A 72,089-nucleotide genomic window follows, 5' to 3' on the forward strand; every position below is an offset into this window, starting at 1 on the left:
CTTTTTTATTCTTTTTGCCAAATTAGTTTTTAAAAATTTTAAGAAAACATATTCTTAAAAATTCAACCAAACATATTTGTATTTAAATTGGACTTTTTAAAAAACATCTAAAAACCCAAAAAACAAAAAATGTTCATTAAGTGCTTTTACAATATACATTGCCAAATACAATTCTATTTAAGAAAGACTTTTTGTGAAGGACCTTGGTTAAAGTCCATTTTTAAATTTTAATGTTTTCAATTTATCCAAATTTATATAAGAAGAGACTTTAACCAATGGACCTTAAAGTCCAATACTATTATCCAAATTTTTTAAAGTCGATGTATATTTGTAATTTATTCAAAATTAAATAAATAAATAAATAAATAAATAAATAAATAAAAAAAAAAAAAAAAAAGAAGGGAAGAGGAGATAGTGATTGACAACTCAGTCCACACAGAGAGGAGGGGGAGACGGAATGAGGGAAAGGGTAGGCTTGGATCCGAATTTATTATTATTATAATTATATTTTCTTAACAAAATGAAGCCACAACTTATTGCCCAAGAAATAACCCACCAATCCCAATTTTTTATCTTTATTTATTTATTTATTTATTTATTTATTTTGATTAAAATGAACAGAGTACATGACAGAAAAGAAAACAAACACAAGTATAACAGAGGGCCAAACAGATCAGGCCCCTTTACAAGAAGTCCCAATAATGTCTGCAGCTAGGAGACTTGCAATCTCGTTTAGGGGATCATCTAAAACTATTAGGTTCTTTACATGATTGACTCCCACGTTAGTAAGGCCATTGGCACATTTGGTTGTTTCCCTAAGAATGTGAGTAACAGAGAGCAATCGCATCTCTTCATAACTTGATGTCTAGCGTAGCTCTGTATGGGAATTGGCTAGGTGTGTTGTCGTTAGTGACAGAGTAAGGATTTTGATTTAGGAAGGGCAACATTAAGTTAAGATTATAGTGATCTATCACAATACAAATAATTTTGATTCTTAATTGAGGATAAAACAACTAAAAATGAATATAGTTTCATATTCAAAATTTTAAAGTTATGCTTAAGTTAGTTAGTTTTTTTGCTTTATGTTTTTGATTTTTGATTGTTTATTTATTATTAATATGATTTACTATTTTAGTTTTGTGAACATGACGTTCATTATAATTTAAAATGCGATCACATGCTATTATTAAAAATGTGAATGACAAAATTACACCAAAATACACCCAAAGATAAAAGAGAGTGGAAGAGAAACATATGAGAGAAAAGAGAGAAATAATATAGAATTTAAAAGAAAATATTTTAGCAAAATTAAATATTTAGAGTGACAAATTACAAAAATTTGTATTTTATTTTTAATTAATAATCATGTTATAATGAAACTAATGAATTATAATCATAATGAAAATCAATACACCATATAACTAATATAAATAAATATTTTCAAAAATAAGAGAGAAAAATCATAAATAAATAACAAGGAAAATACAATCAATAACTAGATTGAGATATTTGAACCTCTAACCTCATAATGAAAAATGCAAGAATTTTGACTAATAGATTAACCATGTTGGTTTTGCAAAGATGGTGTCAAAAATAAAAATAAAAATAAAAAATGAGATAAAAAATTATGAAATATTTTGAATTTTAAAAATTAATTATTTTTCAAATAAGGATAAAAGTACAATTTCTAAAAATTGAGGGGGGGGGGGACGTGACCCTCTTGGTCCCAACATGCCTCCGCCCCTAGCTATCGTTGATGTACAACACCACTTGTTTCGAATCTTTCTTAATGGAGATATCCTTCCAACTTTTCTCCAAATTGATAGTAAGGCCTCTGTACACTCTCCAAAGCTCAGCTTCTTCAGATGTGGTTGACCCTAGTTTCCTATAATAGCCTAGAATCCAGGATTCTCTTTCATCTCTGAAAAGACCACCATATCCCGCAGGGCTAGGATTGCCTTTAAAGCATCCGTTTGTATTGAGTTTTATTTTACCTGCACGAGAAGGGCACCAATTAGTTAAAGGACTTAACGCACTACCTATGAATTGGTCAAATTGGAAAGCTTGATGAATTTCAGTTGCTTAGTGAAGGATCCTTCTAATTGTTTCTTGCACATGTCTCTCCTCTTGTCTAAAGACTATATTATTTCTATCCTTCCATATTTTCATAAAGTAACAACAAAAACAACATTCCAAAGGATGTTCGAGAATTGGTCAGAATCCCATTGAGTATGGCCTTTTCCAAAGGATGTTCGAGAATTAGTCAGAATCCCATTGAGTATGGCCTTTTTGAGGGATATCCCCATGAACATTATGAATTAGATTTAAGTCCATTTCCGTAAGAGGATTGGCCCCACACTTTTGCCCATTCTTTAGCCCACTTTGTCCAGACCCATTTATAGAAGCAATTGTAATTGACCTTCATGTTTCTGGCCCACTCAGAGGATCATTTAAGGGGGCGTTACGGGCCGTGTCATGACCCAAACCCGCCCTTATGGGTTAAGGCCATAACCGGCCAGTAATCACGAGATTACCTACGGCCTCAAACCAAATAAGACAAAACTCATCAGAATAAAGGGGGCCAAACGGAAGCAAATTTAAAACTTTGTCCATAGAGCTGTGCTTATATGCACATCATAACATTCCACATTTACATATATTAATAACTCACAACAGAAAGTATAGTAACATAAAGTTCTGTACAGACAAACAGGATCATTCAAATCTAAGTCAGCCAAACCAAAACTATACACAGACGTAAACCAAAGTCCTTGCCAACGTGCAAAATAGTATAGAATGGCAAAAGGGCGAAGACGTGTCTCATGCGTGAGACACAAGGGCTGACTCTTCAAAACCTTAGTTGTTCTACATAGATTTCACTGAGGCTGGGTCTGGACCTCTCTTGGCTCACCTACAAACACATGAATGAGCGTGAGCGAAAGCCTAGTGAATAATATCAAATAAAGAATATACATTGGAACAATATATTCGTATTCAAAATGACCCTTGGTCCACTATATACAAAACGACCTTTGGTCCACTGTATACAAAACGACCTTGGGCCCAGTTTATATTTCTAACTAATACACACATACATAGACATATGTAAGTTAAGTAACTACGGTTCCAAACACATCATACGGCCTCGGGCCCAATTCATTCGTATCATTCAAGTCAAACTGGCCTTTGGCCCATTCATACTTTCATGTCAAACTGTCATTCGTGTCAAACTGCTATTTGCATGTCAAACTGTCATTCGTGTCAAACTGTTATTCGTGTTGAACTATCATTCGTGTCAAACTGTTATTCGTGTCAACTATCATTGGTGTCAAACTATTATTCGTGTCAAGCTGACTTTTGGCCCATTCATTCATTCTTATCAAAACGGCCTCTGGCCCATCCATTCGTTCTTGTCAAAACGGCCTCTGGCCCATCCATTCGTTCTTATCAAAACAGCCTCTGGCCCATCCATTCGTTCTTGTCAAAACGGCCTCTGGCCCATCCGTTCGTGTCAAAGCGGTCTTCGACCCATCCGTTCGTGTCAAAACAGCCTCCGGCCCATTCATTCATGTCAAAACGGCCTCCGGCCCATTCATTCTATTATTCAGATCAGACTGGCCTCTGGCCCACTCATTTGGTATAGCAAATATTGTCCACCAATCGAATCAATGAACTTATAAAACTTACATAGAAGTAAGTAATTGGACAATAACATATTTCAGATATCTCTGTTAAGATATTACTCATAGTGATCGGCTTATGGATTTTCCCTGGAGCTTGACCCTACACATCATATAACACATATGGGTCACAAATAATTCAATCTGTTCTTTAATTCACATATTCCTCTTTAGGCTTCATTCTTATCTCTTTAATTCAATTACAATGTCCAATGTATGCCTAAGAGTGCTTAGAAGTGAAAGGGAATGGAAAACAGAACATATAATGCATTTTCAAAATTTCAGAAAACAGGGTCCTCGCTCGAGCGTGGACTTCCCCGCTCGAGCGGACCCATGAGGTCTACAAAAGTACTGGATATGTCATTTCTATGCTCAAGCGTGAAGTCTGGCGCTCAAGCAGAAGGCCTCGCTACATGGCTCCCCGCTCGAGCGTGAACTTACCCGCTCGAGCGGAAGTCCATGTCTGCAAAAATGCTGGGAGCCCGTTTTTCCCGCTCGAGCGGCGGTTTCCCCGTTCGAACGGACACCAAAAATTCTGGGTTTTCCAGCAATGCTCTTGAGCTCACATTCAACATTCAAAAGGCTTTAAGCTCGAACTAAGGCACCAAAAATATGCAAATACATCATATAACACATGGATGTAAACAATATGAAGCCAATCTTCCAAAATCATGGTCCAATTTTTCAAATTTAATCAACATTCTTTTTGTATGATCAAAATCCATACATTCAAACTTCATACTAATTTCATAACCCCTTCAATCATGCATGCATGTAAACTTTGACTTCATTTCTATTCCAAATAATGCAATTGGTGTCCATTCTCATGGAACTCAACAAAAACATGCTTGCATGTATGTTTTAACACTCATTTTTCCACATTCAACTTAATACACGCTTGATTATGAAAAATCATGGTGATCCTATACATGCATGTGCATATTAACTCCAAATTTATCAATTATAGCACAACTCTTGTTCTTGATCACCAATTAATCTATAATTCACAAAATCGCAAGTTCAAACTCATGAATTTACTCACCTAGGAGCTCAATCTTCCCAATGTAAGCTTAATTCTTGAGTTACACTCCAAAACCTTCAAGCTTCTTGAGAAATCTTCAAGCCTCAAGATCAAAACCCCAATCTCGTACACACTCTCTCTCTCTCTCTCTACAGAGTTGATCTCAGTCGAATGACTCTAAAGGGAGGAGTGAGGTGAATAATGGCCCTTTATAAGGTCCCACTCAACATATTTTATCAATATTACAGAATTGGGCACTAATTCATCAATTTAATCAATTTAATCTGGTCCGAATCAATTTCTAATTAAATTTCACCGTAGGCTCTAAAAATTTCGCCAATCACAATAGCGCAGTCAATTTTGGGTTTTGTGGCCGATAAGGCCTTCAATTTAATTTCCAAAGCAGATAATCAAACAGATATTTCTACGGTGAACAGATAGAAATTCAAAACCACATATATTTACATAATTGGCACACAAAATCATATCAGACACATAATCAAATTCATAATAAGGATCAATTAGCATAATACGAAACATGGGTATCACAGGCCGGTCCTTTGGACTAGACTTAATTCCTAAGAAGTTTTGACCCAAAATAATTTAGCCCATCTTCCATTTTACCCCTTACATTCAATTGAGTCATCCTTATCTATATTTCTCTCTCTTCTCTTTCTCTCACTCTCATATTTCTCACTGGCACACCATCTCCTCTTCCTCCATCACCTTATATGTTGCTCGGCTCAACCATACTCACCTCAACCACCACCGCCCTTCTCCCTTATTGCCATCATCATTGCTTCTCCACTATCATTCATCTAATAGCTTCAACACTGCAATCCTCCATCATCGATCTACCACCTTCGACATCGTCGTTGCCACCATCTTCCTCCATCACCGATCTACCATCTTCGACATCATCGTTGCCACCATCTTCTTCCATTACCGGTTTGGGATGCAAAGTCTCCAATCAGTGTATTGAAAGGTGTTGTTGATCTTCTATAGACATGTAATTGATCTGATAAATTTGTTACTTGATTCAGTGATAAATTTGTTATTTAATTTACGAATAATAAATTTGTTACTTAATTTAGTGATAAATTTGTTATGATGCCCCTCTCTCTCTCAAATCAAGTCTGCTATTTGTCAATTTTTTAACAAATTCAACAGTGATAAATTTATCATTGCAACTCTGGTTGAGATTTGATGCATGATAAATTTATCACTGAATTAGACTTTGGATTCTTTGGCTTGATTTGTGATAGCATAAAATGATGAGAATTATTCTCTAGTAATGGCTTCTCATCTCTCTCCTTCATTTTCTTCATTTTTTTTTTCTTTTTTCTCTCATCGCCACCAAATCTGAGAAGGTGGTTGTGGTGGTGACGTGTTGGAGATGAAAAATGGCCAAAAAAAATATTGTCAGAGATTTGCAATTTGAAGTTCAAAAATAAAACGGGAAACTAGGAGGAAAAAAAAAACCAAACGCGCGAAAGTATAACAACAAGGGCAAAGTCGGGATAAAAAAAAATATAACAGGACTTGCTGGTGCATGAGATATAAACTTAGGACCTAATGGATAATAGATTCCATTATTGGGACTGACTGGTAAAAAACCCATCATTTTAATGACACACAACCCTGTAAAGGAAGTCCACTCCCAATAATAATAAGAGAAACGTTAGAGGCTATAATTTAAGCCAACAAATTCAATTACAGTCAGTCATGTGGTAAGAGAGTTGGACCTTATATGATTAAGTGTGATAAATTAAAAGTTGAAAAGCTACATTATTGTGAGTGGAATTGGAAATTATTTTGGAAATCTCATACATTTTCTATAAAACAATCACTTGCATGTCAATATATACCTGTTTTTTTATTATTTATTATTATTATTTTTTTAAACTCATATGTTCTTAATAAAAATATTGATATTTGATTCAGATTTAGTTTATTTATGATATTAGCTCATAATCAGCGCCATTAATGATCAGATCTCATAACAATGAAGACTTCTATATTATTTCATTTTCTTCTATGGCTTCCTTTTTGTTTTCAACTTTCTCTTCTTATGACATTTTTTTTATTTATAAAAAATAGAAAATTTTACATATTACACATTCAACAATAAGTCAAGACAACTAGAGTTAATATATTGGTTGTCACCATAAATAAATAAATAATTATTTATTATCATTGGTTATTATTTATAATTATAGAAGATGTAGCGTTGTCTTGCTTACTTGGAGGTTATAAGAAGTTATGAAATGAGCAGAAAAAAGAAGCAGCATTAAACATGTGGAAAACATGGTGGAGAATGTGGAGAAAATGGAACATAAATTGGAGGAGTTGGAAGTAAGGGTGATAAACGAACGAAAGCTTGAGCTTGACTCGTGTTTGGCTTATTAAAAGTTCATTCGAACTCAGTTCATTAAATAAACAAGCAAAGTTTGAATACATTTTAGAGCTCTTTAAGGTTTTCAAACCAAGGCTGAACAGTCAATTGCTCATTCGACTCAGTTCAATAAGCCTAAAATTATATAAAATATCAAACTACTTGAGCTTGGCTCGATAAAACACTACAAGAAATAACACTTTTAGCGACCAAAAGCTGGTCGCAAAAAGCTCATATCTAGTTGCTGATTATTTTTAGCGACGAAAAAAAGTTAGTCATAATGAAGTCACTAAAAGCCGGTCATAGAAGGTTTTTGGCAACCAAACCAAAAGTTGGTCGAGGAAAGTAGGTATTCGCGACCATATTCTTGGTCGCGGAAAGTATCATTTTGCGACACAAAATCTAGTTGCTGAAAAGTAACAATTGCGACCATCGATGTTAGTCACTGAAAGGTGGTTTTTGGCAACCAAAATTAAAGTTGGTCACGAAAGGTAGTTATTTGTGACCATATATGTTGGTCGCGGAAAGTAGTTCGATTTCTCGAAAGTAGTTCATTTTGCGACGAAAAGTCTAGTCGCTGAAACGTAACAATTGCGACCACCAATTTTAGTCACTGAAATGTGGTTTTTGGCGACTAAAAATATGTCTTAGTTGCGAAAAGTCTAGCACAGCTACAAGCTTGCCAAGGACCTATTGCGACTACAATTTTATTGGTCGCAAAAAAACTTTCAATTTTAAACTGCATTTTTGTCAATGTAATGCTACTTTTTTTTTTGTAATACCTGTAATACATTTACAATTAATGCATAATTCATGTCCATCCAATTAATTTCAACATAAAAATCCATCAACAATCCAATCTACAAACAAAAAACCATCAAAAGGAAATCAAAATAATAATTAATCCATCTAATTACTACCCCCTCTCAACATGAACACATTAATATTTGACAAAACAGCCATCTATCCACCCATTTACTTTACAAAATTACCATCCTTCCATCCATTTACTTCACAAAATTACCATCCTTCCATCCATTTACTTTACAATGAATATTCACCAAATCAAAAACATACACTACTAAAAAAATTACTTTTTGCGACCGCTACAAGCCGTCGCAAATAATAAAAAAACAGTCGCAAAAGACTTTTTGCGACGGCCCATGCGACGGCAAATGAGGGTCGCGAATGTGGGGGTGGCAAATACTTTTTGCGACCGCAAAATAACAGTCGCAAACTATTTGCGACTGCCTAACCTACTTTTTGCAACAGCTATTTTGCCGTCGCAACAAAAAAAAAAAAAAAAAAAAAAAAAAAAAATCAAAAACACTTTTAGCGACTTCTTTTTTACCGTCGCAAATAATAATTTTTATAATAAAATCATATATACGTTTATTACAACAAAAAAATCAATTGCAAACACCTAACAATTTTTTTTAATAAAAAATAACAAAATTAACAAATTAATTTAAACTCATAATAGAAATACATTCACATATAAGTGTGCAAACAAAATATAAACTTTCATACATGCAAAAGAAATATCCATCAACCATTCTTAAAATATATTGTGCTAAAAGATTCAAGTCCTCAAAAAAAAAAAAAAAAAGAAGAAAAAAGAAAAAGAAAAAAAAAAAGAAGAAAAGAAAAGAAAAGAAAAGAAAGAGCCACATAATCTCACTTTGGCTCCCAAACATCAGCCGCTCGATTATATCAACTACTCCCTCAACAAAACCTGCAAAAACATATACACGTGACTTGAAAATTTAATGCAGTTTAATTTGAAATAATAAAAATAAAACTATTTGAAAAGAAATTGTCAAGAGAAAAAAAATAAAATTCAAGACTAATTTTTTATTTTATTTTTATATAATCCACAAATCCTAAGTGGGTGGGTGGGCGGGTGTAGACCAGCAAGAGCCATCCTTACATTGTTGATAATGTGCTGCTCCTGCTCAATGCTTATCATCCTCATTGCATTAATTATCACTGCCATCCATTTCAACGAGAAAAACGAGAGATCCTTCTCAACAGAATTGTGCCAACAGTAACTGCTTTTTTCTTTAATAATAATAATACTAAAACAAAAACAAAAACAAAGAATAATACAGGCAGTTTAGTTACAATGTATAACTCCAGCCGAGCAACTTCAAACTCCAATACAGGCAAGCAGGCTCATTGTATATTGTAACAAAATAAATTTCAATCATATCCCCACCTTGGACAATTTCCACAGCAATAATATCATAGGTCTTTTTATGTTTCTCTTCTACGTAAAGAACAAACCATGTGCGGACGGACAGCCTTTGGCCAACCATGGATTAGAATATTAAGTTTCTCTTACCTTTTTACCTCAAGGGCAGACCCAAAAATGCACCAGTCTGTAACTGGAGAGATTACGAACAGATAGGTCTCCATGCAGCAGTCCTTCTGATTACATTGCATCAACACAATTCACTAACGATCAATAAGACTCTTCAACAAAACAAAAATGGCCTATCAGAGAAGCAACTGATATTTCATAGCATGCTAAAACTAACAATTTTAAGTTTTCACAATGAGTCACAGCACAAATTATGATCTAGCAAGATTCTCTACAAAAAAATTGTCAATCTTCAGGAAGAAGAAAAAAAGAACAGGGTTGTATACTTCAAAGTTCAAACCTTTTCCTCTGATTAATTCAGTTTAGCTCTTTGCTTCTGACAAATAAATTGCTAAAGTAACTACAAGTGAATGCCTGCAAAAGATCATCTCCAAACTATCATCAGTCATTCCGAGTGACTGCCAAGCTGGCTTCTCCCAAGATGAGACACTCTCAAGGGAGGAATCAGAGGTGCCTCTTCTTCCACTGTAATAACAGAAGCAGAACTATTCCATCCATTCTTCCCTCCATTGGAGCTATTATTACTGCTGTCAGGAACATATAGGTCTGATGACTTCTTCTCCATCCTCAGGTCCTGCATTATTTGAAAAGGGAAGAAGAGCACCAGAGAGTCACAAACCTTTTGACATCCCAAAACTGAGATGTGGCGAAAAAACTGTAATTGCCTTCTCTTTTTTAATTAAAGAAATGAAGAGAATCTCAATATCATCTTTTGGTAATATATTAGTTTTTTTGTCACAGAAGAATAAGAGAGCCACCACCAGTGTTGTCAGAATCGTATGATACATTACTCTTATCATATGAAAAAAAGATACATATCACGAATTAGTATCGTCAGCGAATTGAATCATGAGATACATTTGCGTACATATGATTCGTAATGCATGATTAATCTTTACTTTCTTCACTCTTGGCCCTGTTCATGACCTTTTTTTTCACTATCTATCACCATGGCCAACACTCATTGAACAGTAATGAACCATATTCACAGAAAACCCAAACCCAAATAAACTCACAAGCAAAAATGACTATCATACTCCCTTTGCTACAACAAATTGAACTACTCTCTCATGAATCTAATTAGGTATAAACCCGAGATTTCGGCCAAAATATATGTTTAGACCATGACAACAAACAATATAACAAGAACAACTATGTTAGGGACTACTCATATCATATCCAAACAAGTCTTGAAGAATATTTTTGGTTGCAAATCATGAACCAAATTAAATGTCATTTATCTTTTGTTATATTAAATTTTCAATTTTCTTCCTAATAATGAGTTGGATACTTTGGGGTTTTAATGAATGTATATTTATCTCTTTAACCAATATCTAAGTTTCTTAAAGACAATTTTTCATATCATTGGTTATGTGATTATTTTATTCTTGCAATATGTTTATATATTAGATGAAAATACTTAATTGTTATCTAAATTCATATATGTTAATGTCTTTTATGATACACATTTCGACAGGATTCAACAACACTAGCCAACGCTCAACACCTGAGTATCCTCCTGGGTTATACACTAACATGCTTCTTTCTAACTCACTTCATCTGAAGCGAATGGTGACAATTTCAACCATGTGTGTGTGTTAGAGAGAATTCAAAGCCATCATCCACTGGTATTTTTCAAAGGCTTGCAACCAACAATTAACAAAAGCCAATTGGATGACAGCATTTTTCTACATCAGTCCAACCAACAATTAACAAAAAAACAAAAGCATCTCTCTATCTGGCACTTGAGAAACAAAATAATTAACAATAAGCTACAATGAATTTAAAAAATTTGTGGACCACCCACATCACATCCCACTAATATATACAGACAGATAACAGTAATACATAGAAACATAAACTACATGCTTATAAATCATGTTTTCAAGAGCCAAATTGCTGATTATAAACCATTACAAATATCAAAATTATGATAAATAGGCTCAGCACATGCTTATGAATTGAGTTTTTTTCGCATTTACCAGTGATTAAAAAAATTACGAGTTCGGTTTCTGATTCACATTACACATTGGCCAATACTCCCAATAATAATACACAATGACCACGCCCACTACGCCAACTGATACCGTGATTTAAAACCATGATCAAAATAAAACCATAATGCATACCATAAGGAAACAAAGTAAATAAATAAAAGTACTTGCCCGTTGAACATCCAACCCTTGAGCCCAAACATCTGTTGTGATCAGAACACGGGTTTCACCAGCACGGAACTCGGCCATTATTGCATCTCTTTCCTTCTGGGGCATATCTCCATGCATAGAAGAGACAGTAAAGTTGTTGCTACGCATCTTCTCAGTTAGCCAATCCACCTGTCCAAATATACAAGTGCATTAACTCCTAATACTAGGACTTATTGAAACTAACCATCATCCTGTTAATGGCTATGAAGTAGCAAAATTCAATTCAGGATATAAAAAAATCCCTCACAACGCATTGCAGTTGAGAATCATAGGTATCCCCAAACCATTCCCCCCTCACAATGCATTATTGTTGACAACCGTAGATATCCCAAAATTGTAATGTATGGTACAAAAATAATCTGTCGAGCTCACAGCATCTCAGAAATTATCTAAAGAACTCAGAGAGGTTCAGCAGCTAATGAGTTCCTTGGTCAACAGCACTGGTGTCAAATTGTTTACTGATGTTAAACTATCAGGATGTTAATCCTTAAATAAACACAGGTTGAACATCAAGAACACAAAAGCCTTAAAGGTTAATAGTATCCACGTTTTCAATGTATGCATGAATGGAAACATATTTTGGCCAACTTTGGGAAAAGTCATAGTTACTTGAATTTCAAAATTTTGGTTTCTTGTATATACAATACAATGGAGGATCAATCATCCAATGGATAAAAATTCGTCAAATACTTAGATATGTTGGGCCTTATAATTTGAAGGCACCGAATCATCAAGTGCACCAAAAATATTGAGCAAAGTCTGCCAAAAAAATCAGATGTTCAAGATTCAAAATGAGCAAGGATGGTCTAACAGAAACTAGGATGAGCTAGGAAGCAGAGACACTTGTCAGAAATGCCATGTGGCTATGAATCGTAGAACAAAAACTAATCGAATTGCCTCCTTATTTACTATTTTTCTTCTTCCCTCCCATAAATGAAAATAAAGGATATAAAAAGCTTTAAAAAATCATTTTTCTTCAGCACAAACATCATATTTAGGGGCAAAAAAAAAAAGAAAAAAGCCATAATTTGGACACAACGGAATGCAGATGTTCAAGTTAGAATGGAAACAGTCAGCAAAATCAAGCATTTTAAACAATGGAAAATTGATAGAAGCATTATATAAATAATGTGTATCTATATCGCTATAACATTGATAGAAGGATGGGACAATTGTCAGTTTTATTCAGTATTCCTGAACTAAATGGAAAAAAGAACAGAAAAGAAAAAAATAATTTCTGAATCTGGTTATAGTATTTTTTTGGCTCTAAAAAATGGAAAAAAAAAAAAACAATAAAAATACATTTTTTTGCTCTCGTTTTATAACATTTTCACAATAAACAAACTGAGATTCAAGTCTCACTTGAGGAAAAACAAACGTTTATGATCAATTTGATCACATAAGGAGCTAAACAAGTTCTCAGATCAAGATAGAGATTGAAAATAGGTAGAAACATTTCATATGAGAAAAGAATTGCAAATAATTGAAAACCTAGATTTCCTAAGTCAGATAGAGAGAAGCAGAGGCGATAGAGGAGGTTGAGGATTGCAAATTTACTTCTATTCTCACAAGACACCGATGAAATTACCTAATTTGCAATGAAATCACCTGAAATTCAACAAATTGACAAGTATATTACAAGCTTGAGAACTCAAGAAAACGAGAGAGAGAGAGACAGCGAGACAGAGAGAGAGATTGAGAGGGAGATTGAGGGACAGAGAAAGAGAGCGAGATTGAAAGAGCGATTCATACCGATGGAGATCTTCAGACGACAATGGCGAGCGGAAGAGTGAGAGAGCAGAGCTATGCATGTCTGTAACGCGAGAGAGAGAGAGAACAATCCGTGTTTTAATTTTTCTAAAACTAGGGCAAATATAAGGAAGGAAAACGGGTAAAAGAGAATAAATTGGTTATTTGCGACGGCTGATCAAGTGGTCGCAAATTATATAGTAGCAAAAGGTCCTTTTTCTAGTAGTGATATATGAGAAAATTATCAAAGATTTCAATGAATATTCACCAAATCAAAAACATATATGAGAAAATTATCAAAGATTTCAAAAACCATTCATATATCCAAGCGCGTGTCATATTTGTCTAATGCGAAATATATCAAAAAGTCTACGTATAAGCATAACTTAGAATTCATGCACCGGCAAACTGATCATGTCCATAAACACACATCACTACACCTCTAGCTACCGGCAAGGAAAAAAAAAAAATGAAGAAAGCTTACAGCAGCAAAGCAAGAAGCACACGACACCCGAGTGACACGCACAAATACAGACACGGACATGAACACATGACATGACATGACACGAACATGGACACGGACACACCAGTAGACAAATTTTTGACAAATGAAAGCCACAGCACCGGAGTGACACACACAAACATATAAATTTATATCTTTATTATATCACATATTTGAATATTTCATCCAAAGATAATGAAGTAAAATTAAATCACCAAACAACATCTTCACTATAATATTTACATTGAAACCAAAGAGTTAGGAAAAGATGAAGAACTCTATATAGAAACCATGGTAAGTGGTTTAGAAAGAAAGAGAAATTATTGCATGACATGTTGTGAAGTTATATCATTCATCAGGATCATGAAGAAATGACACTACTGAACATGAACCATACTGCAAATTTCAAAGGACTATATTCATAATTCTTGAAAAGGTAATAAAAAAAAAATTAAGTATTAATAAAAGACAATAAAACAGGCCACTTCTGGGTCTTAGCTTGTAAGACAACCATTAAGGCCTCATTTGGTTTGGCTTAAAAAAGGATATTAAGGGAGCTTTTTTTGTCTTATTATCCTTTTTCAATTAACATTCATTTTTTTAAACTTTTATGCTGTGTTTGGTTGGGGGATTTGGAGAGGGATTTAGAAAGGAAAAGGAAAATGTAGGTGAAATGTGAATAAAACATGCTTATATTTCACCTAGTTTCACACCCCTTTTCCCTTTCCCTTTCCAAATCCCTTATCAAATCTCCCAACCAAACACAGCATTAAGGGGGCTTTTAAAGTGGGTTTTTGACTTTTTTTTTTTTTTTTTTTACCAAAAGCTAAAACTAAAATCTAGTTAAGCAGCAGATTAAAAAAGCTAGAAAAAACCTAATTCCAAATGAGGCCTAATTATGATACATGCCCAATTTACACGAGAAAAAAACTTCACTTCAATATGAGAGAGAGAAATTTTTTTTTTGTTCTAATACTAAAAAGTGCCATTGAAAAGATATAAGGTCATAAATAACCTGAAACTCTCCAGGTCGTATTTCCTTTCTTTTAAAAGAATATCTTGGTTTTATCTGCAACCAAAATACAAATATATTTTAGTCAAATACACAACTATTTCATATAACTAACCTCCTCAAAATTTCGAAGTAGTGACTCACAGTGAGGCCTTTGCTTTCCAAACTTTTCATCAAGCAATCAGTAAGAAATTTTCCTCCAATTGGCGAAGAATGCACAGCCTATTGACAAAAAACAACAATATATAACAAAAAAAGAAAACGAAGGTTAAATTGCTAATTGTGATTAACCATAATTTGATACCCTCAATATTGCCAGCAAACACTTTAATTGACCCTGTCTTGGCTCTGGATAAAATTTCTTACAAATTTTCTTATATATCAAACATTTCTAATTCCATGGCGACCCATCCCAAATTTCTATTCTCACATTATGACTGTTGTTTAATAGGAGACCGCTAGTTCGGCGGTCAAACTCACCCTATTAACCTGAGGTTGTAAGTTTGAACCTGAGGTCAACACTCTGCACAAATAATACCAGGGATGGGTCTTACCTAGTACACTCCTTCCAGACCCCATTAATGGAGACTAAATTTGGCATAGATTAATCTTACTGCCTACTCTTTTGCTATAAGTCATCGCCCATTAGTTCTTTATAATTTTTTCAATTTTTTTTAAGTTACTAAATCATGGTTAAAAATACAAAGTCACAGGTTAGGGAACAAACTCTTAAAAGAAAATACCTTAACTACGGACACATTTCATATACTCTTTCAACTTTTGTGGTTGCAAAAATAAAGGTAATTCAACAAAAATAAATTATTTGAACTAAATTTAACCCTGCTTAAAAAAACTAAAAGAAATTTACCATTAGGAGAGGCTAACTTGATAGAAAGTCAATTGAGGCAACCTAACCTTACTAATTAAGAAAAAACACTACTTATTCAAAATATCATATAGGAAAATCACCAAATAAGGTAATGATCCTAGCCACACCAAGTGTGTATCCTTAACAAACGCAGAGTATCCTAAAAATATTTGTGTACCCTTCTCCATTAACTAATGCTGTATTTGGTTGGGGGATTTGAAGAGAGATTTGGAAAGAGAAAGGGAAAAAGTGTGTGAAACTAGGTGAAATGTAGGTATATTTTATTCACATTTCACCTAATTTTTCCCTTTCCCTTTTCAAATCTCTCCTCAAATCCTCCAACCAAACACAGCGTAAATGTTCTTCAAAAGCTGTGTATCCTTTTCCAACAAATGTGTGCTATTCTTGTTTGAAGACCTCATTACTGCAAATGTTCGGTTACAAGTCTTGAAAATATTCTTTTTCTTTAGTACATTTTATAGTTAACATTAGTTTATTGCCGATAAAAAAAATAACAAAAAAAGAGTTAATCTTAGTTTTATTGACTTTAGATTGGTGCACTTGGTATACATAGGTTGCACACTTTTAGGTGCCTTTAATGAACACATATTTAAATAGTGATATCATGACAATGACATGCATCCCTTCTCAAAACTCTCCACATTAACAAAGTAAATTACGGATCACAAATTCAATAATAATTCAAATTTCCACCTGAATCAATGGTGCCAAAAAACAAAAATAACTATGAAATATGTTTTATAATGTGTGATGACTTATACAGGTATCCACGTAGTGATGAAGATAACAGATAGCTGACATATGAACTGATTAGAAACTTTTAGAAAATATGAGTTTGACTTTTAAGATGTAGAATTAAGTTTGGAACATAATAAAAAATTTAACAAGATAAACACAATGTCATCTTTTCACTTGTTCAAGAGGAATACCTTTTGGAGAACATAACCATCATGTGCAGGGGCGATGGTAGTTGAGCCACCACCACTGAATCAGTTAGTAGTCATGGAAATACAACTGATTAGTGTCAATTTCAGCAACCAATCAATATTAGGAAAAAAGAAATAAATCTCAGAACTGCAAAAGCAGATTCAGAACTCACAGTTACATAGAGTATTAATTACATAAACAATTTTGTTTCCCCCTATAAAGTGATTTGGCACATTCAACTAGGTTTAGGGCACTATTTGTTGTTGTTGTTCAGTCCATAATGGCTAAATAATTGAAAAGAACAAAAGAACATTGCTCAACAACCACTTGCCCTGAAAACAAAAGCTACACAAGTAATGAACCAAGTCTAAATCGAAAAACCTGTCAACAACCAAAAAGGTAGCCCGTCCAGATGCAAAAGATGTGAGAACCTGCCATTGTCAATATTAAGTTATTACAACAAATTAAAGACTGCACTATCTCACAGAGAGAGAGAGAGAGAGAAACAAGTAATGAAATACCAATTTTCAATTTGCATTGAGTATCAATTTTAAGGGTAGAATGAGGAGCATACAGCATTCTTGGCCAAAAATAGGGCAGGAACTTTGTATTTTTCAAACATAAGCTCTGCTGTCCTGTCAAACATGTAACAATTTTCATTGCTAAAGATAAAGCCATACGCTTCATACTATAATATTAAAATCAGGATGAGTTGACTTAAGTTAGGCAATTCATATATCTTCTAGAGAAAACAAGTAATTAGATTCAAGTAAATGCATGGAAAAAAAGTAAGCGCTCTACAAGGCAAGAAACTCTTTAGATCATTGGTAGATTATAATACTTTACATCGATTTTAAAAATGAAAAAACACGTTCAAACCAAAATTCGAGCCTTTAAATTCATCATGATCTCGAAGTCATTTGATGAGCAATGTCAAGGATAGTTGTATCATTTTATTATTTATCATTTTGATAGTTTAACAGTTGTATCATAATTATCATCCGAGAACTAAGATTATCTTTAAAACAAAGTTCAATTTTTTGAAAAAAAAAAAGATGGGGATCAGATATATATCATCAAACCAATGAAAGGGCTCTCACTGCAAGCTCACTTTTCTCTTTGTTGTTGACTGTTTGAAGATGGTTCAGCTAGTAGCATTGGATGTTCTTTGGGATCAACCAGTAGGCATTCCCTAAAATTAACAAAGGCCAATTATAATAAGTAGGAAATTCATAGAAATACTTCAAACACAACAAGATAAAAGGGCAGTAGAAAGGGCACCAGAAAAAGAAAAGAAAGAGACAACTAACAACAGGTTTCTAGCTAATATAAACCAAGATATATTCAAGCTTTCCGGAATCACAAGATACATTGTTCTATTCTGTGTGGAAATATATCTAAAATTTTGAAACTAGAAAACTGATATAATCAACAAATTTTTAAAGAAGTAGAAAGCTTAATGAAAGAAAAAAAAGACACTCAAATATGATGTATGTCAAAGCTTCTGAGCTTATACAAACAAATGGCCATAACATTGACCATGTCTTTTTATTGAAAAAATGAAGATGATAGCAGAACTGAAAACCACAAAATGCAATTGCTCTAACATATCCATGCACAACAGACATACAATCGTTGTTAAATCATCCCCCATAACAGGTCTGATTTATGAAAGTTTACTTTACTATATTAACTCCTTTATGACTACTGTTGCAGTTGAAACATGAAGAAAAAAGATTAAAAAAGAAATATGAAATAGAAGAAAATAAGAATAAAACCACATCACAGCATAACCACTGACCAAAAGAAAATTGTTTCTTCTTCCCTCAAGCATATCTCCCGCTGCAAAATGAGAATACCGAATCAAGTATTAACTTCTCTATGATGTGGTTATTGGCATTTGAATAGTGTGGAAGTTGCACATTCCCAAAGAGTACAAGGACACCACTGCTCTCTTTATGCATCTTATTGAAGGTGTTTCCAAAAAAAATAATTATTTTTACTTTCCCCTCCCGTCCCATCTAACCAAACAGATCAAAAGGACAACTAATCAAGAAGAAATATTTCCCACAGAGACATTCAAATGTTGGTGGTTGAAAGGAACTGAAAAGGCTATGCTATGTCACTCCCATACAAGAGGTTTTTGATAGGTGCCAAAGACAAGTACAATGAGTTGGTCAGATAGGATGCGGTAGAGAAAGAAGATCACAACTCATTGGTTCTAGACAAAGTTAAGCCATCTACTGCAGAAAGTATCTAGGCAGGTTGCAGGTTGAGCATGCCAAACTTCCATTAGAGCATCAAAAAATTGAAAAGAGAACAAGATAAGCACTAGTATACTAATAAGAAGATAATTTAGATTACTACTTACCTGAAGACATGGTCCCAGATGCTATCAACTATATCCCAGTCAACCACAACTCCATCTTTTATGGGTGACAGCACCTGATGAGATAGGAGAACATAGATAGGAGAACATATGATCAAAACCATAAAACTTAGAAGTAATGAAACAATGTCCCACAATTCCTCATTAATGTAATCAACAAACTAACCTCCATATGATCCCGGCGGAATCCCAAGGCTTGAGATCCTACATAAAGTTTGTTTTTTACCTTGGATTTCTCTAAGTCAAAAGTTCTAACAACATTCTTAGAATATGGAACAGATCCAGAGTTCTTTTCTGGATTACCAGGGTCATCAACATCCATTTGATCAATTGATCCAAAGCAGTCCTAATCTTGATCAACTCACAGAACACAATCAACAGGAAGCAGCAAAAGCTCACAGTAGCAGAGCAAGCACCAAAATCACATTAATTCATGATTATAATAATTAATAAATAAACAAACAAAACAATTGACTATGTCCTATTGTAAACCCTAAGAAAAATTTACAAAATCTCAAAGAAGAAACATATAACATCAAATTCAACCCTTTAACTCCTCTAAAGTTTTGGTTGTAACGCCCCCAAATTATTACAGTAAATCAAATCCTTAAAGCAGAAGAATAACAAAAATGATATGCTTTCATTCATCAGAGTTCGTTTACAAAAGTTAACACATGCATTATACATTCACAAATGTTCATCCTGAATCTACAGCATGTGTTACAATGTTGACGGAAAAAAAACAAAACATATAGTCAGATGCCCTACAGGCTTACATCTTTCCAAGTCATTGTTTGGTTACACAATAGTGAGCCTAACTCAATACAATTAAAGCCCTTGGCTATACAAAAGAATAAAAACAAAATAAAGAAGCTCTTGCTTCCCAAAAGCCCCTCCAAGCTATTGCCTTAGCGAAGGCATGTCACCAGCACCTGAAAATGATTTTCCCAAATAGGGTGAGCCAAAGCCCAGTAAGAATAATCTAACACAGCACATGAGATTTGGCAGAGATATAAGTACAATATGAATACACAATGCTTGTGACAAAACATTCACATTTTTGTACGATCATAAAATACCAAAGTTCGTATTTCAATTCATTTTCCTTCAATTCATTTCAAATTAATTTACCTTTTTCAATTCATGAACCAATTTCATTATTTTTCAACTAACCCACTGAGACTACAACTCAGTGGCTTTCCAAGTCAATACAATACCACACAAACTCTTCAATCTGCCATTTTACTAAAATTTCGTTCGCAGTATCGGCATCTATGTATACACAAGATTTCGGGACTTTCACTATAAACACTCCGGCCAACTTAATTTCAATGGAGTCTATCCCTTATCTCCTCCCAAACATCATACATATACAATGTATTTAAGCATAGTCATATTCAATGACAACCAACAATAGATTAGTTTCAATTCACCTAATTCTCATGCAATTTCTACAACAATCATAGCTATGATCCACTGATAGCCCAATACAGTTATTTCTAAACAGATATTCAATCTTAAGACAGATAATTTATTCAAAACTTCCAAAGGTGAGAGGTATTACATACTCAACTCCACCATCTATTTCAATATCTGCCCAATTTTCATGTTTACAACACCAATTTCATTTATTTATACAAAATAAATATTATAATCATTTTAGGGAAAACACCTCCTTTTCCAAATATCAACCCAAGTTCGAAAATCATCAATTTTGACACAATACAACCTCATTTACAAACTCCATAAACATTTATTTTCCATTCATTAAAACCCCTCTTTTTATTTCACACCCAAACCATAGGTTTGTTCAAACTACTCCCAAATCCCACCATTGTTACACAACGTCAAATAACTAAGCTAAAGACCATATGAAAATATAGAAAATCCCTACCTCAAAAAGAGAAAACAAGCAAAGCAAGGTTGAAACTCCAAAGACATCGAAACCCACTTTTGTTCGGATGAAAAGAGAGCCCACGACATGCTCTACCTTTTTCTCAAAGACACTAGAGTGAAGAACCCAATGGATCTAGGTGAAATAGAAAAGAGAAGATGAATTTTAGAGAGAGAAACTCAAGATCTAGAGTTTTGGAGAGTTTTAGAGAGAGAAAGAGAGAGAGGAGTGAAAAAGTGATGAAAAAGATAATCCTCGCAGTCTGATATACACACGGTCCGCTCGAGCGTGACAAGTGCCGCTCGAGTGTCAGACACAAAAGTTATTTTGCTTGAGCATAAGAAAGGTCGCTCGAGTGCCAAGACACAATAAACAAGACGCTTACCGCTCGAGCGCAAGAAGTGATGCTCGAGCATAGAAAACACATAACCAGTAGTTTTGCAGACAATAGACCAACGCTTGAACGCAAGAAAGGCCGCTCGAGCACCCACCCGCTCGAGCGTAGAAATCACTCTCCTAGTAGTTTTGCAGACTTGCAAAAGTACTGAGAGTTTGCAAAGCCCGCTCGAGTGCAGGAACTGCCGTTCAAGCAGAGGACCAAAATTCTAGGCAACACAAGGTTTGAAAAACAAGCGACCAATCTATCCAAACATAACCACAACAACCCAAAAGCTAATTTCCAAGAGACACAAGGAAAAAAAGAGGTAAACAACAATATGAAAGCATTAAATCCGAGTTCGGAATACCACAAGAGTCGGGTCAAAACTGGGATCGCTATAACCTCCCCATCATAAAGAATTTCGTCCCCGAAATTACAAATCACATTTCAAAACCATGTTTTAAACCAATTTCCACAATGATGACAAATTAATTTTCAATACCATGATCCATCCACCGGTCATTCAATCCCATTACATGATGAACGAGTCTCAATATACATCTCAACATGCATTTCCAACATACACTTCCCGTAGTTTTAACCAATTTCATTATATGTTCCACATTTTCAAAACATATTCAGGCCAAGTTTGGCAACCCAAAAATAATCCATCTTTTAATCTTTTTATCCTTTTTCCATCACATCACTTCTCTACTTTTCTGCACATCTTTTCATAAAAAGACAAAAAGTGCACTTAATTAGGTCATCCTAAACAACCCCTCAATGTTCGTGATAAACTTGCATTTCCAAAACTTAAACAACATATACAATGTTCATATTAAGCCCACGTCTCTAAAACATATTCAACATATACAATGTTCTCATATTTAAACACATACTGTCACGACCTTAACCCGCTCCTATGGGTTAAGGCCATAACTGGCCAGTAATCGCGAGATTACTTACGGCCTCAAATCAATTAAAACAAAACTCATCAGAGTAAAGGGGCCAAACAGAAGCAAATTAAAACTTTGTCCATAGAGTTGTGCTTATATGCACACCATAACATTCCAAACATTTATATGTTAATAACTCACATCAAATATGTACTAACACAAAACACTGTACATACAGGGTCACATAAGTTTAAGTCAGTCGAACCCGAGACTTATATACAAAAGTAGTCCAATGCTTGCCAACATAACAAAGCTATAAACAAAGGACAAAAGCAAAGACAGTCTCATGCGTGAGGCGTTTGGGTTGACTCCTCAAGACTCTGACTGTTTCTCACAATTTCACCGGGGCTGGTTTTGGATGTCCCTTGGCTCACCTACAAGTACATGAATGAGCGTAAGCGAATGCCCAGCGAATAATATCAAATGGGAAAGATACATAAGCAATCATTGAAACAGCTACAGGAGACGGCCTTTGGCCTAATCATTCGTATCTATCGACCTTTGGCCCAATCATTTATGTCTATCAGCCTTTGGCCCAATCATTTGTGTCAATCGGCCTTCGGCCCAGTCATTCATGTCAATCGGCCTTCAGCCCAACCATTCATGTCAATCGGCCTTCAACCCAACCATTCATGTCAATCGGCCTTCGGCCCAACCATTCATATCAATCGGCCTTCGGCCCAATTATCCATGTCAATTGGCCTTCGGCCCAACCATTCATATCAATCGGTTGTCCACAATTCAAACTAGCAAACTTGTAAAGAAATAAGCAATTGGACAATTGACAAACTTCAAAATATCGATATTACTCACAGTGATCGGTTGGTTGATTTGCCTTGGAGCTTGACCCTACACAATCCATGAACACAAAAGGGTCACCAACAATTCAATCCATTCTTAAATTCACATTTTCCTCTTTAGGCTTTATTCTTATCTCTTTAACTCAATTACAATGCTCAATGCATGCCTAAGAGTGTTTAGAAGTGAAAGGGAACAGAAAACAGAACACAGAATGCATTTTCAAACTTTTAAAAAATAGGGTCCCCGCTCGAGCAGACCCTTAAGGCCTGCAAAAGTACTGGTTATGACGAATTTACGCTCGAGCGTGCATTCAGGCGCTCGAGCGGAAGGCCTCTCTACATGGCTCCCCGCTCGAGCGTGAACTTTCCCGCTCGAGCGGACTCCATGTCTGCAAAAAAATATGCTGGGAGCTCGTATTTTACGCTCGAGCGGCGGATTCCCCGCTCGAGCGGACACCATGAATTCTGGGTTTTCCAGAATGTGTTCTTGAGCTCAAATCCGACCTTCTAAGGTTCAAAACCCATAAATTTGGTTCCAAAACATGTAAACACATTATATAATATGAGCATATAAGCAAGGTGAGGTCAATTGCTCAAAATCATGGTCCAATTCATCCCAATTAATCTACATTTCTTTGTAAACTCTAGGCTCATACATTCAAACTTTACACAAGCTACATAGCTTCCATAATCAAACATACATGTCAATTTTTGACCTCATTTCCATTTTAAATAGCACCAATGATGCTCATAAACATGAAAATCAATAAAACCATGCTTGCATGCATACTTCAATGCTCAATTCTTCACAATTCACACATTACATGCTAGATTATGCAATTTCATAGCAATTATATACATGCATGCATACCTTGACCTTCAATTCATCATAAACAACTCAATTCCTCTTCAATCCTTACTCTTGATCATTAATCAACTTTGAATACACAAAATTACACATTAAACTCATGAATTTACTCACCTAGGAGCTTTAATCCTCCAAATTAAGGTTAATTCTTGAGCTAGCCTTCAAGATCACCAAGCTTCAATGATCAATTTCAATTGTGGGCTCTCCCTCTCTCTCTCTAAGCCAACCCTCTCCCCTTTCCTAAGGCACAAATCTGATTTTTGAGCTCAAAAGAGGGAATTGAGTGTAGTGCTCTTCTATGTATAAGCCCACTAACCAATATTTAATAATTTGAGCACTATGCGAACAATTTAATCTAATTAATTCGATCCGAATCAATTTTCAATCAAATTTCACCGTAGGCTCTAAAAATTACACTAATCACAATGGCGCAATCAATTTCGGGTTTTGCGGCCGATAGGGCCTTCAATTTAATTCCCAAAGCAGATAGTCAAACAGATATTCCTACGGTGAACAGATAGAAATTCAAAACCACATATTTTTATATACTGGCACACAAAATCATATGAAACACATAATCATACTCATATTAAGGATCGATTAACATATTATGGAACCGGGGTATCACAGTCTTCCCCCCTTTAGGAAGTTTGGTCCTTCAAACTTATTTTACCTTCGTCGGGAAACAAATGTGGATAACGTAGTCGCATTTCCTCCTCTTTTTCCCATGTAGCATCCGTCCCATAGTGTTCCTTCCATTCCACTTTCACCATTGGGATAGACTTACTTCTCAACTGTTTCACTTGCCGATCAACAATTCGTTCCGGCCATTCAGCGTATTCCATATTTTCATCTATAGCTACCTGGTAATAATCAATCACATGAAACGAGTCTCAGAGGTAACCCCTCAACATCGACACATGAAACACGTTATGGATCTGTTCAAATCCCGGTGGCAAGGCAACTCTATAGGTAACTGGACCAAGTCTTTCCAAAATCTGGAACGGCCTGATGTAACAGGGCGACAAATTACCCTTCTTCCCAAATCTGGCTTGGCCTTTCATTGGGGACACACGAATAAACACATGGTCACCGACCTCATACTCAAGAGGGCTTCTTCAAACATCTGCATAATTCTTTTGTTGGTCTTGAGCTGTTTTGAGCCTTTGCTGAATAGTTTTGATTTTCTCAGAAGTGTCTTGCACAATTTCAGGCCCAAGTAAAGCTCTATCCCCGACTTCTGTCCAACAAATAGGTGATTTACACCTTCTACCATACAAAGCCTCATATGGTGTCATACCAATGCTGGAGTGAAAGCTGTTGTATGCAAATTCTACAAGTGGCAAATAGTCTTCCCAACTCCCCTGAAAATCTAAAGCACACATTCGAAGCATATCTTCCAAAGTCTGTATTGTTCGTTCTGATTGCCCATCCGTTTGTGAGCGAAATGCAGTACTGAATCTTAGTTCTGTCCCCATAGCTTCCTACAAACTCTTCCACAATCTAGATACAAATTTCGGGTCTCTATCTGACACAATAGATACCGGAACTCCATGTAGGCGGACAATCTCATCGACATAAATGGTAGCCAGTCTATAAGCATTAAATGTAGTTCTAACTGACAGAAAATGTGCAGATTTAGTCGGTCTATCAACTACAACCCAAATAGAATCCATACCTCAAGGAGTCTGAGGTAGGCCAACAATAAAATCCATAGTCATGTGCGCCTACTTCCATTCAAGAATAGGGAGAGGTTGAAGTAGACCGCCTGATTTCTAATGTTCAGCTTTAACTTGCTGACACTGAAGACATTTGGACACATATTCTGCAATCTCTTTCTTCATCTTAGGCCACCAATAGGTCTATTTCAAATCCCGATACATTTTATTATTGTCCGGATGCATAGCAAATACGGATCTGTGGGTTTCATCTAAAACCCTCTTATTTAGTTCTGGGATATCAGGGACACACATTCGATTTTGGAATCTCAACACTTCATTTTCAATATTGAACTCTGCTTTCGGACTTGTCTCAAATTCTTCAATCGCTTTCTTGAGGAATTCATCCTCTTTTTGTTTTTGCTTAATTTCTTCAATGATTGTCGGCTCGGCTGTAATAGCAGCTATTAATCCGCCCTATTCACACATTACCACTTCAATTTCAGACTTTTCAAAGTCTTGCAAGATCTCATTCTGTTCAGTAAGCAAACAAGCCATACTTCCCGTTGATTTTCTGCTCAAGGCATCAGTAACTGTGTTAGCTTTCCTGGAGTGATACTAAATCTCTAAATCGTAATCCTTTATCAGTTCCAGCCATCTCCTCTGTCGCATGTTCAACTCCTTCTGCGTGAAGAAGTATTTCAGACTTTTGTGATCCGTGTAGACTTCACACTTTGCTCCATATAGATAATGCCGCCAGATTTTTAAAGCAAAAACAGCTGCGGCCAATTCCAGGTCGTGTGTTGAGTAATTCTTCTCGTGTGGCCTCAACTGTCGGGAGGCGTAAGCAATAACCTTTCTGTTCTGCATTAACACACAACCCAAACCTTTATAAGACGCATCACTGAAAATTACAAAGTTCTCCGTACCTGTAGGTAGTGTCAAAATTGGTGTAGTGCTCAGTCTTGTTTTTAGTTCATGAAAGGCAGCTTCTTTTTCGTCGTTCCATTCAAATATTTGCCCCTTGCGGGTCAGTTGGGTGAGGGGTACAGCTATCTTGGAAAAGTTTTTCACAAACCTCCTGTAGTACCCGACTAAGCCCATGAAACTGCGGACCTCTGTTACATTTGTTGGTGTAGGCCAATTCACAATCGCCTCTATTTTCTGCGGGTCTACTGAAATTCCCTCTTTGTTGATCACATGCCCTAAGAAAACAACTTCATCCAACCAAAACTCACATTTCTTTAGTTTAGCAAATAATTTCCTTTTCCGAAGTATTTGTAAGACCATTCTCAAATAATGTTCATGTTCAAGTCTATCTTTAGAATATATCAAAATATCGTCGATAAAAACCACAACAAATTCGTCAAGGTAGGTTTTAAAAATTCGGTTCATTAGGTCCATAAATGCTGCCGGAGCATTAATCACTCCAAATGGCATAACAAGAAACTCAAAATGTCCATACCTCATTCTGAATGCGGTTTTCTCAACATCCTCTGCCTTAACTTTCAACTGATGATACCCGGATCTCAAATCGATCTTAGAAAACACCTGTGATCCCTGTAACTGGTCAAATAAGTCATTAATGCGGGGTAGGGGATACTGGTTTTTTATTGTTACCTTGTTCAATTCCCGATAATCGATGCACAGGCATAGGGTTCCATCTTTCTTTTTCACAAACTGTACCGGTGCACCCCAAGGTGAAGTGCTAGGTTGGATAAACCCTTTGTCAAGCAGGTATTGCAACTGTTCTTTTAGTTCTTTCATTTCAGCAGTAGCCATTCTGTAGGGAGTTTTAGAAATGGGCTGGGTGCCTGGCACAGTCTCAATAGTGAACTCTATCTCCCTGTCTACCAATTCCCCTGATAATTCATTTGGAAACACATCTGGAAATTCTCTAACAATAGGGATATCATTCAATTCAACATTCACAGATTGTTCAGACAACACATAACACAAATAACCCTGGCATCCTTTCCTGATCAGTTTACATGCTTTCATTGCAGATTTCAAATAAGGTGGAGGCACTACCCCATTACCCACAAACACAATCTCTTTATGTTCTGGTGGTTTAAATACAACTCGTTTTGTCACACAATATTTGCTCAACCAATCCATGCCTAAAATTATATCAAAATGCCTAAAGTTCAAGGACAGCAAATCTACATATAAGATAGCATCCTCAACACGCATCTCACAAAACCGGTATATAGATTCACACAATACAGATTCCCCAAATGGAGCAGACACACATAGCAGATATGGCAGTAGTTCTAAAGGTCTATTTAGTCTAGATGCAAATGCACAAGTTACAAATGAGTGCATTGATCCGGAGTCAATTAACACAAAGGCATCCTGATTACATATAGAAATGGTACTTGAGACAACTGCGTTGGCATTCCACGTATCGCTCGGAACAAGCGCAAAAACTCTCCCTTGTCTCACGATATCTCCAGCAGGAGTGGATCTCATAGCATTTACTGGTTTTGGGACTGATGCTGTTGAGCTAGCAGCAAATTTTTCACTATTCTGTTTGCAATCTCTGGCCATATGCCCCTGTTTACCACAATTAAAACAAGCTCCTGCCACACGATAACAAACCCCATGATGCCTATTACCACAGTAGTACACAACGGGGTTGTATCTCGCGAAGAATTAGAAGTATTCGAGGAGCCCGTATTTTGCTTCTTTGAAAACTTCTTTGAAAAGAAGCCCTGCCTTTTACTACCCTTCTAGTCAGTTGTCGGTCTAGTTTGTCTAGCTATATTAGCTTCTGATATTATGGCCCTGTCTAGTACCCCAATGTAGGTTTCCAGCTTCAAGACATTCACCCTCTCTAGAATGTCGCTTCGAAGCCCGCTTTCAAAATGTCTCGCTTTCTTATAGTCCGTATCAATCACGTGTGGTGCAAATCTGGCCAATTCAGTAAATTTGGTCTCATACTCAGCTACAGTCATACTGTCTTGTTTAAGTTCCATGAACTCTGCCACTTTCCTATCCCGGACACACTGCGGGAAGTACTTGTCATAGAAAATTTTCAGAAATTTTGCCCAATCAGCATCTTTTTAATTCTCACGCATTAACATCCACCATCTTCTTGCTTCGTCTTCTAGCATAAAGGTGGCTAGAAGCACTTTCTGTGTATCCGAACATGAAAACACTTCAAACAGTTTTTCGATGTCGAGGACCCAAGCTTCAGCTTTCAAAGGATCCAATCCACCATGGAACTGTGGTGGTTTCATTTTCTTGAACTCTTTGGTGAGAGCTATGATTTGGTCATCATTCTGATTATCTGGCACAGGAGGTGCCGGAGGCGGAGGTGGAGGATATGGCTGCTGCCATTGTTGTTGCCATTCCTGTTGTTGCCTTAATGTCTTTGCCATTTCCTGAATCAGTCTTTCCATTCTATCCAGTCTGGCAGTAGAAGATTCCTTTATCTCATCACCTCTTGTTCTCACCATCTGATTAAACTTACATTATACTTTGTACAAAAGATTCACATGTATGCATATATTACAGAGCATACATATTCAAATAATTTGCAAAGCAGCAATTCACAAATTTATGACACATAGGTGTTGTTTGGTGTAGCTGTTAAAACAGATTATAGATTATAGCTTAACAGATTATAGATTATGACTTTAATCAGAAGTTGTTAATCTGTTTGGTATAGTTGTTGGATTATAGATTTAAGTTGCTGAGTAGTATTTGTTAAATAAGCTATGAAGTAGCTTTTTCAATTAATTTTTATTTTTTATTATTCACTATTTGTATACATTTTTTATAAAAAATAATAATAATATTTAATAGTTCATTTGGGTCTTTTTCTATTTTTAAAAAAATAAAAAATAAAAAAATCTAAGAGTATAAACGTGAATTAACATGTCCACAGCAGAAGCTGATAATCAGAAGCAATGGGTGAGCAGCTTCTCAGAATCAGCTTTTTTGACTTAAAATAAGTTGTTAGAATCAGAAGCTGTTTGAAATAAGTTTAACCAAACAATCCAAAATAACTTTTTAAAAGCCAGAAGCCATAAGTTGGCTTAAAAAAGCTCCACCAAACACCCCCATAGTTGTTCACATTAACCGTTAAGCATATTCTTGATGCTAATAGATTCATACTTATCACATGAATGCATCCTAGATCTTTTCTAGACGCTTATTACTCTTTTGGACAAGTGTGTGAGTTATTAACTCGTGCTTTGATACCACTCTATCACGACCCTAACCCGCCCCTATGGGTTAAGGCCATAACCGGTCAGTAATCGCGAGATTACCTATGACTTCAAATCAATTAAAACAAAACTCATCAGAGTAAAGGGGCCAAACGGAAGCAAATTAAAACTTTGTCCATAGAGTCGCGCTTATATGCACACCATAACATTCCAAACATTTATACGTTAATAACTCACATCAAATATGTACTAACACAAAACATTGTACATACAGGGTCACACAAGTTTAAGTTAGTCGAACCCGAGACTTATATACAAAAGTAGTCCAATGCTTGTCAACATAACAAAGCTATAAACAAAGGACAAAAGCGAAGACAGTCTCGTGCGTGAGACGTTTGGGTTGACTCCTCAAGACTCTGACTGTTTCTCACAATTTCGCCGGGGCTGGTTTTGGACGTCCCTTGGCTCACTTACAAGTACATGAATGAGCGTGAGCGAATGCCCAATGAATAATATCAAATGGGGAAGATACATAAACAATCATTGAAACAGCTACAGGAGACGGCCTTTGGCCTAATCATTCGTATCTATCGACCTTTGGCTCAATCATTTATGTCAATTGGCCTTCGGCCCAACCATTCATGTCAATCGGCCTTCGGTCCAACCATCATATCAATCGGTTGTCCACAATTCAAACTAGCAAACTTGTAAAGAAATAAGCAATTGGACAATTGACAAACTTCAAAATATCAATATTACTCCCAGTGATTGGTTGGTTAGTTTGCCCTGGAGCTCAACCCTACACAGTCTATGAACACAAAAGGGTCACCAACAATTCAATCCGTTCTTAAATTCACATTTTCCTCTTTAGGCTTTATTCTTATCTCTTTAACTCAATTACAATGCTCAATGCATGCCTAAGAGTGTTTAGAAGTGAAAGGGAACGGAAAATAGAACACATAATGCATTTTCAAACTTTCAGAAAACAGGGTCCCCGCTTGAGCGTGGACTTCCCTGCTCGAGCGGACCCTTAAGGCTTGCAAAAGTACTGGTTATGACGAATTTACGCTCGAGTGTGCATTCAGGCGCTCAAGCGGAAAGCCTCTCTACATGGCTCCCCGCTCGAGCGTGAACTTTCCCGCTTGAGCGGACTCCATGTCTGCAAAAAAATATGCTGGGAGCTCATATTTTACGCTTGAGCGGCAGATTCCCCGCTCGAGCGGACACCATGAATTCTGGGTTGAGCTCAAATCCGACCTTCCAAGGTTCAAAACCCATAAATTTGGTTCCAAAACATGTAAACACATTATATAATATGAGCATATAAGCAAGGTGAGGTCAATTGCTCAAAATCATGGTCCAATTCATCCCAATTAATCTACATTTCTTTGTAAACTCAAGGCTCATACATTCAAACTTTACACAAGCTACATATCTTCCATAATCAAACATGCATGCCAATTTTTGACCTCATTTCCATTTTAAATAGCACCAATGATGCTCATAAACATGAAAATCAATAAAACCATGCTTGCATGCATACTTCAATGCTCAATTCTTCACAATTCACACATTACATGCTAGATTATGCAATTTCACAGCAATTATATACATGCATGCATACCTTAACCTTCAATTCATCATAAACAACTCAATTCCTTTTCAATCCTTACTCTTGATCATTAATCAACTTTGAATACACAAAATTACACATTAAACTCATGAATTTACTCACCTAGGAGCTTTAATCCTCCAAATTAAGGTTAATTCTTGAGCTAGCCTTCAAGATCACCAAGCTTCAATGATCAATTTCAATTGTGGGCTCTCCCTCTCTCTCTCAGCCGACCCCCTCCCCTTTCCTAAGGCACAAATATGATTTTTGAGCTCAAACGAGGGAATTAAGTGTAGTGCCCTTCTATGTATAAGCCCACTAACCAATATTTAATAATTTGAGCACTATGCCAACAATTTAATCTAATTAATTCGATCCGAATCAGTTTTCAATCAAATTTCACCGTAGGCTCTAAAAATTACGCTAATCACAATGGCGCAATCAATTTCGGGTTTTACGGCCGATAGGGCCTTCAATTTAATTCCCAAAGCAGATAGTCAAACAGATATTCCTACGATGAACAGATAGAAATTCAGAACCACATATTTTTATACACTGGCACACAAAATCATATTAAACACATAATCATACTCATATTAAGGACCGATTAACATATTACGGAACATGGGTAACACACATACAGTGCTTTTACATTTCATTAACATAATCAAATTCTCAATATATGTTCAAACATCGACAAATTGGTTCGGATATTTCTTTCAGACTTCCAATTCACGCTCCAAGTTGCTTCCTCAATCCAGTGATGTTTCCACAGTACCTTAACCAAGGGAATCGTCTTCTCTCGCAAAACTTGGTCTCGTGCATCCAAGACTCTCACCGGTCTCTCCTCATACAAGGCATCCTCACCTACCTCTAAGTCGGTCCAATCCAACACGTGCGATGGATCCGGCTTATATTTTCGAAGCATGCTAATATGAAACACATAATGAACCTCGAAAAGTTGTGGCAGTAACGCCAAACGGTAAGCTACCTCCCCAATCCACTCAAGGATCTCAAAAGACCCAATAAACCAAGGGGATAACTTCTCACTCTTCCCAAATCTCATCAAACCCCGTCTAAGTGATATCTTCAAAAAGACATGATCTCCCACCTCAAAAGACAAGGGTCTCCTTCTACGGTCGGCATAAATTTTCTTATGACTCTGAGACGTAACCAACCTCTTACGAATAAGTGCCACTTTTTTCGTCATTTCACGAACCAACTTTGGACCCAACAAAGGTGTATCACCTACCTCAGTCCAACACACAAAAGACCTACACGGTCGGCCACACAAGGCCTCAAACGGTGCCATGCCAATACTCGATTGGAAACTATTGTTATAGGCAAACTCCACTAAGAGAAAGTGCCTCTCCCACGATCCCTTGAAGTCAAGGACACAACTTCAAAGCATATCTTCAAGGATCTGAATAGTATACTCGGACTGCCCGTCACTCTGAGGATGATATGCAGTGCTAAAGGTCAATCTAGTACCCAAGGAACTCTGCAAGCTTTGCCACAACCGAGCTGTGAAACGCGGATCTCTATCCGAAACAATCGTCACATGGACCCCGTGCAACCTCACTATGTCCCTGACATACAGGTCGGCAAAATGGTCTACCGAATCACTCATGCGCATAGGTATGAAGTGCACAGACTTGGTTAACCGGTCAACTACTGCCCAAATGGCATCACTACCCTGTTGAGTCCTCGAAGGCCCAAAATAAAATCTATCGTGACATGTTCCCACTTCCACTCGGCTATAGGTAGGGGTCGTAATAAACTCGTTGGCCTCTAATATTTGGCCTTCACTTGTTGACAAGTAAGGCACTTCGACACAAACACGACCATATCCTTCTTTATTTTTCTTCATACCCCTCCACCAAAACTGGCGACTAAGGTCATGGTACATCTTTGTGCCTCCCAGATGCAGCGCAAGGCGTGAATGGTGAAACTCTCAGAGTACTCCCTCTCGACAAGACTAAGGTACGAACAAACGGTCACGGTATCTCACACTCAGGTCGGGCTATACAGTTAGCCTCTTTTACCTTTCCATTGGAAACCTTCTCTCGGAGAGATTCTACCTCAAGGTCACCCTTCTGAGCTTCTAACACTTGATTCACAAGTGTAGGTTGTGCAACCACTGAAAATAAGGCTGCAGACTTAACAGACTCGCCTAGATGCAAGTCAAACTCACCAAGAGTACCCAATATCTCCCATTCTCGGATGGTGATACAAGCTACACTGCTAATTGATTTCCTACTCAAAGCACCGACCACAACGTTGGCTTTCCCCGGATTATAATGCAACTCGAAATCATAATCCTCTATGAATTCCATCCACCTTCTCTGCCTCAAGTTCAAGTCCTTCTGTGTAAACAGATATTTCAGACTCTTGTGATCAGAAAACACTTCAAATCTCTCACCATACAGATAGTGCCTCTAAATCTTCAATTCAAATATCACTGCTACTAACTCTAGGTCATGGGTAGGATAATTTCTCTCATGTGTCTTTAACTGCCGTGAGCCATAGGCTACTACATTTCCCTCTTGCATCAATACACAACCCAAGCCTTCTCGTGAGGCATCACAATATACCGAATAGCCCAAACCCCTCTCCGGAATAATCAAGACTGGAGTACTGGTAAGTCTAACCTTAAGCTCTTGAAATGACTTCTCACAAGTCTCGCTCTACACAAATTTGATTCCTTTCTTCGTCAACCTAGTCAAAGGTGAGGCTAGCCTAGAGATATCATTCACGAATCTACGATAATACTCGACCAACCCTAAGAAACTATGAATTTCAAAAGCGTTCTTACGTTATGCCCAATCTTGCACTGCCTCTATCTTGGATAAATCTACAGTTACCCCTTCTGTGGATACCACATGGCCTAAGAATTTAACTTCCCTCAGCCAGAACTCATACTTCCTAAACTTAGCACACAATTTATGGGCTCTAAGCAACTCAAGCACCACTCGTAGGTGTTCCTTGTGCTCCTCCTTAGAGGGTGAGTAAATCAAGATGTCGTCCACAAAGACGACCACAAAATGGTCTAGGAACTCACAGAAGATCTGGTTCATCAAATCCATAAACACAGTTGGAGCATTGGTTAGCCCAAAAGGCATCACTAGAAACTCGTAATGGCCATACCGCGTACAGAATGCCTTCTTCGGGATATCCTCCTTTCTTACCCTCAACTGATGATAACCCAATCTGAGGTCTATCTTAGAGAAGCAACAAGACCCCTTCAACTGATCAAATAGATCATCTATACGAGGCATTAGGTACTTGTTCTTAACAGTTACCCGGTTCAACTTCCGATAATCTATACAAAGTCACAATGCTCCATCTTTCTTCTTAGAAACGAGAGTCAGCATTCCCCAAGGTGAAGTACTAGGGCGGATAAAACCCTTATCTAGCAATTCTTGGAGTTGAATCTTCAACTCACTTAATTCAGCAGGTGTAAATCTATACGGTGCCATAGAAATTGGTGCCGTGCTAGGCACTAAATCAATAGAGAACTCAATCTCTCGGTGAGGTGGTAAACTAATAAGATCCTTGGGAATGACATCGGGGTATTCACAAACCACCCTTGGGAACTCAACCCGGACTTCATCACATTCACCACTTGAGAAACTAGCAAGAAGGCAACTAAGTTCACTCCGCCCATGCAGATCATATACCGGTGATAAGACTCTATCCACCCGGTCTCCCAAGAAATAAAAGCAATCACCACTCAAGGTACATACAGTAACCCTCTGACGGTAGCAATCTATAACAGCCCGATATGACGATAACTAGTCCATACCCAAAATAACATCAAAACTAGACATGTCAATCAATACAAATGCAAATGGAAGTCGACAATCGACAACCTCTATGTTACAACCCCGACACCCCTGTTTCAAGATAACCTCACCACCAATAGGTGACTCTACACAGATAGGAGATTCTAATTATGCCAACTCTAACCCCAAAACTGATGTAAATGCAGACGAAATAAAAGAATAGGATGCATCTGTATCAATCAATACATTAGCAACTGAATTGCAAAACAAGAAGGTACCTCTCACTACAGAAGGAGCAGGTACAAAATTTGGCACTGTAACAGAATATACACGCCCTGTAGGTCTCTGCTCAACCTGATCACCCTTCAGAGCATATGCCTAATGCACTAACTGAGTCGAAGTGGCTCCTTGATTAGCCCTCGAGGCCTGTGCTGACTGTGCTGGGTGATGGCTTTGTGTCTGCCTCAAACCAGATGTACCAGATGTGCCACCCAACTGAGGGCAAAACCTCTTTATGTGCCCCGCCTGCCCACACTAATAACAAGTGAGCAGCTGGCCTCTTCCCTCACTTTAGCTTTGAGAACGAGTCGAAGATGATGCTGCTCGCTGCCCTCCTCCTTTCTGCAGGCAAACTAGAGACTTGTAGCTCAACTGACCACATTTGAAACAAGTGATGTCTCCTTGACCACCCCTCCCAGAACCCGAACTCGGTACTAGAAAAGTAGACCTTGACTAAGCTCCCTGGGATGACTGGGCGTTAGAACCCCTCTGCCTCTTACTGTCCCTCTGACTGTCTTGACTCCTCTTGGAGCCCTTCATCCTCCTCTCCTCCTCCCCTCCTCCGTTCGCATAATAGTCTCAAGATGGGCTGCAACCTTCACAATGCGCTCATAATCCCTAATCACGGATCCGACCACTCTAAACATGAACCCAGTCCTCACCCGCTTCTCAAACTCCAGACAACGGCATTCCTCAGTTGCCACAAGCTCCGGAGTGAACCTAGAGAGGCTAGTGAATGTGGCTTCAAACTCGGCCACTGGTGTGTTCTCGCTTATACTTCTACCATTGACCTGCACCTTGCTTCAACTGGAAGGACGCCAAGGTCACTCTCAAACCCTCGTCTTCGATGCCGAACATCTCAAACGTCTTCACCATTTGCTCTAGTTACTCATCCGCTTTTAGTGGCTCCTTGGGATGGCCTAAAAGCTCGTCCGGATTCGATCGGAAGAAGTCTCTCTTCAAGAAAGATGGCCCTGCCTCAGCTACTTGGGCTTGGACTTGATTCTCAACCTTGAGAATGTCCATGCATTCTCGCAGTGCTCCAGCCATTTTGCGGGCTAAGGCGCCTGTTGACCCACTAGTTCGGCCACGTTGGCCTGACCAACTCCCTCCTCTTGTGCTGGAATGTCATCTGGTATGGGCATCTCGTGCCTTCTAGGCCTACCACGCCTACCACCACCACGTCCTGACATCCTAATGAAGGTAACAAAAGAGTTTAGCACATTTACAAATGTGTCGAAGCTAACTCACTTGTGTCCTAATGCGTTGGACAATAGTAATTCACTCCATATATGCACATAGTCACAAAAACACATACGAATTTCATTTCCCGATAGTGACCGTCCCGTGGCGTTGCTAGAGTTCTAATTAGAAATGGAAGTGATCAGGTGCCTTTCCAATAGGACTCCTAAAAACCCGTAGACACGATCAACATCCTAAAAATTAAATCCCATACTCATATAATCACATAAGCATACAACACACACTAACGTCTGAATTAAGCGAGACAAATCCATTGTGGTACTAACCACTTCCAATGTACCCAAAGTATTCAAACCCAGTACACTCTGATACCAAGTTGTAACGCCCCTAAATTATTACAATAAATCAAATCCTTAAAGCAGAAGAATAACAGAAATGATATGCTTTCATTCATCAGAGTTCGTTTACAAAAGTTAACACATGCATTATACATTCACAAATGTTCATCCTAAATCTACAGCATGTGTTGTAATGTTGAGGGAAAAGAAACTAAACATATAGTCAGATGCCCTATAGGCTTACATCTTTCCAAGTAATTGCTTGGTTACACAAAAGTGAGCCTAGCTCAATACAATTAAAGCCCTTGGCTATACAAAAGAATAAAAACAAAATAAAGAAACTCTTGCTTCCCAAAAGTCCCTCCAAGCTATTGCTTTGGAGGAGGCATGTCACCAGCACCTGAAAAAGATTTTCCCAAATAGGGTGAGCCAAAGCCCAGTAAGAATAATCTCACACAATACATGAGATTTGGCAGAGATATAATTACAATGTGCATACACAATGCTTGTGACAAAACATTCACATTTTTATACGATCAAAATACCAAAGTTCGTATTTCAATTCATTTTCCTTCAATTCATTTCAAATTAATTTACCATTTTCAATTCATGAACCAATTTCATTATTTTTCAACTAACCCACTGAGACTAGAACTCAGTGGCTTTCCAAGTCAATACAATACCACACAAACTCTTCAATCTGCCATTTTACAAAAATTTTGTTCATGGGATCGGCACCCATGTATACACAAGATTTCGAGACTTTCACTATAAACATTCAGGCCAACTTAATTTCAATGAAGTCTATCCTTTATCTCCTCCCAAACAATGAAGTACATCCCCTTTCTCCTCCCAAACATCATACATATACAATGTATTTAAGCATAGTCATATTCAATGACAACCAACAATAAATTAGTTTCAATTCATCTAATCCTCATGCAATTCAAAACTTCCAAAGGTGAGAGGTATTACATACTCAACTCCACCATTTATTTCAATATCCGCCTAATTTCATGTTTACAACACCAATTTCATTTATTTATACAAAATAAATATTATAATCATTTTAGGGAAAAAACCCCATTTTTCCAAATATCAACCCAAGTTCCAAAATCATCAATTTTGAGGCAATACAACCTCATTTACAAACTCCATAACCATTTATTTTCCATTTATTAAAAACCTCTCTTTTTATTTCACACTCAAACCATAGGTTTGTTCAAATTACTCCCAAATCCCACCATTGTTACACAACGTCAAATAACTAAGCTAAAGACCATATGAAAGTGTAGAAAATCCCAACCTCAAGAAGAGAAGACAAGCAAAGCAAGGTTGAAACTCCAAAGACACCGAAACTAGGGTGAAGAACCCAATGGATCTAGGTGAAATAGAAGACAGAAGATGAATTTTAGAGAAAAAAAACTCAAGATTTAGGGTTTTGGAGAGTTTTAGAGAGAGAGGAGTGAAAAAGTGATGAAAAAGGTCATCCTCGTGACCTGATATATGCACTGTCCGCTTGAGCGCGAGAAGTGCCGCTTGATTTCAAGAAAGGGCGCTCAAGCGCCAAGACATAATGAACATGACGCTCACCGCTCGAGCGCAAGAAGTGACGCTCGAGCGTAGAAAACACACATCCAGTAGTTTTGCAGACAATAGACCAATGCTCAAGCGCACGAAAGGCCGCTCGAGTTCCCACCCGCTCGAGCATAGAAAACGCCACTCAAGCGTAGAAATCACTCGCCCAGTAGTTTTGCAGACCTGCAAAATTGCTGAGAGTTTGCAAAGCTCGCTCAAGCACAGGAATTATCGCTCGAGCGGAGGACCAAAATTCTAGGCAACACAAGATTGAAAAACAAGCGACCAACCTGCCCAACAGAACCACAACCACAACAACCCAAAAGCTAATTTTGAATAGATTCAAGGGAAGAAAGAGGTAAACAATCATATCAAAGCATTAAACCTGAGTCCAGAATACCACAAGAGTCGGGTCAAAACTGGGACCGCTATATTGGTTATACATTCTTTCCAATCAAATAGTTCAGGGATTATATATCACAGAATTAATAGTCCAATAGATTACAATGCCCTTTTATCCAGTCCATCTAGACAAACATGGACTAAATGTGCCTATTAACAAAGCTAATTAATTACTAGTATTTCTTTCATGTACAAACATACGTTTTTATCACTAGAAATATGCAAAAACCATAAAGCCTAGATCAACTACTTTTTACTAAGCCATAACAAATATTGAAATGTTGAACAGTTAAATAGAACTCAATGAACCACAACACTTAAAAAAGAATTATTACATTCATCAAGGCTGTGTTTGGTTGGGGGATTTGGGGTGGGTTGATTTGATTGAACAAATTGAATTATTTCATTTTTTGAAATTAAGTAATTCAAATCTTCCAAATTTATACATTAGTAAATTCAAAATTCATGAAGAAGTTAATCTTAATAGATTTTGAATCACATGAATTTAGATTAGACAATTCTATGTTTTTAAAAAAAGAAATAGACAAATTTAAATCTTCACATATGAAATTATCTGATCTATGAATGAGTCAAGTTCAAAATGGCTCAATTTCTGATTTTGAGTTCTAAAAGACAGAAACACAAATCATTTATAGAATAAAACACCACACCAAGCAAAACAAGAAACTAACAAGAAATTCCCAAAAAGAAAAGGAAAACATCTAGTAATTGCCACTAAAGGCAATAGAAACCTCCAGTAAGCTTAGATTAGATCCACCAATACAATTTTGGTTCTAATGCTCAGTTTTCTCAGTAAACAAACAAAGAAGGGAAAATATTCAAAAAAAAAAAAAAAATATCTTGCATCACAAACGAATATACAAACACAAGGGTATATAAGAAAAATGAGAGAGAAGCAGAGATCAATTACGAATCAATCAGGAAGTCTATGTATGAAAATCAAATGATGGAGATTAAAATAAAATAAAACCTTGGTGGAGAATCGAAGTTTGGGTCTGGGAGAGAGATGAAATAAGAGTTTGGAGTGAGAATGATAGGACTGGGGATGAGAAGGGAAGTTGAAAGAGGGCAACGATGGTGGCTAGGGTTTCGATGAGCCAATTGGAAGTGTAGAGAGTGAGGAGTTGCAGGATAGTAACCAATCTGACATGGGGAGTTGAAAGAGGGCAACGATGAAAAATGAAGGTCAATTGACTATATATATATACATGAACACAGAGAGAGAGAGAGAGAGAGAGAGAGAGAGAGAGAGAGAGACTGACCTGGTAAGTACAAGGCGGAGGCAAAGATGAAAAACAACAAAAACAGGACGAAGTGAGGAGATGGTGGCTAGGGTTTGATGAACCGATCAGAAGTATAGAGAGTAGTAGAGAGGAAACGTGTTTTTGATTAAGGAAAGAGAGCAACAATGAAGGAAGCCCAAGGCTAAGGAAACGTGTTTTTGATTTAAGAATGTCAAAACTACGTAGTTTTGTTACACAGTATACCCTTTTTGCTTTTGTGACCACAATCTACTGGTCACCAAAAGGTTTGACGTCCCCTTTTTTTTTTTTTTCGCTCTCCCGTCATTACTTTTGGCGACCACATTTTGGTCTCAAATACTTACTTATTAGCCACCAAAAAAATGTTGGTCGCGAAAACACAATCATCCTTGACCAAAATAAATGTTGGTCGCAGATTAGTGTACTTTTTGCGACCATCTCAAAAAATGTGGTCGCCAAGGTGTTTTTTCTTGTAGTGAAAACTTGTTTGAAATCGGGTCGAAAGTTTAACAAACCAAGTTTGAACAAATTTGAAACTCGTTAAAGTTATTAAACCAAACTTGAACAGTTAACTGTTTGGCTTGTTCCGTTTGTTTATCACCCCTAGTTGGAAGGAATGAAGATGAGAGAATAAGATAGTTAATAGGTAACTGTTTCTTACAGTTGTTTCCGCTACAAATAACCATTTCTTTTATTAGAAATATAGATAAGTTCATTTGGTTTAATTTTAGAATCATGATTTGCGTGTGAATTTATATTTTGAAAGACAAGTTTTTAAAATGAGTTTTGAAAAGGGAAAATTTTGTTTGGTTATAAGTTTTGAAAATAGTTTTGAGTTTCGAATTGTATTTTGAAATGATTTTTTTTAAATATTTTAAAAAAAAACTATTTTATGTTTTAGGGTAAATATTTATTTATTTATTTTAATGTGTGTTGTATTTACTACATTTGTACTCTATATTTTTTTAAATATTTTAATTATTTTTTATTTTAAATATATAATTTTTATTTTTCATATTTTCATATTTTTTGTGTTAAATATTTTATTTTATTTTTTAAATATCTTTTTTACATATTTTATTTTTTTAATATTTTAAATATATTTTTTTTATTTTTTGAAGTATTTAATTTTTAATTTTTTTTTAAAATTTTAGATTGGCCATATATATATATATATATATCTCTAAATCATAAAAAATTATTTGGCCAATACTTCAAAAAATAACAATATTTGTTTTTGAAAAAAACAAAAATTAAAAAAAAAAATTTCTAAAACAATATTTTTTCAAAAAAATAATATTAAAGAACAAAATATAGTTTTGAAAAAAGTTTAGTTATGAATTTTTAAAAGAGTTTTTGAAAAGAGTTTTGAATTGAGTGTTTAGTTATGAGTTTTGAAATTTTTTGATTGGAATCACGATTCTAAACCTTAATCAAAAGCAACCTTAGTTTTATTTTTTGCACTTCTTTTTTAAAGAATAGGAGTAAAAGTAAATTAATAATTACTTTGATTGTTCACTAAATCTTCTTCTTCGTCTCTTTATCTTCTTCTTTTATTCTTCTTTTCTCTATATTTGGTAATTTAAAAGTCCTTTTCATTGAGATAAAAGAATCTTTCACATTTACTTGATAATTTACTTAAATTTAATCTGTAAAAAAATTTCAATTCTTACTAATACGCTTACATTTATAAAATTCCCTCGTAGGAAAAAATAAGCGAAACAATACCATCATAAGGCACACCAATGAACTATTACAGTGACTATTTTGCTAGATTGATTCGTCTTCATAGCATGCTATAGGCACACCAATCATATTAAACTATCTATTTTTCTATTTTGTTTGGTTTGAGATTTTCAAAAATAAATTTTTGTGTTTTCAACTTGTATTTTCTTTAGTGAATGTTATTAAATTTTTTTAATCATTTTTTTACTTCTTAAATCTACTTAATATAGATATACTTCGAAAATACAAAATCGGTGAAAAAAAAATCATTAAAAAATTACTATAAATAAATAAATAAATAAAATAGTAAAATCAGTAGATTTTTTAATTTTATTTTTGCATTTATTGACTTTATTTTTAGAGTTTTCAAAAATTATAAAGAAAAAAAAATTATTAAAATATTAACAGAATTCACATAGACAAATTGAAAACTCAAAATAGTTTTTAAAAATTTCAAACCAAACAATATTGTTTCTATTTTGCCCCTCGAAATTGGTCACGTGAGGCACTGGATTTTTTTTGGGTCTAAAATAGACTAACAACAATTATCAATAGGGCTAAGTTAATAAAAAGCAAAAAAATATAGGAAAAATTTAATGGCATCAGATCCGTAAAGGTCAAATTGACACAATAGACTACAATGACCACGAGTTTAATTTGGCCAGTGTTCTATCATTTCCATTTAACCATTTTACTCTTATAGTTCTCAATTAGGGATCATTTTTTCAGTTCTCTTTTGTATTTTGATATTAATTAACGCATTCTACTCCTGTGATATTGTAGTTAAAAAGTCATTATTTCATTGAAAAGTTTTCGAAGAAACATCTGAGCTATATAATAAATTGTAAAAAACAAGTAAACATGGATTCAATTTGCGGACTGGCGGTCGAGCATCACTTCTTGCGCTCGAGCGGATTGTGCGTATATCAAATTGCGAAGATGATTTTTTACATCACTTTTCAAATCTATTTCTTTCCAAACCCTAAAGTTGAGACCCTCTTTCTCTAAAACTCACATTCTCTCTACTTTTTCACCTAGATCTAGTGATCTCTTTACCCGTGTGCCTTTGTTAAAAAGGTAGTGCGCCTCAAGGGCTCTCGTTTGGTCTGATTAAAGTTTGGTTTTGGCGTCGTTGAAGTTTCTCCATCTTTTCCTTTGGTCTACTAAGCTTGAGGTAGGGATTTTTCTACACTCTTCTATGAGTTTTAACTTAAACATTTGTTAATGTATAAGAAACATTGGGATTGGTGGTGATTTTGAATAAACTTAGGGTTTAGTTAAAAATCAAAAGAGGGATTTCTAAACGAACATATGGGAAAGGGTTATGGAAGTAGATTTGAGCTTGTGTTGTGTTAAAATGGTTGATTTTGGTGTTTGGAATGAGATTGGGAAAAATGGGGGTTTTTGCCCTAAAATGTCTTGAACAATTATTTTGTATAAATAATGGAATTAGTAATGGGAATATGAAATTGGATGGATGTTTGTGTAAATGGTGAAAATAGATATGTATTATCTCGCACCTATGGAAATTTGGATAATTTATTTGTCTTTGAGATTGTATATCTGTTTAGAAATATTTGTTTTGGGCTATCGGTGGAGGATAGCCATGATTGTTGTAGCAATTGCACGAGGATTAGGCGAATTAAAACTAATCTCTTAGCCATTATCATTGAATATGATTATGATTTATATACATTGTATATGTATGATGTATGAGAAGAAAAAGGAGATGTACTCCATGTTTGGGAGGAGAAAGGGGATAGACTCCATTAAATTAAGTTAGCCTGTGTGTCTAGGGTGAAAGTCCTGAAAACTGCGTGTATACATAGGTGCTGATTCTCGTAGACGAAATTTTCATAAAATGGCAAGTGAATGTGTTTGTATGATAATTATGTTGGTTGGAGATCTGTAAGGTGCATCCTCTGTTTGATCGATTAAACGAGGTGGGTACACTTAATGAACTGGAATAAAATGCATTGAGATATAAGTGTGGTATAACATGGTATCGGAAAAAAAGTTGTAAAGGATTTTGCCATTGGATATTGAACACATGCATATCACTTATATCTTTGTTAATATTCATAAATTGAGTTAGATTGTTTCTACTAAGTTTTGGCTCACTCTATTTGGGAAAAACCATTTTCAGGTGCTGGTGATATGCCTCCGCCAAGGCAGTAGCTTGGAGGGATTAGGAGCAAGAGCTTCTATTTTATTGTATCTATTTTTTTATAGCCAAGGGCTTCAAATTGTGTTGAGCTAGGCTCACTTTTGTTGTAACCCAGAACTATCTTGGAAAGATATAAGCTCGTAGGGCATTTATTTTGTTGGTTATTCAATTTGATGCCACATGCCATAGATTCAGGGTAGAACTTATGAATGTGTAACACATGTGGCCTTTTGTAAGTTGACTCTGATTAATGAAAGCCTATACTCGGTTCATGTTATTTTGTATAAATCCTTACTATTGAATCATTGTACTATTTTCGGGGCGTTATAACCAAGGCTATGGCAGACAAGTTATCATGCCATAAAGTAGGAACAACCATAGAGACATGAAGGTCAGCAAGGAGAATGCCAAGCCATCTTAACTTAGCAGAAACCTGAGCTAAGGCTCAATATTCAGCCTCAGAGGAAGATCTGGAAATAGTGGGTTGCTTTTTAGCACACCAAGAAACTAAATTAGGACCAAGAAACACACAATATCATGTAGCAGATCTTTTATCAAGAGCACTGCCAACCCAATCTGAGTTTGAAAAAGGCATTAAGAACCAGAGGGCTAGATATAAAATGCAAGCCATGACTCAAAGTACCCTTGAGATATCAGAGAAGTCTCTTAACTACAGCAAATGACTATTCAAAGGATTTTGTAAAAACTGACACAAATAATTAATAGTAAAACTGAGATCAAGTCGAGTAAGAGTGAGATACTGAAGAGCACCCACTAAGCTTCTGTAAAGACAAGGATGAGAAAAAGGAGAGTCAACCTCTGAAAGAGCAACCATAGTAGCCATGTGTAGCTCGCCTTTTCGTGCCCCCTTTCAGAAGTCGAATAAGCCCTATAGTATCAGACTCCCGTGGTACTAAATCTGATTCCACAAATGTTATATGAAATAGATAAACACCAAAGAGTCCCAATCCGGCAAATCTTTTGAAAAATCAATTTTGAATCAAATTGCACAAAATGGATTGCTTTTCTAGATACAAAGTCGCCACATAAATGTTTTCTTTTTGGGAAATTTAGGATACCCATGATTCATGCCAAAGGCCACGTGTCCGCCATCACCAAGATTGTTTCGGTTTGGGAACTTAGGTACGAGAGGGGAAGGTCATGAATTAAGCACCCCCGCTCGCTTGATCAAAGATCAACTTTTATTAATCATGATATGAATCTTATTTACATTACATGCTCTTGTTCCGGTTTATTAGGCTAGCATTACTATGTGATGTGCACACACACAAGTATAGACTAACTTGTAAGAATTGGAACACTTGATTCATATTTGTTTTTGAAAATGGTTTCGAAATATGTACTACTTGAAAAAGTGATTGCATATGTACATTACTCAAATTATTCCAATTCAAGCAATTAGCCTTCATCCATAAGCATTCAAACAGTTTATCACTTAAACACTTAGCCTCATGGTGAACATGCTTTGACATGGTAACAACTACACTCATGTGATATGCTAAAACAAATAAAAGCTCACATAGTACTCCAAACCAAAAAAGATGACAAAGTTAGAATAATGCATGATCCTAACTATGCAATATGACTAACGCAACACACGCGGCATGTAATTACTAAGCTCGACTACTAATATGGCATATGAAGCAATTTGATAACATACAGTCTAAGCACGTATTCAAAGAAGTATTAACTAACAGTGCAAGTTAGAATGAAGTGCCTTAATGCATGCAAGACAATGGATGCAAGGCATGAGAGATGCTAAACGAAACATGATGCCCTAGACTAACCATCATAAACAGGTAAATAAAAGGGAGAAAGACGTGGGGTCGGAAGACATACACATTATTACAACTATGCCCTCGCCCAGGAGGGTCTGAATGAACTCACTAGTTAACTAGCTAAAGCTAAGCTAATTAATTAGCTATTACAACAACAAATGAATAAATAGCTAAACTACTTAACTAATTATTATGAATCAAATTAATCAACTAATCTAGCTAATTAAAATAATTACAACACTAAACGATTTAACTATTCTAACTAATTAATTACAAAGCCACTATGTTAAGCATAACACTAAAATATTTAAAACATGGATCCCGAGGATCGATGGAGGGCTCTTGCATGAAAGCGGTTTTCCACCTGAAAAAGTCATTGTTTCTGCTGCTGAATGGCTCTATTGCACAACAGAACACTTGCACTAATTTCCACCTCTAGACCAACTTTGTTTTGCTTCAGAAGGATACTGCTTGATTTTGCACTAGTGGCTGGCAGAGGCCTACCGTCCACTGATGATGGCCTGTCGGCCACTAATCGCTAAATTTCTCTGCTGCAACAGAGAGCAAATAGAGCAGACACAGTGTATTCTCAAGGGTTTGTTTGTACAATTTACCCCTCCTTATCATTTGAACAACTCAAAGGAATAGTAAACTTGGTTCACAAACTATCAATCAATGCAATTTAATTGCATGATGGCTTATGAACCAAGTGTGCAAATTCAACAAATACAACAAAATAAGACTCTCAAAACCACCTCCCTATCATGGAAGATCAAGGGAAGTAGTTGACAATGAATCTTAAACCGTTTTCATCACTAATGAGTATGAAACGACTCAAGACTCAAGGGTTCAATTAACGTCCGATTGAACCCAAAAAAGTTACTATCTTGCTCACTTTTAATTCTAATTTTTAGTTACTCCATTTTAGATTACCATCCATTCTTTAATCAACTAAGTCCAAAAGGTGAATTTAAGTCCTCTAATGGAAAGAGGGCTCAAACCAAGAGTTGCTTTGGGCATAAAAGAGACATTATATCGTTGGTAATAAACCCCCAAAGGGATTAAACCATTAAGCATGACATCTCAATCTCATGCTTAAACACACAAGTAGTTTGAAATCACTTTCAAAGCAAAGCAAAAGCCAAGAAAGGAGGAAGGTTGCAGAGGTGATTAAGAGTGATCACAAGTATGGAAAGCCATAAATAAATGTAATCAACTCAAATAAGGTGGTGTCTAAGGCCTAAAACACGAAGCTCATGAGGACTATTACACTACAAGCATGCAAAACAAAGCTCAAATACAACAAATACTTAGAAACAATCCTAAAACAGTCCTAAATAAGTCCTAAAGCATGCTGGAATTAAGACACAAATAGCTAGATTAATAAGCTAAAATATGGAGCATGCTAGGCTAGTAAGCAAGACACAAAGAGGAGAGGCTAACCCTTCCAAATTTGGACTTCCAACCATGATTTTAGCCACTAAACTAACTCTGAAAATTAGTGTGTAAAAGCTCAAAAAAAAGTGCAAGGGTGGGAAACACAAGGGTAAAGGCCTAAAGAACAAGGTATAAAGAAGGGTGAGCCACCCCTCAACCTTTATTGGCCTTAAAACCCAAGCTTCAAGCCAAAAATATAGAGTTTTTATAGCCCGAAAACAATTGGAAAACAACAAGAAAAAGAGTGAATACAACAAGCAAAGAGGCAAAGCTTTATACCTCTTGAAGAGAAGATCTATTCTAAGTGATAAACCAAGGCAAACACACCCTCAAGAGCTCAAACAAGGCTCAAAGACACCTCAGCGCAAAGATAGGGAGGTTTGGTTACGAGTGTATAGCCAAAGGTGAAGAGTGTATAGGCTAAAGTGTAGAAATTTGCTAAAGAGAAAGAATTGTAGAGAGAGAAAAAATTTTGCTCTAAAATTTTTCTAACCCCATGGAGAGAAGAGAGGTCTTCTATATATAAACAAACATGAATTTCCCTTATAAACATCCAGCTATACACGTGGGAGCAGATGCATGCATTTGTGCAAACAGCTGGCACAATTGTCACAAAATATCTACAAATGACATTGTTGGTCGGCCGACCATCATTGGTGGCCGGCAACCAAGAGTGATGGCCGGCAGCTCAAAGAGGTGGCCGGCAGGCCACCAGGGGTTGCAGGCTTGAAAAACACTGAGTTTGGTCCAAAAATGAGGCAACAGGGGTGCAAGGTTTGAAAGGCTCAATGCTGTGGCATTCCCCTAAAGACTTCGAGCACTTGACAAGCATATAAATTCATCATTGGGTGTACAAGTGATGACGTCTAAGTCATAAGGGCTGTAAAAAATGGGGTGTCTACAGTTGTCCCTCTTTGACAGAACTCGGAGTCATGAAATGATGTGAGTGAATGTCAAAGCCTGAAGACGGCCCATTTTGACAAGGTCATAAGGCTTGGACAAACAATCAATACATAAATAAATGGTTACGCCCACAGACTGCCTACGTATCCCTTTGCAGGGAATTAAACCAACGTAGTTCTGTGACAGGATGCAAATGATATGCACAATGCAACTTTGAAAGTTTCACTTACATGCCTCGCGAAGTCGGTTATTTTGAAAACTCATGATTATGAGAGATGATGCAATAAGAAATAACAGATGCAATAAGCAAGATAACGAGATAATAACATATGAATGAGCAGCTTCAAGCCTAAAACCAACACAGGTTCCATGCAAAAAGATATGAAACACACTCTAACCATGCCAAAACGCGAGACGAGAAAAGAAAACACTGCTCAGGGTCGCGTTTCACACGTCCGAAGAAACTGATAAACAAAAACCACTCGAGGTAGTGTTTCACATGTACCCGAGAAACTGAGGAATGAAAACTACTCGGGGTTACATTTCATGCGTCTTGAGAACTAGAGGAACAAAAATCGCTTGGGGTCGTGCTTCACACATCCCGAGAAACAAGAAAAATCGCTCGGGCTTGCGCTTCACACGTCCCGAGATAAAACACACCCAGTGATGTGCATCGCGCGTCCTAAAATACTCTAATCACACTGAAATCGTGAGAAGAGAAGAAAAATCGCTGGGCTCGAGCTTCACGCATCCCGAGATAAAACACACCCAGAGCCACGCATCACGCATCTTGAGATACTCTAATCACTCTAAAATCATGAGAAGAGGAGAAAAGCCGCTTGGGTTCGCGCTCCATGCATCCCGAGATAAAACAGAGAGGTGTGCGATAGATGTATGAAATGAGTAAATACGATAGATGCACAAAATGAACGTGTGCTACAGATGCACAAAGTGAATGTGATTATAAATTGAAATAGTGAGACCGCATGTTCCATGCAAGATGGTTAACCGACATATGATGTTAATTGAAGGCATGTTCTATGCAAGAAACAAAATCATATTCTAGACATGTTCTATGTATGAATCGAAACTGATGCAAGACATGCGTACAACATGTATATATGTGAAAATGCATATTCTATGCAATGGAACAAGACGACTAAAACCAATATTCGGTGACGACCTCCGATTTACCTCTCGGAGATGTTGTGACATGTTCATAAAGGATACACCTCGTTCGTGTTGGCAAGTGAGGAACATCATGCGCCAAAACAAAGTTTTGAGCTCCCTTAGAAACAATCTGGACCCAATAGTAAACTTTCCCTACACTTCTTGAGAAACAAAGACACAAAACAGTATTAGGACATAGAGGAAGGCCACCAGCCACTCATCGACCACAAAGGGAGAGTGTCGGCTACCTGCCGGATATCAAAACACCTCGTCGGCCACCAATGTGGCATGCCGGCCACCTACTGGCCACTTATGCAAATTCAGGGCATTTTTTACATTTTGCTTCGGGTCTTTAAGTTCAAGCCCCAAGGCTTCATTTTCTCACAACTCTAGGTCCAAAAATCTTTTCTCTCTCTCTCTAAACCCTTTCCTTCTCTAAATTCGAGCTTTACACGCGTTTCCCAACACCCCACGCACACGTTATTCGTAAAACCTTATTGGTTCTCAACATTTTGAACCTATCAAAATTTGCTTTCGACGTTTTTTCTTGAATTTCCATCACTTTAGGCTTGTTCCCCTCGAGTTTCTCTCAAGTTTCGTGAATTTTTCCGGGCTTTGAGTTTTTCTTCCATTTTCTCTCTCCTAGGGTTGACTTTTTCCTAGTTTACCCTCTTTTCCCATTTTTTCTTCATTTTTCACCAACTTTTCACCCATTTTCCAGATGGCAAATGAGATACCATACGACGGGGCTCCTCCAAATATTCCACCTGTTGCTGAGGAAAAGGAGCCGGTACTTGCAGAGGCTGGCGAGGTGATTGAGGGTATTAAGGCTGACCTCGAGGCGAAGTTTGAGCCCGAGTTTGAGCCAGAGTCGCTACCATTGAGGGTACGGCCTTTTGATCTGGCGAGATATCATCCCTACATGCACATATTGCCACCTGGAGGCATTAGGCGATTCAGCGACTTTGCCCGCAGTGTACCAGAGGACCTCCTGTTGAGAGAGCCGGCCTCCCACCTTTCATCCAGTGCCACTGAGGTATGAACTCTGTTTTCATGCATTCTTGTCTATGTTTTCACTGTATTTCTTGCACTACCTTTCATCTGGCTGTACTTTTTTTTTTATCACTGCCTGATCTGATTCATCTGTTCTTTGCCACAGGGAGAGTCTGGTGTCTACAGGGGGTACAGAGCTATGATAGCAAAAGATTGGTATGACGAGCTCCCTGCTGGAGTTCGTGACATTGTCGACGAGATCGACTTCGGCCTTTTCTGCTCCGGCCTGACACAGGTCATTGTAAGCCGTCTTCTTCTAGAAGCACTAATAGAGAAGTGATGGGACACTGCCAACTCCTTCCACTTCTCTACAGTTGGGGAGATGACGATGACTCCCTATGACTCTGCCATGATCAAGGGCTTAGGAGTTAGGGGCGATCCAATCCCTTTTGATACAGACATAGGGAAGTGAAAGGCTGCTTAGATCGAGCTGTTGGGAGTGCGCCCATCTCTGTACCGGCCAGCCATGGTCAGATATAGCTGGTTCACTGAGCAATTCCGAAGGAGCGAACCTAAGACATTAGAGGAGATGGAGCAGTATACCAGAGGCTTCCTGATATTTGTCCTCGGTACCACCTTGTTTTCGAACAGGTGGAACACCGTGGGCTTATATTTGTTGAGTGCCCTCGTGACCCTTTCTCGAGTACACTTCTACGACTGGGGCAGAGCTGGCCTCGCCACCTTATACGGTTACATGACCTCTACCTCCCGCCTGAAGGGGGGAGCGGATCGGAGGCTACTGGCGAGCTTGGGAGGTATGCATTTCAATTCCCTCTTTGCACTTTACACTTTCTACTTCACATTTTCTGTTTTATATCTGTTCAACACCCTGTGCTTTCTGCTTTGCACTTTTTATATCTATTCATGCTGTGTGCTTTCTGCTTTGCACTTTCTACATCTGTTCATGCTATGTGCTTTCTACTTTGCACTTTCTACATCTGTTCATGCTATGTGCTTTCTACTTTGCACTTTTTGCATCTGCTCATACAAATCACATACTGCGCTTTCCTCGCAGCTATGGGTTTATGCGTATTTTCCAGCCCTCACTCCAGAGCCTGTGGAGGAGCTCCCTTTGGCGGTTCCCCACTCGAGACGATATGATGGTCAGTGCCAGCGTCGGAGTCACGAGTCCATCGCCTTCTTCCGTCATTACTTTGACACTGTGGCCGCCCATGAGGTAACCCGAAACATATTCATTTTTGCTTTACAACTGTTCTGATTCACACTTTAGCAATTGACAGTAACTAACAATCTGTACACTCTCTGTTTGCAGATCATGTGATAGCCCTGGGCCATGATGCCAGCTGGGGTGAGGGACCAGTACGCCGAGGCTTGGGCCACATCCCATTTCTAGATTTTTCTAGAGGGCCCAGTTTGCCGAGCCTGGTTCTTGAGTGAAAGATTTGTTCGTCAGACCGTGGGCTTACCAGATCCGATCATCTCGATGCCACCTCCAGAGTCTATGAGGTCAGCAACAGCCTATCTGTTAATGTAGTCATTTAGTTCATGGCGGGTTTGGACGCTGATTTCTTTAGAGGTGAGGGCGACTATGCGACCTTTATTCTGACCCATCTCATGCCTCCTCTGTCTGGCACTCACGGAGGCGAGCAGGCAAGGGCTTCTGCGGTGAGAGAGACGACTAGAGCGACTAGGGCCCATGTTAGAGGGGCTCCCCCCTCATAGAGCAGATCACCCGTTGGCTGGAGCTTCCCACCACACTCACATGCTGGTGGCATACTAGGGCTGCATACCAAATCCCGATCGAGCCAGCCGAGGCTAGACATGAGCTTGTCGGAGTTCAGGGTTCGTCTCAGGTATGGACCATACTTATGACAACCCTCATCTTTGATTAGTGCTAAACTGTGATTGAGCATGATAAGTAACTGATTAAGCTGAAATTCTGAACTAATTGCATGAGTATGTTGCTTTAATTGCATTTCTGTCTGTTTGTCATTTAATGATCTGTTCATGTTTTGACTTTGAATTACAAATTGAAGGTTTTATCGGCGACCGAATCAGAAATTGATTAGTGTTATATGCTAATTAGGATTTATATGATTTAATGGTAGGTTTAATTAAAATTTGATTTAGAATGATTAAATTAGATTAAATTACATTAAATTACATTAGTTTGAGTAATTTACATAATTGCCATTAAGTGGCTTGATTCAAGAACATATCTTTCCCACTTCATACATATTTTATGCATCATCTTTTCATCTTCCTTCTAGAGTAAAAACGTAAGAGAGAGAGAGAGAGAGAGAGAGAGAGAGAGAGAATTGTGGGAAGAATTGAATCCATCTAGGAATCTTGCTTGAATTTAGAAGATTTGAAGGACAATTACATTTTTGAGCTAACACATTTTGAATTCAAGACTTAAGGTAGGAAATTCACCCTCTTAATTATGAATTTGAGTTGTTACATGCATGGTTCATGTTAAATTAGTGATTTGAGTCTAGATTTAACTCAATGTGTTGATTTGAGAGTGATTTCATACATGCATGTCCATATGATAAGATTTTGGGGTTGTTTTCCGTGGAATTCTTACATGCATGTTCATATTTTGGTTTGAGTCCATGAATTCACCATGCTTTTGAGCTCAATATTGCATTTGATCTTGTTTTGGAACATTAGAATTCATGGGAACTCATGCATGTTAAGTTCTTGTATTATTCTTCAAGTTTCTTTGAAATTGGTGTGCAATTGGCTTACTTTTGGGCTTGATTTCATAAGAAAATTGGCCCAGAAGATTGAGTTTTGATGTGTTGAATGCTTGGTTTGAGCTTAGGGAGCAAATCTGGAAAACTTAGAATTTGGCTTCCACACTCGAGCGAAGGATTCCACGCTCGAGCGAGCACCTTTGTTTTCTGATTCCCCTTGAGCGACGGAATGTTGGCTCGAGCATAGATTGCAAGCTCTCAGGTTTTTGTGAATGCAGACGCACGCTCGAGCGACGGAACCTACGCTCGAGCAAAGAGATGTGTCTCACACTTGAGCGAGCATCGAGCGGAGATTTTCAACAACCAGTACTTTTGCATTTTTACAGACCGCTCGAGCGAAGGAGCTTGCGCTCGAGCGACCCCTCTGTCTTGGTAAGCTCGCTCGAGCGTAGAAAGCCACCCTCGAGCGAGACTCCTTTTAGCAAATTTTGAAAAGTGTTCTAAAGTGCATTTTTGCATCCTCATTCCATCCTAGGCATTCCTAGGCCATGTTTAAGGCATCTTAATGAGGATAATGTTATAGAACTACACCAAGTCAAGTTAGGGGCTAAGTTATTAATCCCGAGTGTGTGTTCGTTCTGCAACTGTAGGGTTGGCATCCGAGGACGCTCATTAGCTTGCCTATAGCCCAGTACTCTGTGAGTAACAATGTTGTAAAGATACGTTCAATTATAACTATTTTTGAATGATTGACTGTACTGTTTTCTTAAATAACAATGTTTACTGAATAAATGTTTGTCCTATTTTTATGAACTGTACTTGTGGCATCCATAGCAACTTACTATTACTGTACTGTTACTGTTACTGCTACTGTTACAGAGATCTTTGTCAGTTCCAATGTTTGAAACTACTACTGTTTATTGTTTTGATGACCATCAACTGACTGTTCGGTCTATTAAGACCTACTGTACTATTTTGCTATTGGATGTACCACATATGACTACTATGTTTTCTAAATGACTGCTATGGCATGAAATATGAGCCACTGATTGAATAATTGATCTACAGATGTAATTGATTATTTTAAGTACTGAAAGGACATTCATTCTTAACCTCTTTACACAGTTGTTATTCACTGGGCTTTAGCTCACTGTTTATATTTATATATAGGTGTCCAGGCACCGGACCGGAGCTAGGAGCGTCAGGTTAAGATCCCGTTTTGTCAAGCCATCCGTTGTGCCTCAGTTTGAGGTTTCCAGTCTGTCCAAGCTAAGGCTGCTTTTGGGGTGTTTCAGATTCACCTTTTTGGTCTCTATTATGTATTGACTGAATAAGACTTTTGACTGTACAGTTATGGTGTAGGGATTCGGTCTCTAACCTGCATGTTGTGTATATCTGATATGTATATATATATGCTTTTGTTTATGAATGTTCTTTTCTCATTCAGATATTCACAGTTCATTGGACATCTTTTATTTACTGTTTGGCTTCCGCCAGCCCCTTACTCTATATTATTGTCATTACTGTTAAGTAGGCCTTTGGTAATCACGGATTACTGGCCGATTACGATACTAAATCCATAGGAGCGGGTTTGGGTCGTGACAATACTTTACGATTTGCACCCCACATTTCATTTTAGATATGCTTATTGCGAACACTGATCATTGAAACGCATTTGCAAGCATCCATAGAGTACACAGAGAGCTATCTTGAGTTAGTGGACTCCTTGATGGGCATGGTGTAGAGGAGGGAGACATTGCGTGGTCTCCACGGTATCTAGGTAATTTTTTTTCAGTTTGCGCTTCATGCTGTCATATTTTTACTGATACACTGACATTTCAACTGTAATCTTTCCCAAACTGCACTGATACACTGCATTGGCATACTGTACTCACACACTGTACTCATATTGTATCTGATTTTCATATACCACTTATTCTGCATACTATGCTTGCATCTGATGCACACACTGTAATATGTTGACAACTGTTTCTTCTAGATTCCACCTGCACCGATGGCTCCGGCGACAACAGCAGCACCAGGACCGACAGGACATCCTCCAGTAGCAGGGAGGAGAGAGAGACAGGCCCCAGCTCACAGCCAAGATATGAGCCGCGGTCGAGGTAGAGACAGGGGCACCAGAGGCCAGAGTAGCCCTTTAGAGCCTATCTTTAGTGATGATGATGTAGAGAATAGTGACTCAGAGGAGATAGTGAGTTGGCATTCAGAGTCATCCAAGAGTGGAGACGATGATGCTAGCTCGAGATCCGAAAGCAGATGTGATGATGCTGCGGACTCTGAGGCAGAGAGCGGAGACGATATCGGCTCAAATTCAGAGATTAATTCGGATAGCGGTGCCGATGGAGATAGTGCCCCTGAGTCCTCCCTTCCAAGGAAGAGGACGAAAAGGGCCTCTCCGGCCTGAGGGGACTGACGCTGATTTTTTTGGTACTTTTGCTTAGTTTTTTTTTTTTTGTTTGGTAGCATTAGCACATGTATAGCTCTAGATAGGTTTTATTTTGCTTTTGAAACTTGTACTCCTCTTTTGTAAAAACCATGATCGGAATACAACCTAATAGTTTTTTATAAAAAGTGTTGTCATTTTTGCATCATGAGCACCATATTTGCATGAAATGGACATGGAATTGAATTGGCCAATAAAGCACTTGATTTGAAACAATATTCTTAATCGGGTAATGAGCGGACCAACAAACGAAATACAAAAATACAACATACTACTCGATAAACAAAGCAAAAATAACTCAAATACAAATAAACAAACTTTCTTAAAACCAAAAAGACTCAAAACAAGACGTTAAACACACAAAAATCAAGACAAAACATATACTTTCAGCACTGCCCAGCACATAGGTGGATTGCAGGCCATCTGCAGGCCACAAAGAGAGACTGCCGGCCAGAGAAGATGGCCTGTCGGCCACTAGTGCAGGAAACCTCCAGATTGTTGACAACTGGCTTCCACTCACAGCATTATCTTCTACAAAATGTTTAGCTTCATGAATTCTTCTCTAGAACTTCATTTTAGCAGTAATTTCTTCCACAAATGAAGCCATTTTTTTGCTGAAAAGCTCTCGGATTGGATAACAACTTTAGACAACACAGAAAAGGTGAATTTACAGGGTTTTGATATAAATGCACTTTTTTCGTTGAGCCGTTCTCTACTTTGTTTTCCATTCCTTCATGTCATGGCTCGATGTTGGAACCCAATTACACATGTCTTTCGCTTTGAGGGATAAGAAATATGCCTGACAATTGAAGAATTTCAGGCACTAATGGAATCTCGGCGCGATGAGGAAATCATACCTCAGTCCTGTTTTGGCCACGCCCAAGCTTTGGGATGGATCTGTGGGCTCACTCTGTACGAGGCTCGATCTTTAGCCCACAACGGAGAGCTGGACATTCCAAGCTTAATTCGTCGATTTTCCGACGTCGGTGACAGAGGTAACCTTTCCTGGCAGGGTTTTCAGCAACATGCCCTCTCCTTGTGTATGCTTGCACATTTCCTTCTTGCCCCTAGTTTTGGCGGGTCTAGCATTCGATTGATCGAAGTGGTGCAAGGACTGAAAGAAGGCAAGAGTTGTATTAGTTTAGCACTGACCGAGACCTTGATAGGCTTAGACGCCTTTCATCAGAGAGAGACTACCAGATTCGTAAGGAGTCCACTACTTCTTCAGGTATTGTTTCCCACCCATTTTTATATGTGTTTCTCACATCACTTGGCACTCATGCTCTAGTTTTCCTCTCAAACCCTTTTCTCACTTTTCTGTCAACCTACATCTCTCTTTTCTTTCATCCCTTCCCAGGTGTGGCTCATGGATAAGCTGAAGGTAGTGGACTCTTACCCTGAGTACTCAGCTCGGGGTTATTTCTTCTGCCACCGACTAGTTGATTTCCCCAACGAGAGATGGTCGTGTGACTGGATGTGCAATAGGTCTACTGTTGACATAGCTTGGCGCTGCTTCTGGCTTAATCTAACCAAGATGAGTTACAGCATGCCTTGACAACCTGGCATACAATTGATTGGCCTCACTCACTATGTGTTCTATTTCCTTTTCCGGTTCTGACGTCAGTTCGGGCACGATCAAAACTGCCCAGAGGAGGAGGTAGAGTACTTGGTTTCATTTCCCTTCTGTGGTTTACACTTGGCTAGGTACCTCACTGCTTGAAGGACGAGAGAGCTTCTGGCCCCTGCCTCTAGTTTCAGTCATGCCCTTTCTAACGAATGCTTGGCTTGGCTCGAGGATGAGGCACAAACTGGGCCCATTTTGGCTTCAGAAGCTTCCGTAAGCATGAGCAGAGGACGTAGGAGCGCTTGACTCACCTATGCCCCTAGTTTATTGCTTTGACCTTTCTTATCAAGTTTTTTCGATGTAATAAAAGTAACTTTGATTTTGTATCAGAGAGTTGGAGAACTTTATGTTGAAATAAATGAAATTTAAGTTGTGAGCACTGAAAATTTTCCTTTTGGTCAAAAAATGGTCTAAGTTGTAAAAGACAAAATTTTGAACAAAATCAACTTTTATCAAAATTTTCGAAAAGGATCAACACCTGACACGCATGGAATCTATCCTTGAGATGTACAACCCCGAATCAAAAGATCATAACTTCCCTTTGATTGAACACCACTGCTCTGCATTGCAACTAGCTCTTCTCTCAGAGTAAAGATCACAGCCGAACTCTCAGATGAAGAATAAACAAAGATGACCTGATCAAACACATGGACAAGGCAGTTGAGTTGGAGGTGATTCTAGTCAAACCTCAGGATGAAATTGCCTACATATCCTGAAGATGGGAATCAGGCCTTACATAGTTCAGTTTGGGTTCACTCGAGTATTAACACTCTCCTTTTGTGCTCTAACTTTTTCCAAGGTCGCCCTTTAGGGTTTTCAACCTTGCAAGCTCAGTTTTTCCTTTTCATGCTCTAACTTTTGCCTGGGTCGCCCTTTTGGGTTTTCGACCTAACGAGCCTCTCAGGGATAGTATTTCTTCAACTTGTCCATGCTGATCGGTTGTGAAAATTCCAGACCATCTAAGTCCATAAGAATAATAGCTTTACCAGACCAAATAGCTTTGATAATGTAAGGACCAGTCCAATTGGGTCTGAATTTTCCCCTAGGGTCATGAATGGAAGCCCGGTTGTCTTTCAGCACCATATCTCCCTTTTTGAGATTTCGGGACTTAATTTTCTTGTTAAAAGCCCTGGCAATCCTACGTTGGTAGCCTTGAGCATGATACAATGCCTTCAGCCTTCTCTCATCAAATAGCATAAACTCTTCAAATCTACTCTGTTGCCAGTCCATCTCTGCTATCTGACACTCAGCGATAACTCGTAACGACGGGACTTCTATTTCAATTGGCAGAAGAACTTCCATACCATAGGCGAGAGAATAAGGAGTTTCCCCTGTAGACATCTAGATTGAAGTTCTATAGCCCCAGAGTGCGAATGGCAATTTATTTGGCCAATCCTTGTAGGTCTTAACCATCTTCTGCAAAATATTCTTGATATTCTTGTTGGCGGCTTCAATAGCTCCATTGGCTTACAACCGGTATGTAGATGACTTATGGAAAGCCACATTGTATTTCTCCAACAAGTCTATCACCTCTTTCTTGAATATTTGATATGATCTCATTTGGGACTCCGTATTGGCAAATGATATTGTTTCTGATGAACATAGCCACATGCGATGCTTTCAACACTGCATAAGACTGAACTTCCACCCACTTTGTAAAGTAATCAATTGCCACCAAAATGTATTCATGCCCATTCGACCCTTTTGGTGTGACTGCACCGATGACGTCGATTCCCTAGACTGAGAAAGGCCATGGCAAAGTCATGTTGTACAGTTTTGACAGCGGGACATTCATGTAATTAGCATGAATTTGGCAATTATGGCATCGCCAAACAAAACCAATACAATCGTCCTTCATAGTGGACCAGTAGTAACCTTGCTTGAGAATCTTTCGGGCTAACATCACTCTGTTTATGTGCGCTCCGCACTCTCCTCCATGGATAGCCTCTATCAGGCACTTTGATTCCTCTTCTTCGACACACAACTTGTGTATTCCCAGATGACCTCTTTTGTATAATTTACCTTCGCAGATGATAAATTGGACAGCCATTCACCATATTACTGTTTTGTTCTTGGCATTTTCCCCTGGTGGATAAATCTCATTTTCCAAGAAGTTTCAAATATTGTAGTACCAGGGGTTTTTGTCTTGCGCTACATCTATTGCGACGATAATTTCATAAGCCAACGTGTATTTCTACTCATGATAATCGGACGCATCTAGACTCCAAGTGGAATGTCTGCCATAGAAGATAGAGTTGCTAAAGCATCCGCAAACCTGTTGTTCTCTCTTAGTAGATGCGTGAAAGTCAGCTTTTCAAACCTAGGAATCAAAATGTCCAGGGTCTGGTGATAAGCCTTCATCTTTTCTTCTTTGACTTTCCAGTCTCCATTTGCTTGAGAAATAACTAAGTTCGAGTCCCCAATGACATCCAATATTTTTTCCCCTAGTTCCAGGGCGACTTCTAAACCAACGATACACGCTTCATATTCTGCTTCATCATTAGACACCTTGAATCAAAGTTTGAAAGCTAAAGGTATATGAGCATTGTTGGGTGCTATCAGTAGCACACCTATTCCATAACTATATTGATTGGCTGCTCCATCAAAGTACATTATCCAAGTCTCCTCCTTAACTTGCAAAATGGCTTTATTTGGGAACAAGTATTCCACCGCCTTATCCTCTTCTACTGGGTGGTCTGCTAGGAATTCCGCTATAGCTCTACCCTTGACCGACTTGCAGGTGACATATTCAAGATCAAATTCGGAGAGGAGAAGCAACCAACGGGCTAGCCTACCCGTAAGCGCTGGTTTCTCAAAGAGATATTTGATAGGATCTAATTTCGAAACCAGGATTATAGAGTAAGCTAACAAGTAGTGCCTCAACTTCTTGGTAGCCTATACCAAGGCTAGGCAAGCTTTCTCCAATGGAGTATAGCAGGTCTCATAATCCAGCATTTTCTTGCTCAAATAGTAGATGGCTTTCTCCACCACATCTTCGGATTCCTGAGCGAGCATGCATCCCAATCGTATTTGTCACTGATAGGTACAGAATCAAAGGCTTCCCCTGCTCTGATGGTGATAACATAGGTGGATTCTGGAGGTACTACACAACCTGCTCAAAGGCAAATTGACATCGATCATTCCATCAAAATTTCTTTCCTTTCTTCAAGAGACCAAAAAGTGGTTCACAAGTCAAGGTTAATTTCAAAATAAATCGTCCTATGAATTGCACTTTACCCAAAAAGCCTCGCGCCTCTTTTTCAGTCATTGGTGGTGGCATTTCTAGGATGGCCTTGATTTTGGAAACATCTACTTCGATGCCCCTCTGTGTGATCAAAATGCCTAGCATTTTCCCTACTGTCACACCGAAAATGCATTTATGTAGGTTCAACTTCAGTATGTATTCTCTGATCCGTTGAAAGAATTTCTCTAAGGCGGTGTAGTGACCCTCTCTTTCTTTGGACTTGACAATCATGTTGTCCATGTACACCGCGACCTCTTTGTGGATCATATCATGCAAAGTGGTTGCAACCCTCTGATATGTAGCTCTGACATTCTTCAGCCCAAATGGTATAACCCGGTAGCAGTAGCTCCCCCATGGTGTAGTGAATACGATTTTTTTTGTCCTCAAGTGCCATCAGAATCTGGTTGTACCCGAAAAACCCATCTATGAAGGATAGCAATGCATGGCCCACAGTGAAATCCACTAACTCATCAATGTGCGGCAGAGGAAAGTCATTCTTTGGGCTCCCTCTATTCAAGTCCCGGAAGTCTACACATACCCGGATTCTACCATTTTTTTCGGCACTAGGACGATATTGGCCAACCAAGTTGGATATTCAGATACTAACAAGAAACCTGACTCGATCTGCTTAGTGAGCTCTTCTTTGATTTTCAGCGCCCAATCCGGATAGATTCTTCGCAACTTCTGCTTGATAGGTCAGGCTTTAGGGTTAAGAGGGATTTGATGTTGTACAATCTTAGGATCAATTCCAGGCATGTCTTCGTAGGACCACACAAAAACATCTTTGAAATCTTTTAACAAAGCGACTAAGCGCTCGCGCTCCACCGAAGACAACGTGGACCCGATCTGGACTAGATACGGATCATTCTCAGTACCAACATTAATATCAATGATTTCATCAGCGTAGGGTTTAGCAAACCTCTCCTCCTCTCAATTAATCAAGTTTTTCAAAACTAGAGGAATTCCTTCCTCATCGTTCTCATTAAATTTCTGAAAATCCTAGTCAATACAATAAACAAGCGGCACAAGGAAATACTCAGAATTGGTTGCGTTCTTATTCATAGGATCCAAATCTTCGGTTACAACCAACTCAAAGGCAAAAGAAAAAGAGGACCTGGAAAAGACCCTGGCATCTAAGTTATCACCCTCCGGAATACCGGACTTAGACTCAGAAGAACTGGAGTTTGATTCTGACTCCACAGACTTAGTGGAATCAGATTCTAGCTCATCACTCGACTCAGAACTAGACAGGTAGCCCTCCTCCAACTGCCAAATGAGAGATGGTGCCTTCGATGCATCCAAAATGTTGCTGGATGGGTTCACACCTGGTTGCTCCCTCATCATGGAGATGGTAAGGTTATCTCCCATGTTCTCTGAGTCAGTCGCAGGATCTGCAAGAAGACATGTTGGTGCTGCCCCCTACTTCAAGCTCGCTGTTGTCTGAGTCATTTTACATGCTCTATTCAGCTTTAGTACTTAGTTTTCTCGATATCACTATCTTGTAACTGCAGGTCAAAGAAGATTTCGAACCTGGGGACATGCTGCTTCGTGAATTCATTCAAGGCTCAAGAAAGCCGCAAGAAGGGAAATCTTCTCCCTCTCGAACAAAGCGGCCATTCAGCATTCCCCGGATTGGCCTATGAATGAGCTCATAGTGTTTCCTGGCTTGCTTAGCTTTGGCTCTGCCTGTCATCTCTTTCCCTTTTCATGATCCAGTCCTCATTAGTGGGTACATAACCTAGACCAAAGGTGTGTGGATTGTGCAGTATGCCTGTCAATGCTGTGACACATTTCTGGCCACTTCTTCCAAGTCCTATTCCTGGCACATGTTGTAGTTTGTTCATGAAATAAACAGATTATACGCTGACATTCATGCCCTTATCTGCGGCCAAAATGGTCTGCACTTGGGCCTCAGCTAGAGTGAACCCTGAGAGGAATACATCCTCCTCACCATAAGTGATCTCCAACACTGGTGTAGTTACCTTTGGCGAGGGATGAATGGATGAATTCCCAAAAATGATTGCCACTCCTTTCTCGTGAGGGTATTTCAACATTTGGTGGAGGATGGAGGAGACAACTTTCACAAGGTAAAACCAGGGCCTCCCTAACAGTAAGTTGAAGGTGGCCAGCACATCTAGGATATGGAACTCAACATCTTGTTGAGCTGGGCCCACCTAGACTCTAATTTGTACCATGCCCATGACCTCCCTGCTTGTATTATCATATGCTCGAATTACTTGGGCCATGGGCATAAAGTTTGCTGGTCTAAGGCCGATGGCATAAGCTGTGCGGGAAGGACAGACATTGATAGCCGAATCGGTGTCTATCAACACCACTGGTACCCATTTTTGTTTACACTCAACAAATATGTACAGGGATTTGTTGTGAGCTGAGCCTTCCAGCGACAGTTCTTTGTCAAAAAAGGTTAGAGTTGGCCCAGCGCCACTTGGGAAGACCACTCCCACAAGCTGTTCAGGGGTAGTGTCCATGGACAACTTAGCCTAGTCCATTGCTGACAGTATAGCCTGTCGATGTACCTGAGAGGCCATGAGAAGACCCCAAATTGAGATGTCAACTTGGATTTTCTTCAGTTGTTTCAACACTGCCTCTTCTTCCAGCTGCTTCTCTTTCTATTTTTCTACCTCTCTGTCTTTCCCAGATGCCTCAGCTTGATCTAAGTGTCGTGGCTTAAAATACTGCCCATTCTTGTCATGTGGTTTATCTCTTCTGCATACCACGTATTGTCTGGAAGGCACTCACTCCAATCTTCATCAGTGTGGGCCAGATACAAATCGACATCATCCCACCATACACCTCCTGCAGTCGACAAACAATTGTCCGACTCTGTTTGGATTACTTTCACGTCACAAGTATCCTCCACAGGGTATTAGGCCATTACAGTTTTCTGGTTGTCTTCAACCCTTTCTTGTTCAAACTACTTCAGCGTAGCCTTCTGTTCTGTGTCTATAGTGCTCACAGCGCCTAGTTCTTGAGCTGAATTTTCCATGCTGGCGTTCTCTAGCAGGTTTTTTTTTTATCGGGCCTTCTGTAACTGCAGCAATTCCTGCTTCCTTTTCCTCGGATTTCATTTCAGTTCTTTCCTCCTTATCGGGCTGACCACTCAACCACCCAGAGTTGTCCGTTGATCCGTTCAAATTGAACCAGTCAATTTGTACATCCCCTTGATCTTATTCGTCAAAGAACTGCAGGTTGTCTAGATCCTCCTCTAATTCCGTCAGATCATCCAACCCTTGGCTCGGGCCATCCTCCCTAACCACACTAACCTCCACTACAGTTGGCATCACCTTGTGCCTTTTTGAATAGCTTCTCCAACTTGTTGACCTTAAGCATAGTTAGGTTAACCTCAAACTCAAACGGAGCCTCGGTTTGATACACGGGTGCTTTGGAGGCTTGTGGTGGGATCGGGCCTACCAATTTGCCCTGATTTTTAGCATGGGCATTAGTAGTATGGGCAGTGGCTCCAGGTGCTGGGATACCCATAGGAGGTGCATGAGATGTAAAAGTCACTGCCGGCTGTGGTTGTTGTTGTTGCAGCCTATTTATTACTTGAGCCTGATGGGCTGTGACCTCGGCCTGACGAGCAGCGTCTTGTTGTAGGGTTTCAACTATTTGTTGAAGATATGGATCAATTCCTCCATACTGACTGGGGGATACTGTGTCATCAGAATAGGCGAGTAATCTCGTACTAGACTAGAAGTAGAAGACTGTCCCTGAGCCTAACTGGATACAGGTGAATTGAGGGGTGACTGTTGTAAAAATTGGATTGGTGAACTCTGCTTGACTCTCTTCCGTCTCGTAACCAGTAGGAGTGAAGTAAACACGGGCTGTCCCCTAACAATATCTCCGGCTTTGCAAAGCCTTCTGACTTGGGTCCAGAGCACTTAGGGGATATCCGAACTTTCTGAAACTGTGGTGTTAAACTATCTAGAAAAAAGAAATATAGCAAAAACAAAGCAGTAATCAAAAACCGCGCAACACCTCAGCTAATGATGTTACCAACACAGATGTAATCAAAGTTGTAGGACTGCACTCAACACTGAATTATGCCCCCAATACGGACACCAAACTTGCAACTGATACGCACATTCCTGTACAGTTTCACTATAAAACACATACCAATTAAGTGAGATAAAAAAACACCCCTATGAGGGGGAGGGTTACCCTATCCTAGTTTCGTCAGGAACTAGGGTTCACTATTCAAACAAAGCGGTTTAACGCAATTCTGTATTCAAGTAAGCATCCTGTCCTAGTTTGAAATAGTCTCTATGGCTTTTCGATCTGCAACTAGGTCGAATGGTCAAAAGGGTACCTCAGCAAGACTACCTAATATACCTCTCAAACCTAACACCGAGAAGTGAAAAAAGGATCAAGTGGTACAGCAGTAGTCCAGATCCAAGAGTTATGTTCCCATCGTGGTAGAGCCTGTGGCCATTCAGCCTTTTGGCAAGCGTTTTAGGCAAGCCACCGACAAACCATCCAGGAATAGCAGATGGCAAACACAGCGACGTAAACGCACCAATGCAAATGTAATGCAAAGAAACATATAAGTGTAGATAAAATTTCATATAATGAAATTCAAGTCAGGTTCTCTAAAGTCCCCAACAGAGTCGCCAGAAACTGTAGCTTGACTTTTCGTGCCCCCTTTCGAAAGTCAAATAAGCCCTACAATATCGGACTCTCGCGGTTTGAATCAGATTCTATAAGTGTAATGTGAAATAGATAAACACCAAAGAGTCCCAATTCGGCAAATCTTTTGGAAAATCAATTTTGAATCAAATTGTCCAAAATGGACGCTTTGCCAGATACAGAGTCGCCACCTAAATGTTTTCTTTTTGGAAAATTTAGGAAACCCACGACTCGTGCCAAAGGCCACGTGTCCATCATCGCCAAGATTGTCTCGGTTTGGGAACTTAGGTACAAGAGGGGATGGTCATGAATTGAGCATCCCCACTCGCCTAATCAAAGATCGGCCTATACTAATCATGATATGAATCTTATTTACATTATATGCCCTTATTCTGGTTTATTACGCTAGCATTACTATGTGACGTGCACACATAAAAGTATAGACTAACTTACAAGAATTGGAACACTTGATTCATATTTGTTTTTGAAAATGGTTTCGAAATATGTATCACTTGGAAAAGTGATCGCATATGTATATTACTCAAATTAATCTAATTCAAGCAATTAGCCATCATTGACAAGCATTCAAACAGTTTATCACTTAAGCACTTAGCCTCATGGTGAACATGCTTTAACATGGTAACAACTACACTCATGCGATATGCTAAAACAAATAAAAGCTCACCTAGTACTCCAAGCCAAAAAAAAGATGACAAAGTTAGAATAATACATGATCCTAATTATGCAATATGACTAATACAACACATGTGATATGCAATTACTAGGCTCGGATACTAATATGGCATATGAAGCAATTTGATAACATGCAGTCTAAGCACGTATTGAAAGAAGTATTAACCAACAATGCAAGTTAGAATGATGCGCCGAGCTCAATGCATGCAAGACGATGGATGCAAGGCATGAGAGATGCTAAATGAAACATGATGCCCTAGACTTACCATTATAAGCAGGTAAATAAAACGGAGAAAGACGTGGGGTTGGAAGACACACACATTATTGCAACTATGCCCTCACGCAGGAGGGTCCGAATGAACTAACTAGCTAACTAGCTAAAACTAAGCTAATTAATTAGCTATTACAACAACAAATGAATAAATAGCTAAACTACTTAACTAATTATTAGAAATCAAATTAATCAACTAATCTAGTTAATTAAAATAATTACAACACTAAACGAATTAGCTATTCTAACTAATTAATTACAAAACCACTATATTAAGCATAACACTAAAATATTTAAAACACGGATCCTGAGGATCGATGGAGGGCTCATGCATGAAAGTAGTTTTCCACCTAAAAAAGTCATTATTTCTGCTGCTGAATGCCTCTGCTGCATAGTAGAACATTTGCACTGATTTCCACCTCCAGATCAACTATGTTTTGATCCAGAAGGACATTACTTGATTTTGCACTGGTGGCCAGCAGAGGACCTGCCGTCCACTGATGAATGGCCTGCCAGCCACTGATGGCTGAACTTCCCTGCTATAACAGAGAGTAAATAGAGCAGAGACAGTGTATTCTCAAGGGTTTGTTTGTACAATTTACCCCTTCTTATCATTTGAACAGCTCAAAGGAGTAGTAAACTTGGTTCACAAACCATCAATCTATGCAATTTCATTACATGATGGCTTATGAACCAAGTGTACAAATTCAATAAATGCAACAAAATAAGACTCTCAAAACCACCTCTCTATCATGAAAAATCAAGGGAAGTAGTTGACAATGAATCTTGAACCGTTTTCATCACTAATGAGTATGAAACGACTCAAGACTCAAGGGTTCAATTAACGTCCAATTGAACCCAAACAAGTTATTATATTGCTCACTTTTAATTCCAGGTTTTAATTACTCCATTTTAGATTACCATCCATTCTTTAATCAATTAAGTCCAAAAGGTGAATTTAAGTCCTCTAATGGAAAGAGGGCTCAAACCAAGAGTTGTTTTGGGCATGAAAGAGACATTATACCATTGGTAATAAACTCCCAAAGGGATTAAACTATTAAGCATGACACCTCAATCTCTTGCTTAAACAGACAAGTATTTTGAAACCACTTTCAAAGCAAAACAAAAGCCAAGAAAAGAGGGAGGTTGTAGAGGTGATTGAGAGTGATCACAAGTATGAAAAGCCATAAATAAATGCAATCAACTCAAATAAGGTCGTGTCTAAGGCCCAAAACACCAAGCTCATGAGGAATATCACACTACAAGCATGCAAAACAAAGTTCAAATGCAACAAACACTTAGAAACAGTCCTAAATAAGCCCTAAAACAAGCTGGAATTAAGACAAAAATAGCTGGATTAATAAGCTAAAACATGGAGCATGCTAGGCTAGTAAGCAAAATACAAAGAGGGGAGGCTAACCCCTCCAAATTTGGACTTCAAACCATGAATTTAGCCATTGAAATAACTCTAAGAATCAGTAATTAAAAGTTCAAAAAAAAAAAAAAAGTGCAAGGGTTGGAACACAAGGGTAAAGGCCTTGAGAACAAGGTGTAAAGAAGGATGAACCACCCCTTAACCTTTATTGGCCTTAAAACCTACGCTTCAACCCAAAAATATACAGTTTTTACAACCCAAAAATAGTTGGGAAATAGCAAGAAAAATAGTGAATACAACAAGCAAAGAGGCAAAGCTTTATACCTCTTGAAAAGAAGATCAATTCCTAGCAATAAACCAAGGCAAACACATCCTCAAGAGCTCAAACAAGGCTCAAAGACACCTTAGCTCTAAGATGGAGAGGTTTAGTTAAGAGTGTCTAGGCAAATGTGAAGAGTGTATAGGCTAAAGTGTAGAAATTTGCTAGAGAGAAAGAGAATTGTAGAGAGAGAGGACAAATTTTGCTCCAAAATTTTTCTAACCCCACGGCAAGAAAAGAGGTCTTCTATATATAGACAAACATGAATTTCCCTCATAAACATCTAGCCATACACGTGGGAGCAGATGCATAGATCTGTGCAAACAGCTAGCACAACTATCAAAAAATATCTGCAAAAGACATTGGTGGCCGGCTGGCCACCACTAGTGACCAGCAACCAAGAGTGATGGCCGGTAGCCCAAAGAGGTGGTCGGCAGGCCACTAGGGGTTGAAAAACACTGAGTTTGGTCCAAAAATGAGGCAACAAAGGTGCAAGGTTTGAAAAGCTCAAAGCTGTGACATTCCACTAAGGACTTTGAGCACTTAACAAGCATATACATTCATCATCGGGTGTACAAGCGATGACGTCCAAGTCGTAAGGGCCATCAAATATGGGGTGTCTACACCATGGGAGAAGAATAAGGCTTACAATCACGCATACTAGTTTTTACTAAGATTTCAGAAGCATATTCTTGCTGCAACAAAATATAACCTAAAGGAGAAGAAGCAACAGAAATACCAATGAAATAGTTGAGAAGACCTAACTTTTTTATGGAGAAGGCTAAGTGCATATGATGAACAGGTGTGGAGATATAAAGAGGATCACTCACAGTGAGAAGTATATCATCTACATAAACAAGAAGAATAGTAATGGAAGTAGAAGTGTGTTTCACAAACAAATAAGAGTCACAGTGGCTAGGAACAAAATCATGAGAAAGAAGAAAAGAATAGAAAGTTAAGAACCAAGCTCTAGAAGCTTGTTTTACGCCATAGAGGGCCTTGTGCAATTTGTAGACAAGTGATGGATGAGTAGCATCAATAAAACCTTGAGGTTGGTGCATATAAACTTCTTCTTCAAGAATGCCATGAGGAAAGGCATTAGAAATATCAAGTTGTTTGATAGTCCAATGATAATGAAGGGCTAAACATAAGAGAACCCTGATTGTAGGTTGTTTAGCCACGGGACTAAATGTTTCATGATAGTCAACTCCCTCAGTTTGAAGAAAGCCTTTAGCAACCAGTCTAGCTTTATGTCTAGCAATAGAACCATCTGAGTTTCTCTTGAGCCTAAAAGCCCACTTGCTGCCAATAGCTTGTTTATCATCAGGAAGAAAGACTAAAGACCAAGTACCCTATTGTTGAAAGGCCTGATATTCATCTAACATAGCAGCTTGCCAAGCTGGAGACTGAGAAACTGCTTGATAAGTCTGTGGCTCACTGTGAGCTGAAGAATCTATGGAAGCAATAAGACAAAGAGAAGAGGAAGAAGCAACAGGGCACTTACTCTTGGACCTAGTGATCATGGAATGAGTGTGAGAAAAAAGTACTTGAGGAAGATCAATATAGAGAGAAGAAATAGGCACCTAAAAAAGGAGCAGCAGCAGGTATGGGAAATGGAGCTGCAACAGATATAGGAAAAGCTGCTACAGATACAGGAGGAGCTGGAGCAAGGGCAGCTAATAAAGAGAAAATTTGAGAAAGAAAAGAAACAGAGATAGGAGCAAGAGAAGTAGGTGTAGGAAAAATAGTTTGAGAAGAAGAAGATGATGAAGTAGATTGAGGAGAAGAAGACCAGAAAAAATGAACTAAAGTAGGAAGATTAGGTAAAGAAGAAGAGCTAGATGAAGCCATTTGAAAAGGAAAAACAAACTCATCAAACACAAAATGTCTCGACACATAGACTTTCTGAGTGAGAGGATCAAGACACCTACAGCCTTTAGTAGATGGTTGATAGCCTAGAAAGACACAAGGAATAGATCTAGGTTGGAGCTTATGAGAAGAATAAGGCCTAAGCCAAGGATAACACCTACAACTAAAGATTCTTAAAAATTAATAATCTGGTTTGTGATGAAATAGAACTTCAAATGGAGGATGATTTTTCAGTTTAAGAGTAGGTAACCTATTGATCAAGAAAACTACAGTAGCAAGAGCATCAAACCAGTAAATCAAAGGCATGGAAGAATGATGCATGAGAGTGACAGTGGTTTCAATTAAATGTCTGTTTTTTCTTTCTACTACACCATTTTGAATAGGTGTATGAGGATATGTTAACTGGTGAGCATGTCTTTTTGTTTGAGGAAATTCTGAAAAGGAAGACTGAGCTATTCACCCCCATTATCACTCATCAAAACCTAAAGGTGAGTAGTAAATTGTGTTTCAACAAATGCCTTAAATTCTAGAAATTTGGAAAAAAAAAAAAACTTCACTTTTATAATGAAGAGGAAAAATCCAAGTGAACTTGCTAAAATCATCAATGAATAGAACATAGTATTTATAACCAAAACAAGAGGCATAAAATGGAGCCCAAACATCAACGTGAATAAGGGCTAAGGGCTTGTCAACAGTAGAATTAGACAAACAAAAAGGTAACCTGTGACTCTTAGACACATAGCAGTATTCACACAAAGTAGTTCTATTATGACTATGTACAGAAGATGGAGTCATGAATTTATTATGAGCCAAGAAATGCTGAAACTTCTGAGAAGAAGGATGTCCTAGTCAAAAATGCTAGTTGGGAGCAGCAGGCTGTCTTGTACAGGAGTGGCAAGCTGGGGAAGAAGAAGATGCAAAAGAAGATGATGAAGAAAGATGATAAAGGCCACGAGCATGAGAACCTCTATATAACACCCTCTAAGTAGCCTTGTCCTGGATCAGAAAAGAATGGGAATCAAAAGTAAAAGAATAGTTGTTGTCCTTAGTTAATTGATGAACAAAAACTAAATTGGAAGAGATAGAATGAACATGAAGGATGTTGATAAGATAAAAATGAAATGTAGGTGTGGGAAGAAGACCATTGCCAGTGTGAGTGATAAGAAGAGTGGTGCCATCACCAATAACAACTTGATCTTAACCTAGATAGGGTTGATAATATGAGAGATTAGTGAGATCAGTAGTCATATGACTAGTGGCAGCAAAGTCAAGAAACCAGTTAGAAGAGGATGAAGGTGCTGAGGCTACAGATAAGGATGAGGTAGAAGCAACATAGGCTGGAGGAGAGCTTTGATGTGTAGTATGAGACATATAGGTGGAAGAGGAATGATGTGGATTATTTTGAAATGAGGAGTCCATTCTGTACCAGCAATCTAGGGTAGTGTGATTCAATTTTCCACAGATTTGACAAACCATGGCATTAGGATTAGGACTGGACCTACTTCTGTGATATTGACTGCCTCCTCTAAATGAGTTACCATGCTATGAATTGCCTCGAAACCTACCACAACTCTCTGAACCTCTGGAAAAATTGGAGGAACCTCTGCCTCGAAAAGAACCTCCATGACCTCCTCTATTAGCTCCTCTATAAGTACCTCTGGTTGCAGCATAAGTAAATGGAATCTCTGAGGTATAAGATTGTTTGAGTGAAGACTCAATATGAATGGATTCAAAACACAACAAATAAGACAAAGCTTCCATGGAAATAGGATCAGATCGAGCCTTAATGGTGGTCTTGAAGGCATTATATTCGTCTGGTATACCATTAAGAACTAGGAGAACCAGATCTTCATCATCCACTGGTGATGAAGCCATAGCAAGTTGATCTGAAATGGATTTAAACTGACTCAAGTAATCCTCAATTGTTGAGCCTTTTTTTTAACAATACGACTGAGCTTATTCTTCAATTGATGAATATGAGATCTAGAAAGAGATGTAAACCTCTTGGCAAGAACAAACCAGACCTCAGTGCTAGTCTGACAATGAATGACAGATGTGTAGATAGATGGAGACAATGTAGCAGTGATGCAACTCAACAGATGTGAATCAATGGTGATCCACTGTGCATAATCTAGATTCAGAACTTCTTGATTACTAGAATCAAGAATAACAGATGAGGGGCATACTGTTGTACCATCAACAAACCCAATAAGCTTCGTAGCTTTCAAGATGTTGTGGAGTTGGCTCTTCTAGATAATATAATTAGTTGATTCAAGCTTTGTAGGCACAAAAGCATTCAGATTGGAAA

General features: G+C 38.1%; 1 protein-coding gene and 1 long non-coding RNA gene across 6 annotated transcripts; both read right to left on the reverse strand.

The window, feature by feature from the left end:
* Positions 1 to 8,543: 8,543 nt before the first annotated feature.
* LOC145801410 (uncharacterized) lies at positions 8,544 to 10,053 on the reverse strand. Of its 3 annotated transcripts, none has more exons than XR_014342839.1 (4): positions 9,760 to 10,053; positions 9,441 to 9,526; positions 9,027 to 9,174; positions 8,544 to 8,831 (listed from the first exon to the last, which is right to left on the reverse strand). It is a non-coding gene; the product is annotated as an uncharacterized LOC145801410 (long non-coding RNA). The 3 variants fall into 3 exon arrangements; XR_014342841.1 differs by having other exon boundaries at positions 9,027 to 9,085; positions 9,760 to 9,897; XR_014342840.1 differs by having other exon boundaries at positions 9,441 to 9,523; positions 9,760 to 9,896.
* Positions 10,054 to 13,689: 3,636 nt separating this feature from the next.
* LOC114282047 (actin-related protein 4) lies at positions 13,690 to 40,580 on the reverse strand. 3 transcript variants are annotated; one of them, XM_082892749.1, is made up of 10 exons: positions 40,362 to 40,578; positions 19,318 to 20,083; positions 19,134 to 19,207; positions 17,874 to 17,954; positions 17,337 to 17,397; positions 17,144 to 17,193; positions 16,765 to 16,819; positions 15,091 to 15,168; positions 14,948 to 15,003; positions 13,690 to 13,880 (listed from the first exon to the last, which is right to left on the reverse strand). In XM_082892749.1, exons 2-10 carry the CDS (start codon positions 19,471 to 19,473, stop codon positions 13,826 to 13,828), a joined length of 666 nt encoding a protein of 221 aa, XP_082748875.1. In that variant the 5' UTR covers positions 19,474 to 20,083; positions 40,362 to 40,578; the 3' UTR covers positions 13,690 to 13,825. The 3 variants fall into 3 exon arrangements, with proteins under 3 accessions (XP_082748875.1, XP_082748874.1, XP_082748876.1); XM_082892748.1 differs by lacking the exon at positions 13,690 to 13,880 and having other exon boundaries at positions 14,801 to 15,003; XM_082892750.1 differs by lacking the exons at positions 13,690 to 13,880; positions 17,874 to 17,954 and having other exon boundaries at positions 14,801 to 15,003; positions 40,362 to 40,580.
* Positions 40,581 to 72,089: the final 31,509 nt, after the last annotated feature.

This window comes from Camellia sinensis, chromosome 10 (assembly GCF_055761805.1).
Source record: "Camellia sinensis isolate YWXY chromosome 10, ASM5576180v1, whole genome shotgun sequence".
NCBI classification, from domain to species: Eukaryota; Viridiplantae; Streptophyta; class Magnoliopsida; order Ericales; family Theaceae; genus Camellia; species Camellia sinensis.

Excerpts from the sequence above, each read along its gene's own strand:
- LOC114282047 (XM_082892748.1), bottom strand. The coding sequence starts at position 19,473 with ATGGATGTTGATGACCCTGGTAATCCAGAAAAGAACTCTGGATCTGTT. Across the intron at positions 19,208-19,317 it reads TCCGCCGGGATCATATGGAG|GTGCTGTCACCCATAAAAGA; the intron begins GTTAGTTTGTTG and ends CTATCTCATCAG. Across the intron at positions 15,004-15,090 it reads TGGAAAGCAAAGGCCTCACT|ATAAAACCAAGATATTCTTT; the intron begins GTGAGTCACTAC and ends TTTTGGTTGCAG.